Source organism: Malania oleifera, chromosome 8 (assembly GCF_029873635.1).
Source record: "Malania oleifera isolate guangnan ecotype guangnan chromosome 8, ASM2987363v1, whole genome shotgun sequence".
NCBI classification, from domain to species: Eukaryota; Viridiplantae; Streptophyta; class Magnoliopsida; order Santalales; family Ximeniaceae; genus Malania; species Malania oleifera.
The window spans coordinates 108,285,564-108,357,652 of record NC_080424.1 but is presented as its reverse complement, the minus strand read 5'-3'; the positions used below and the strand labels follow the sequence as shown (position 1 = coordinate 108,357,652).

At 34.7% G+C, this 72,089-nt stretch overlaps 3 protein-coding genes across 4 annotated transcripts; 1 reads left to right on the top strand and 2 right to left on the bottom strand.

Annotated features, from left to right (window-relative positions):
- The first annotated feature begins 29,587 nt into the window (after positions 1-29,587).
- On the top strand, positions 29,588-38,999 carry LOC131162956 (AT-hook motif nuclear-localized protein 10). 2 transcript variants are annotated; one of them, XM_058119588.1, is made up of 7 exons: positions 29,588-29,796; positions 30,038-30,077; positions 30,451-31,006; positions 32,109-32,161; positions 34,268-34,399; positions 37,981-38,142; positions 38,340-38,999. In XM_058119588.1, the coding sequence occupies exons 3-7, from the start codon at positions 30,499-30,501 to the stop codon at positions 38,577-38,579; spliced, it is 1,095 nt and encodes a 364-aa protein (XP_057975571.1). In that variant the 5' UTR covers positions 29,588-29,796; positions 30,038-30,077; positions 30,451-30,498; the 3' UTR covers positions 38,580-38,999. The 2 variants fall into 2 exon arrangements, with proteins under 2 accessions (XP_057975571.1, XP_057975570.1); XM_058119587.1 differs by lacking the exon at positions 30,038-30,077 and having other exon boundaries at positions 29,649-29,796.
- A 331-nt stretch (positions 39,000-39,330) lies between these two features.
- Positions 39,331-57,245, bottom strand: LOC131162954 (uncharacterized). Its single transcript, XM_058119586.1, has 5 exons — positions 56,869-57,245; positions 41,631-41,973; positions 41,014-41,285; positions 40,530-40,726; positions 39,331-39,959 (listed from the first exon to the last, which is right to left on the bottom strand). Exons 1-5 carry the CDS (start codon positions 57,056-57,058, stop codon positions 39,510-39,512), a joined length of 1,452 nt encoding a protein of 483 aa, XP_057975569.1. The 5' UTR covers positions 57,059-57,245; the 3' UTR covers positions 39,331-39,509.
- Positions 57,246-59,478: 2,233 nt separating this feature from the next.
- On the bottom strand, positions 59,479-60,672 carry LOC131162953 (heavy metal-associated isoprenylated plant protein 30-like). The gene is made up of 3 exons (XM_058119585.1): positions 60,579-60,672; positions 59,982-60,054; positions 59,479-59,804 (listed from the first exon to the last, which is right to left on the bottom strand). Exons 1-3 carry the CDS (start codon positions 60,582-60,584, stop codon positions 59,608-59,610), a joined length of 276 nt encoding a protein of 91 aa, XP_057975568.1. The 5' UTR covers positions 60,585-60,672; the 3' UTR covers positions 59,479-59,607.
- Between the last annotated feature and the right edge of the window lie 11,417 nt (positions 60,673-72,089).

Here is a 72,089-nt window from a genome sequence, read left to right as displayed (position 1 = left end):
GTTCCAAAATTATCATTCTTGAACTTTATTGCATTATTTATTAAGTTTTTGTAATTTTTTGTGGCAGGAAAATTCCCGGGAACCAAAACCGATACTTGTTCGTATTTCATGCATAACTTTTCCCTCTGAGCTCTGATCGATACGATTCAAATTTATGGAGAAAGAGGAAATGATCATATATAACTTTTGTGTTTTGAGTTTTGTGAGATACTGGCTCCAGAAGAGTCAGATTTGCGATGAATAGAGAGTGAAAAAAATGAAAAAAAATCAAGTTGCCGGGTCAACCCTTTCCAAACGGGTCGGGTTAGTGCTATCCGGGTCTAGGGCACCCAATGCCTCCTTTAAATCTCCTTCTCTTCCTCTCCTTGTGCAGGCAGCCCCCAGGGCTCCCCATTCTCTTCTTCCCTCTTCTCCCCTCTTCTTCTTCTTCTTCTTCTTCTTCTTCTTTTTCTTTAGTTTGTTTTGTTTTTTTTCTGCTTCGTTCCTTCTCTGTTTCCTTGTCCTTCTTCCCCTGTTCTTCCTTAGCTCTGCCCTTCCCTATCCTCTTTGTTCCAGTCCTCCTTCAGCACAGCACACAAGCACCCGAGAGATCCCTGCTGCAACTCCAACTTCTCCGACACAGCAGCAATACCCGCAGCCTGCAGCAACTCTTGCAGCAGCTTGCTACCACACCAACACCAGTAGACCCTCACAGCACATCAGCCCCCTGCTGCTATACCAGCAGCCTCCAGAGCAGCAACATCCTCCAGGCAGCCCCTGTTCCAGCCTCTCTGCACGTTCAGCAGGCAGCAAACACAGCAGCAGCCACCAGAACAGCTTCCACTGCACAGCACCCTGCTGCCACGGCCTAAAGTTTTCTCATGCTCTCTCTCTCTCTCTCTCTCTCTCTCTCTCTCTCTTCCTTTTTCATTTTTCTTGTTTTTCTTTATGTTATGCAAACATTGTTCTTTATTATTATTATTTAGTTTCGTTTGAAAAGTGTGAGTTTGAATAATTGTGTACGGTATATTTTAATTATTTATTTAGTTGGACATTGTTAAGTTCTCGTTGAGGGTTATTGGAAAGTTTTAGTTTTTGAGTCGTTGTTTATGGTGTTTTCTTATTATTGCACTTTATTTATGTATTTTCTCAATTAATTTCATGGTAGATTTAACTAGTACTTTAGTTTATTTTGCAGTAATCTAATGAGGTCCAGTTTCGTTCTTAAATAAAAGAAAAAAAAAAAGGTTTTATTGTGTTTCGTTAAATTTAGGTCTTTGTTTGTGTTTTGTTCCTTCGGTTCGAGTTCTTGGCTCGTATTAAAAGTTCAATTTTTAGTTTGCATTTAAATTGTGACTTTGGTTCGTAATTTTTAGTTCATGTTAAAGATTTGATTTTTATTCCGCGCGTGTGTGAGTTTGATTAGGTTTCCATTCTTGTGCATCTTTGATTTTATGTTCTAGGTTACCATATTTCATTAACGCGTGTCTCAGTGTTTCCTTGAGTAGATTAGAGTTTCTATTTTTGCTCTTTAAATTGAAGCATGTTAGTTTTAGGACTTTAATTTAAGTTTTTGTTTGAATCCCCAAAATCTTGAAAAACCCGAATTTGAACTAAATTCAGTGCATTTTTAATTTTGATTGGGAGAACGTAAAATCTGAGATCAAACGCATTCCCTGAGGAGACGATGTAGCCCTTGGGCTTAATATTACACGACGTAACTTCTATACTTGGGATAGCTTTCAAGCTGCTCATTTTTCGAGTGAGTCAATGCCTGCGGGGTCCCCAAATTACACCCGCGACGCTCACCCGAGCCCTAAATTTCAAAAATCCTACTTCAACCTCAAAATGTTCAATATTCTAACATTTCTAAATCAACACTAATTAAATAAAAATTAGCTCCTTAATAACCCCCTTATCCCAAATTTGGGGTTATGCCTACGACTACCCCACGAGAAATCCATTCCGCTAGACTTGTATAGAATTATCCTTAAATTCTCGTGGTGGTGTCTGGTCGTTAATTGGGCTTAAAATTTACAAGAAATTAAGGTAAATGCGAAAATTTAACTTATCTCAAGAGATACGCCTACGCCGTTCCTACCATCAATCCGCTTCGGTAGAAATGACGGTGACAAAAAATGGAGTTCAGCGGTATCTTCCGATTTCCGATCAGGCAAATATTCATCGAGAAAAATGAGGAGAGAGGGAGAGAGAGAGACAAAGAGCAATAGAGAAATAAGGGGGGCTCTTGTGCAGCCTCTCTGCCTTCAATCTGAATCCTAAAGCTTCTTTGAAGCTTCAGGAAAGTTAGATATATAAAATATAAAATAATAATAATAATAATATATTTTATTAATAAAAATAAATTTTATTATTATTTTACTTTTTTAAAAAAATTAATTTAATTTAATTTGATTAATTAATTAATTAATATTATTTTTCATTTTTTATTTTTTGAAATCATTCCACTAATCTTGTATAACCATTTTTGGGATTATTTGTAACGACCTCAAAATTCATACCCCTTTTATATATATATATATATATATATATATATATATATATATATATAAATATATACACCATAAACAGTCCTACGCAGCGGAAACATAAATCATAAACCATTTATACATAAACTGTACAATACCAGATTCTAAAATATACAGACCATACAAAAATGTTACTCTAGTATCATTTTTCCTAAAAACATACACAACTCTGCCAAAAACTCACCCTATAACTAGGGTGACCAAACACTCTCTCTATCTGCGAGCCTGATCTGCTCGCCTATCTAGCTCACCTGAAAAATGTTAGAATAAAGGGGTGAGTCGACGCTCAGTAAGTGGAAATATGCTATCACTAGTGTGTGGCAACTAAGTTAAAGGTACTTTAAAATATAGCAACTGAACTGTAATGCAACAATTTGTAAAACATATCTTTCAAACATATCTATCTTTCTCAATTTAAAATACATTGTATCGTCTGTATTTTCTACTTTTCATACTGATAATATATCATACTATTCTCATCATATACTGTAAAACTGTAAATATATATATAACTGTGATTTTATCCCTGGGACTCTGTACGTCATGATTTGACCCCTCATGACAGGGTTGTGCGACCCGTAGGCGGGACTCTATCTAGTCGGCCCTTCAGATAAGTCATCATACTTTACACTATCTCAGCCCGGTCAAACTACATCCTCTTCTAAGCTCGGGACTAGCTACTACCTCGTCAAATCAGCCCCCTCAACCCAGTGTACTGGGGAGTTGCATACTCTCCGAGCATGGCTGACGGTACCCACATACTATCTGAGATATGTGATTGCACTCTATCTGTATCTAGCAATGGTACCGTGCTCTGTAATCTGTATCTGTCTGTGTATCTTTCCTTAGGGATCTAATACTATATACATATATACTCTTTTACTGTTTTCATCATGTTTCCAAAATTACCGTAACGCTATCTTTATGTACTATATATATACTGTAAAACTGTATACGGTAATAGGAAACATGGCATACTAAACTCTGTATAAAGCTATGGTATAAATACCGATCTGAATAATACTGTATACATGTATATGTATATATATATATATATATATATATATATATATGTGTGTGTGTGTGTGTGTGTGTGTGTGTGTGTGTGTATCTCTGTTTCAAGAAGCTATTCTTATAAAAGTTGTATAAGCATGTACATTTCTCTGTGAATATAAATCTATAGCTATATATTCTGTGTAAACCCATATACTGGAAAAACTATGTAAATTGTATGTACTGTCAATAACTGTGTATTCAGTATAGTATGATACATCACAAAACTATATAAATTCTTTATCTCATAAAAATCTACTCAGGCCACACAAGCATTTAACTCATATTTTGTATAAACTATATAATAAACTGATATGAATATATGTTTATAAATTCTCTAATAACTTTATAAAAATTCCTAGCATAGCATATTTCCCTTACTTCAACTTTGAAAAGCTCCTATAAAAATCTGGTTGTATACCCGTAGGATTCCTAGATCAACCTCCTGAAAACACAATATCCTATAACAAAATATTATTATTTTTCTGCCTACGTCATTTCTTACAACTACCATAAAACCAAAAACTCAATAAAAGACCTTACCCAGAATTTGGGATGAAATCCAACTTCGTTTTCTCGACGATCCGCTCAGGCAAACTTGTAGGGAATTCCACCAGGAGCATCGTGGTAGCCTCAGATCGTCGATCGGACAACTGGTGGGGCTAGAAAGGAAGAGAGAAGGGAGAGAAAGTCGTGGGGAGAGAGAGGAGAGAGAGAGAGACTTCTTAAAATGAGATATTTCCCGGATTCTGCATATATATATAATAGGGAATTTCATCGACAAGACCCTGTGTTCGTCGACGAGTCCTTCACAAATTTCCTCGATGAGGTCCTGTATTCATCGAAAAAATTCAGGTTACCTTAGAACCCCTCTCAATATTTTCTCGTTGACGAAGTCCTGTATTCGTCGACGAAATGCTTAAAGCCTTCGTCGACGAAACCCTGTGTTCGTCGACAAAACTTGGCAGCTTCCCTTCTATTTTTGCTTTCATTTCTCTCTCTCTTAATATTTGAATATCAATATTTTTTTGGGTTGTTACATTATTACACTGACCCTTAATACAACCCCAGAGTGCTACTATACATACATATCCTGTACAAATCCTAAGACATACATTATGTAACGACCTACTTAACTTACCACATAATCAACCATATTAATTATCATTAACTTAAACCATACTAAATTCAACCCAAACCCGAGGGTAACGGGGACACACCTGTCATACACAGCGGAAACTTAAGCATCAGTAAACATAAATTTCATTCACCAAACCATAAGATACATTATACCAGAGTTACCTACATACCATCATAATACTGTACATATTTATACAATCTTCAAAATCATCAAAAGATATATCTAGGATCTAAAAACCAAAAACCTACTGAATGTGAATCGAAGAATATGAACTGAAGCCCTAACTTTCATAGAAAGCGGCCTCCCTTCTTCACGCCGCCAGCAGCAGCGACCACTAGCAACAGCTCCAGCCGAGGCTATCTCCGGCCTCTCCATAGCAACCGAGAACCGTCTCAACACCAGAATCACATCGTCAGACCGCCCAACCACGCCTCCTGCCACACTCCGGCAACCTACTAGACCTAGCACAACCACCATCTCTCCCCCTTGCGGCTCCCTGCTCCGTTCTCTAGTAGTCCTTGATCTGATAAGCGTACACAACATTATCTGGATTAATTGACCAATCCTTTACTAGCAAAAAACGAATTGCAATTGGAGTCGCAGCTAGACTTGGCGTTGGCAGGCCTCCAAATTGGCGAAAGGGGAAAAAGAAAAGAAGTCACTTTACCGCCATTGAAGCCTTTCGTTCTGTGCACGACAATCATCAACGCGAAACAACTCGCAAACATTAACTGGCGAAACCTAGATTTGAGGCCCTATACCAACTTAGCACCTTTGAGCTTTGGTTGTCTATCCGCCGCACTCGACACTCTTCGCCTCGGTACCTAAACTGTCTCCCTTTCCCTAGGGTGTGCACTCCAATCCACATTGCGGCTACCATTCAGGCTTTGGGCTATGACAAGTGACGACGAGCTGCCTCAAATTCATCTCAAGCTTTGTTGCTACTGTGTTATCCCTTCAACTTCTGCTTCAGTTGCATCATACAAATAAGGAGCCGTCGCCGTCGAGGACAGATCACGAAAACTACACATGGTTGCTGTTCAGGGAGTCGCCAAACAATGCAGGTCAGTCTATTTTCCATTTAGAAAAGTTTGGCTTTAATCTCAATATTTTGCAATACAGTGTTGTCCTCCGCCGATGGCCGCATCGTCGACGGGGAATGTCGTTTAGGCTAGCCCCGAGGTGCAGTTATATGCGCAAATTGTGAGTAAAAAAGTGGAGATTCCTGCGTTTAAAATTCTCATGAGATTGCCCGTTAATATTAATGGGGAATTGGGATTTATTTTCGTAGAAGCAGAGATGGTTAAGGCTGAGGAAGAATTTCGTTTTGCATTAGTAATGAAATTTTTGAAGAATCGGTCATCTATTGATAAAATTTGGCTTTTGATTATGAAAACGTGGGGTTTAACGAAAATTCCAACAATTAGTGTTATGGATGATTATCATGTGTTAATTCACATGAAAAACGAATGTGACTTTTTGCATGGTTGGGCAAGGGAAGGTAGAATTATGGAAGACAATTCTTTTCGGATGTTCAAGTGGATGAAGAATTTTGATACCAAAAAAGAATCCCCATTGGTTCCTCAATGGATTTTCTTACCGAGGTTACCAATGCATCTTTACCAAATTGATTTTCTCTAAATAATAGTGACTCGTTTTGGCTGTTATTTTGGAACTGATAATGCAACAATTAATCGTACGAGAGCTTCGGGGCACGTATTTGCGTGGAAGTTAACTTAACAATGGAGCCGGTAAAGGGATTTCCTCTTGTTTTATCTTTGAAACAATGTATTTGGCAAGAAGCCAAATATGAAAAGATGAGTTTTTTCTACTCTAAATGTTACAGGCAAGGACATACCTCGATTGTTTGCAGGGTGGGAAAGAAGCGAAGCGAGGAGGAAAAATATAAAGAAAAAAAGATATGGAAACCAAAAACTAATGACGGTGTAATAGAAACCAATTCCGATGTGGATAAAGGAGCAAAGAAGGTGGTGCAAGAAACAGAACCCAGTAATGTACATATGACGAAGGATATTAATGATAAGGGCCCTGAAATAGCAGAAACTCCTGTAGTTCAAGAAAATGGGGATCATGCAAGGCAAAACTCTGATGTACCGCAGAGAGCATTAGAAAAATAATGGGAATGAAGATTCAATAGAAAAGAATGAAGGGGAGTTTGAAGAAGTCAGATGTGATGATAATCCTTGAGTTTCAAATGATGAACCTCTATCTCAAGAGGAAGTGGATCATGTAGATAGTTCTAAGCCGACTGAAGGTCGGGACCAAGGTTTGCAACAGGAAGATTTGGCTCCTCAGGGTTATTCGTCTGAGAGGGAGGAAGGTGAAATATCAGTTTTGTTAGAATTGGTGTTTTCCCTAGAGGTGGGGTGAATTGGAATTAAAAAATTTTTCTCCTAGGTTAATCTATCCTACAACAGTATATACACAACCTAGGGTCTGTCTATTCAATTTCCAAATGCGTAGATATATATAATGTGAAATTTAAGTCATACGCATCATTCACCCATAACATACATGTGCGGTAAATATAAAGTGCAGAAATATAAATGAACACACGATATGTTATCGGGGTTCGACCAACCGTGCCTACATCCCCGCCTCAAGCTCGCAAGCAGGAGGATTCCACTAATAGCTCACTTAAGGGTGGAGCGGCACCGTTTACAATCAGGTCAAATTAACACAGGGCTAACCTCAACCTACACGCCTTAACAAGACGATGCACCTAGCTTTCCTAACCGGGTCTAAGCTAATCCGGGACTATTCCAGGGCTAGTCTCCCTCTTCAAGCCCGTGCCTGAAAATACAATCAAAGTGTATTACAATGAAATGGTACAGTGATTGTGCTTTCAAGTAAAGCAGATAAGAACCCAAATTCGCGCAATAATATACACCACAAATATGATTCAATATGTAAGCTCAATGTGGTCTAGATGATTCAACTCTCAAAGGTATTTTCTATTGGTGTAAAGCGTACGTGAGAGTGTCAAACAAACAATCTTTGTATCACAAGATATTCAACAAATAGTTTCACACAAAGATGTCAAGTCTTATGTATTTCAATCATTAAGATATCTCAAGCATGTATGTATTAAACGATGTATATGCTTGGTTTGCAAAAGACGTGTAATCTTTGTATTCAGCAAATAATATATGAGTGAAAGAATATTGCAACAAAGATCACAATCACACAAGCAAATATCTCTTCAAAGTATTCTGCAATATAAAAGTATAATAGATATTTGGAAGTGTTTGAAAAGTTTTTGCAAACAAAAACAAATACACTCTTCTCAAGATCTTGCAATGAAGGTGCAAGCTTAGAAGATCTAACAAGGTTTTCTTAGGAAATGCTTATTAGCAAAAGCCTCCTAAGAATCCTTAGGTTTGGCTCTCAAGAAAATCATGTCAAACAAGTAGCATAAGGAGAGCAAACCTATTAAACAAAATACTTAATCAACTTACAAAATATGTAGGTAATGATAGAAAGCAAGTATGAGTGGTTTTGAGTAATCAAATGAGTATTATAGGGTTTTGGTTTTTCAAAGAATTTTCCCTAATCAAAGTGGCTAATTTTTTTTTTAATCTTTGCAAATGAACCCATATATATAGCTATGGAAGGAAATATGACCGTTGGGGACCTATAGGATATTATTAGAAAAGTTTAATGACGTTTAAGGCATTTTAACCCTATTTAGAAAAATATTAACCACGGTAAAAATTGGACCAACCCGAGAGGTCCGGTCGCCAAGAAATGGTTCGGTCGACCAGGACTCAAGTGGCTCGGTCGACTAGGGGCATTTTGAACTGAGTGGTCGGTCGACCGGGCAAGGGCGATTTTCCTAAACTCCGAGGTTCGATCAACTGGCTCCTTTTTGAACTGCATGGCTCGGTCGACCAGACCGTTGTGAATCCTCCCAAGACCCCTCGGTCGACCAGGTAGTTGGAGTACAAATCTGGTCGGTCGACCGGGAGGTCAAACTGTTGACTCCCAGGTGGTTCGGTCAACTGAGGTCAAATGACCTATAAGGGCTCGGTCGATCGGGCCTGGGTTAAATAGTTGACCCGGACCGGTTTCGGTCGACTGGGCCAAATTGAACTGAATTGGCCGGTCGACCGAAAGTGCACCAAGTGTGCATTTCGGTCCCGTATCGATCCAAACAATTCCTATTCAAGTACCTAACAAATATATGTGAATATGTGTGTGTCCTAAAGTCACTTGGGGTCCAATTTGAAAGTACCAAAAAAATCTGGTGTCGGTCGACCGAAGGGCACCCTAAGGTGTTTCTACGGTCCTTTCTCATTCATGGTTCGGTTTGAGCTTACGTAGTAAATCATACATGTGATGTGCATGAGCTTATTATAAACCGAATACCCTAATTACTATTACAGACCAATATAAATATATTACAAAGAACATGATTTGGTCTTCAAGCTTTTCTTGCTTTGTGCACATCTTGATCTTATCATTCTTGATTCCTGCACAAAACCTCAAACGTTCATTAGATACAATAAGTATTTGTCATAATCAAAACCGGGCGTGACCAATAAGGTCAACAAGTTTTAAAAGGGGAGAGAAAAAATGTATGAGTCTGATACAGGGCAGGGATGAATTTTCGTAAAAAATTCGATGAGGAAATCTCAGAGGGTTCTCATCCGATGGCATAAATTAAATTTATGACGAATACAATTCTTTTCTAGAATATTAGGGGGTTGAGCAGGTCTAGAGGCAGGTTAAAGATGCTAATTAAAAATTTTAATGTTGGGTTGTTTGCTATTTCAGAACCGTTCGCGGCTGAGGAGCGGATGGTAATGCTGGGTAATTTTTTGAATTACCACCATTTTATATCTAATGAAAATCAGGGCGATAAATTGTGGCTATTTTGGAAGGATATAGATACCTTTGAGCTGATTTCAATCACAATTCAGAAGATTTCTAGGTGGTTTTTTAAGTATGGTCAAAGAATTTTGATGAGTTTTGTTTATGCCAAATGTTCTTATGTTGAAAGAAGAGAGTTATGGTGGCAACTGGAGGAGTGCTAATCAGATTTTCCTTGGTTGGTTATGGGTGATTTTAATGTCATTTGAACGGATACTGAAAGAATTAGTGGAAATCCAAGATCATTGTTACCTATGATGGAGTTTAATGATTGCTTACATCAGTGTGGTCTCTTTGATTTATCAAACACAGACTCACGAGTGTCATGGCTCAATGACCATGAAGGGGTGGCCCGTAGTTGGGTTAAGTTTGATCGTGTTCTTATTAATAATGGTTTTTCCAACCTATATGGTTCGGCACAATTCAAATATTTGAGTCGGAAATCATCAGATCATAGCCCTATGGTGATGCATTCAAATACGTCTTTCTCCCGGTATGACCCTACCCTATTTCGGTTCTTAAATATATGGAGCTCGCATGATATGTTTTGTCGTACGTTAAAGATGTCTAGATCAGGAATGACTTGGCCTCGGGTCTTTTGAAACTTGCTATTCTCCTTAAGAGAACTAAGGTTGCATTACGTGCATGGAATAAAAATGTCTTTGGGAGAGTGGAAGAAAATTTAAAAGCTCTTAAGGAAAGGATGGAAAATCTAGAAAATCAACTACAAGTAGGTTTTTCTGAGGACGTCGAAACTGATTACTTGACTACTAAGGTAGAGATTTAGGTGTGGGAGAAGAGGGAAGCATCTCGCTTAGGACAAATTGCGAAAAAAATGGTTGACTAAGGGGGATTAAAACTCTAAATTCTTTCATTCATTTATCAATCAAAAGCGGAATAAGAGTCGTATAGATCGTATGGTTGTGAACGATGGGAGGATATTGGAGGGTGCTGAAGCAATTCATAACGAGGCAACTGTTTTTTTCTAGAATTTTCTTTCAGAGTCTTCAGCGGTTGAACCATACGATCTCTCCGAGTTAATTCAAAGGAAAATTTCAAATGTTGATAATAATTTACTCTGCGCTGATCTGACAGAAGAAGAAGTTAAAAGAGCAGTGTTCTCTATTCCCAAAGAAAGCAGTCCGGGACCGGATGGATTTGAATTTGAATTTTATAAATCTTGCTAGGACATTGTAAAAAAAGATCTTTTGGATGCAGCAAAGGATTTTTTTCAGGGCACTACTCTTTCCAAGTTTTTTTCCTCTTCATTTATTGTTTTAATTCCGAAGGTGGATAATCCTTCCAACTTTGATAAATTCCGGCCTATTAGTTTATGCTCTGTGGCTTATAAATTTTTTTCCAAGATTCTTGTTTTAGACTAACCGAGGTTGTTGATAAGTTGGTCGCATGAACAAAGCGCTTTTATTCCTAGGCGAAGTATTTTTGAAAATATTACACTGGCTCAAGAAATGGTTTAGTCTTTGCACAAAAAAATAGCTGGCGGCAATGTGATGATAAAACTAGATATGGCTAAGGCCTACGATAGAGTGAATTGGAATTTTTTTTCTTGGAGGTACTTAAGGCTTTTGATTTCTCTGAGAGGTTTTGTAAGCTCATAAAAAATTGTATGGAGTCTCCCAGGTTTTCTGTTTTGATGAATGGAACCTTTAAGGAGTTTTTTCAATCTACGAGAGGCTTGTGGCAAGGGGATCCACTATCTCCTTATTTATTCATCATAATGGAGGAGATTTTGATAAGGTTGCTTAGGAAAAACTATAAGACTGGTCGGATTGGTAAATTTAATCATCTGATTGGGACCCCATTGGTTTCGCATTTGTTATATGCGGATGATATTCTTATTTTTGCAAATGGTGGGAAGAGGTCTGTGAGAAATTTAGTTTACGCTCTAAAAATGTATGAGAAGTGGTCGGATCAAAAAATCAGTAAGACTAAGTCAGCGTTATTCCTCTCAAAATACATCACTCCCGTTAGGAAGCGTGGTTTATTGAGAATCATGGGTTTCATGGAAGGTAAATTCCTTATTTCATATTTGGGTGCGCCTTTGGTGTCTAGAAAATTGTCTTCCAAGACATTGGAGCCTCTTGTGGAGAAGATTAGAAAGAAAATTGCAGGGTGGAAATCTAAATTGCTTTTGCAAGGTGGAAGATTGATTTTATTAAGACATGTGTTGTCTAGCATGCCTATTCATTTGATGTCTATTATTAAGATTTCGCAGGTCACATATTCTCACATTAACTCTCTTCTTTCAAACTTTTTATAGGGAGAGGTGAAAAATAAAAAGAAGATTCATTGGCGCTCTTGGGGGAAAATTTGTAAACCTACCTCGGAAGGGGGTCTAGGCCTGAGAGATCTTAAAAAAGTTCAGAAATCTCTTCTCATGAAATTTGCCTTCAGATTGCTCACTTCTAATAATCTGTGGACAAATTTTTTCAGAGCTAAATATTGTGGAAATGATCATTTACTAATAAGGAAAGGGAGACCAAATGACTCTCGATTTTGGAAATCAATTATGGCCACCATTCTAGAAGTTATGGATAATGTTAAAATTTTGGTGAGAGGTGAGAACTCTTCTTTTTGGTTCAACAGGTGGTTGTCATCAAGCCCGTTATCTGTGAGCACTGAGGATATATTGAACAAGAAACTGTGTATTAAGGATTGTTGGCTAAATAATAATTGGAACTTTGATTTAATACAGGAATTGGTTGGTATTGATAAAACAAGGAAAATTTTGCAACAAGCACCGACGGGTAAAAGTGGGCAGGATATTTTTGTCTGGAAGCCTGTCCTGGACGGTAATTTTTCTACAAAAATGGCTTGGGAGGCAGTGAGGAGCAGAAGTGATAATTTTTTGTGGAATGAATGGTTTTGGCATTTTTTATTGCCCAGAAGAATCTCAATGTGTTTATGGAAAGCCTGGTTTAGATGCTTGGCTATAGATGATAGAATTCAGACCAAATGAATATCGATGACTTCGGCTTATGATTGCTGCGTTTAGAGAAGCCAGGAAAACATTGATCATATTCTTTCTTTAGGAGAGGTGGCTTCAGAGGTTTGGTATCGAGCTAGTGTGGCATTGGGGATTCCTTTACAACGATCTCTTCCTTGGAAAAATAAAATGGCAAATTGGTTCCACTATGCAAAAAAATCGTCTATTAAAGGTATTTTAATCGGGCTGATTCCATGTTTGATTACGTGGTGCCTCTAGAATCAAAGATGTAAAGCGAGAATGGAAGGAATTTATCAAAGTACAGATCAGATGTGGAGAAGTGTTCGATTCTGGGTTAGTATTACTGAGAGCACCATTTCTTTTCAAAAATTAAAGAAGTCGGACATTAAGATTTCGAATGAGTTTCAAATTAAGCATCAGAGAGTTTGTGAAAGGTTTGGAAAAATTATTTTATGGGTTAAACCTCCAGTAGGGTGGATAAAACTTAATTGCGATCGGAGTTATAGGGGCAATCCGGATACCTTAGGAGGTGGAGGAATTATTCGAGATTGTCATGGTATGGTAAAAAAGGCTTTTTCAAATTATTTTGGCAATAGTACGAATAATAGTGCAGAATTAAAAGCAATCAGGGAAGGAATTCGTTTGTGTAAATGTTTGCATTATGTTAATGTGATTATTGAAAGTGACTCGCGAATTGTAGTTGATTGGCTTCGGAAAGGTAGATATACTTTGTGGTATCTTTGGGAATTTTGGGAGGAGCTCGTGGCAGAGTTAGAAGGAGTGAATGTAATGGTGATGCATCAATATAGGGAAGACAATAGTGCGACTAATTTTCTTACTAAAGAAGAAGAAATGGGAAACAATGTAATCTACGAAGAACAACATCTTCTACCACGTTATCTAAAAGGTATCCTTCAGATGGATAGGTGGGGTTTTGTTTCCATTCATCGTTAGTTCATCTCTAGAGTTTCGTTTGGTGTATTTCGTTTTGTTTTTGGTTGTTTTTATGTTTTTATCTCCTTTGTTAGTTATGTTTATTTTTGGTTTGTCCCAGTTTGGTTGGTTGGTTTTAACTTGTAACCACGGTATTCCTCCACCAAAAGTGAGGGTTTATTAATAAATAAATGGAGGTGCCGCCCTCTTTTTCAAAAAAAAAAAACCTACTAACCCTAGTTCAAAAGACTTACCCTTCTACCAGGGTGGTAAACACTGCCTCAACGACGGCCTCGGTTCGCCGGTCTTTTTGGGTTCCCTGAAATAGTTTAAGCTGGGTGAGACACCTCTCGATAAGGGAAATAAACTAAATACAATTGTATGGCAACATGAATATTTACGTGCTATAATAAATATACTGTACATGTCACATGCTTGAAAACACTGATAATAATATAGCTGAGTAAACATACAGTTTTATAGTTTTACTAAATCATACTATATTTCACAGTTTATAAAATCATCTGATTTAACTAGAAATTGTAAAATTTACCCAAGATGAATAACTAGTTGATGTCATGTATTACCCCCCTGACGGGTTGTGCAGCCCGAAGGCGGGACCTGAATATAGAGAGAGAGAGTTCCTACAACGCTCCTATAGCCCACCCACGGTAACACGGGCTCAAAATCCTGAAACCACATTTCCCTCTAGTTAATCAACTCAAATCCCAGATTAGCAACCATTAAACATCTCCAGACCCATACACCCCTTTTAAACAATTAAATGCTAGACAAATAACTCATTTCTACCCTTACCTCAACTTTGGGTGGTGTTTGGAAAGACCCCATTCAAAAATTCACTCCGCTAGACTTGCAGAGAAACGCCCCTAGATCCTCGTGGTAACTTCTGATCGGCGATTCGGGCGACAAACGGCGAGAAATTGTAAAAAAAGAAGGGGTGGGGCGCGGTTTATATATATATATATATATATATATATATATATATATATATATATGATTTATTAATGAAAAAGTGACTTAAAAATCAATTTATAGGTCATTGACTCAGCCAACTTTGTTGACGAAATGAAGCCTTCATCGACAAGTTGCAAAAGGACGTTCGTCGACGAAAGAAAGGGTTCGTGGTTCATCGACGAACCTTAAGCCTGAAATTTCTTGTCGTTTGGGATTTCTTCGTCGATGACTCCTGAACTTCGTCAACAAGGCACAGAATGGTACTCGTTGACGAAAACAGGGGATTTGTCCACGAGCCCTACTACTTTTGTGATGACCCAAAAATATATATATGATTAAAGCACAATAATAATAAAATAATAAAAATGGTCATTGATTTAATATCAATACAGAAGTATTTTTCTGTAGGATCCTTGATTCCATGTTTGATGCCTAAGAAAGACCTTGTCTAAGCGAGTGCTCAGAGACCATTCCGGCTCAGTCGCTCCCTGGAGGTCGGCCTGGTCAAAATGGAATTTCATAGGATAAACAAGATAGACACTGTTTGTACACGTAAATAAGTATATATACATAAAATAGTGTTTTGACAGACATAACAAGATAGACACTGTTTGTACACGTAAATAAGTATATATACATAAAATAGTGTTTTGACAGACATAATTTGTAAAAATACATAATAAGATGATAATAATATAGGTATCATATGTGGGGCCCACAAGACTATGTGGGGTCAACATGAGTCTCGAAGCCACAAGACACTGTTTATATGTGTAAATAAGTACATAAAATAATGTTTTGACTGATATAATTTGTAAAAATATATGATAAAATAATAATAATATAGGTATCTTATGCGGGGCCCATAAGACTGTGTGGGGCCCACATGAGTCCCGAAGCCGTATGGAGGTTTACACGAGTCTCAAAGTTATGTAGGATGCATAAAATTGTATAAGAGTTATTCGAGTTACGTAGGATCCATTTGGGTGTCGAAGTTGTGTGGGGCCCACAAGACCATGTGGGGCTCACATGAGTTTTCAAAATTCAAATTTAATTTTTATTCAAAAATAAATAATAAAATAAATAAATACTAAAAATAGTTTAAAAGTAAAAACAATGATAATAATAATGATAATAATGATTAAGAAAAATAATAAAATAATTAATTAACTAATTGACTAATTAATTAGGTCAGTGATTAATTAAAAAATTTATTTTATGGGAATGGTGGCAAGCACTCCCACATGGCCTCCATCCCCATCCCATACTCAACCCATACCTTGCCCATCCCTTGCTCATTCTTTAATTTTTAAAAAATTATAATTTCACCCATCTCCCCACACTTTTATAAATTTCATTTCTTCCCCAAAATTTTCCTATAAATAGGGAGCTCTCAACCTTCATTTTTCACAACAATTTTCCAAGGAAGAGAAGAATTAGTGAGTGAAAGAATTTGTGGTGGAGATAGAATTTTTGAATAAGTTCTCACTCACCCACTCTTTCCGATCTCATTTCTTAAAGATAGTTATTGTGTTCGTAGCACGCGGTAAAAGAAGAAGGTAAGTAAATTTTGATTATGTTAGTTTTTTTTTTATATAAAATTTATACCCGAGTTTATTTTATAAGTAAATTTCAATTATGTTAATTAGTTTCACAAAATTTCCATGAGTTTATTTTTATGCATATTTAATTATATTAGTTATATCTTTAATATACTTGCATCTATTTTTGGGTTAAGAAATGTTCTAATCCCCTCGGGTAAATTTTTGGCATTTTTTTCTATTCAAAAATAAAATTATATATATTTTTAACACAAAAATTGTGTGGCATGAGTTTATTTCTACGTTGCATTTTTTTTTTTATGAAAATATGAGTAAAGATGAGATTTTTACGATATTATTTTAAATTGCATAAATTATAATAAGATGATTTTAAAACCCCTTATGGCAACGAAAGTTCAAAGTTACAGATGCTCGGTATCGCAACTTAAAGTTTATACGGATCAGAGTGCACCCACACTGTTTACAGAGTGGTTATTTATGTTAGTGGATTTCTCCTGAGTGCACACCTGGTTCCGGACCAGGACTTAATAAGGAAAATCTTACTTAAAGTTTACGAATATTGATTTAGTTTGGTCGGCCAGCCAGCTAAGTCCAGTTTTCGGACCGCACAACCCAGTCATGGGGGTAAACATGACTTACGGCAAAAAGGCCTAAAGGTGATTTTTATAATATCTGTTTATACATATTTAATTACGTGTACAAAGTTACTGATGATTTGAAGGAAAAGTGTAAGTTTACGTAAAAAAGATCATTTTTGTACTTAAATGACGATCTAAGGAAAACGTATAAGGAAAAGTATATGTATGTTTATTATTAAATGTTTATACAGTTTTAAAGTTAAAAGTTTAATTTAACAGTTATAATATATAATTATAAAATTTTACAGTTGTAATTGATGACAAAAGTTTTATGCAGAAAATTTTAAATTTATATTTATTCTAAAAGAAAATTTTGAAGTTATAGTATTAAATATTATTTTACGAAATTTTTAAAAAACTCATTTTGGCCACACACTAATAATAATCTTATTTACTTACTGAGCGTCGTCTCACTCCAATCATATTTTTATTTCAGATAACTTGAAGAGCATGTTGGAAATCAGGTTTAGCAAGCATGCGGGTGGGGATTAGAAAAATAAAGATTAATTAGAAATATTAGTATGATTTCAGATATTTATGTTTGTGTAATTTTCTTCTTTTGAAATAAACGATTGTAATGTGGATAATTAGCGCTCTGGTTTAATAAAAATTGAGTTTATTTGCTTCCGCTGTAAATCAGTAGTAAAAAGTTAATATCCCATGCCCATCGGGGTCGGGGTGTTACAACTTTGCCCATTTAAATTTTTCTTTTTATTTTCTTATTTATTTATTTTTTATTTTCTGGGTTCGGGTTTCTACAATTATAATTAATAAGGTTGAAAATTCATATGGGTTTATGGGTTAAGTGGGTACACTCATCTTATCCAAATTAAAAATAGTGGTTTTAAATGGATTACCCATTTATGACCCATATAATTATATAGCTATATATATATATATATATATATATATATATATATATATATGTGTGTGTGTGTGTGTGTGTGTGTGTATGTATGTATGTATGTATGTATTTTAGTTTAAATAAGTTTGGATATTAAAAGGGGGAGGGTTATATAAATCAACATAACTTTAAACTCAAATGAATTTCATGGTTTCAAACATAATACGTGCATTTGCGCACTATGCATGTAGAAATTATGAAAGAAGACTTTTGATCTACCACTACTTTCAATCTTTTAAAGTTGCTTCTTTTCTTTTCTTTCCTTTTTTTGTTACTCATTGAATTTGATTTTTTCATTAGAGGGGTCTCGCACGTTCTGCCGTAGCCCTTCTAAATACTTCGGTGTAAAAAGTTTGTAAAATTAAATATCTTCATATACTCATGCACATGTATGCATTATTTTAAGAAAACGGGACGAGATGATAAAAAGAAATAAAAGTTCATTAAGAAGCTTATGGGGCCAAGATGTACACGGTTCGGTAGGTCCTTGTCCACCCCATATTCTCCTCATGTTATCTCAAGTTTAACTGAAAAGATGTCTCAATATTCTCTAATCATTAGAAATTGTGTTATCTCAAGATTAACTCGATGCAGAAAGATGTTTTGATATTATCAATTCACTGATGTTATATTTGACAACATAAATTTGAGACTTTGAATTCAGATTTTGGTCATTTTAAATAAATTTTAATATAATTTTATATTAAATTTCATTCAAATTCAAATTTAAAACCTCTCTAAACATAGGGCGAGAGTCCTCAAAAAGCTAAAAGGAATGCTTTACGACCTCCACTTTTTTTTTTTGAATTAATTTCCATTCATAAAAAAAAAAAAAAAAACCTAAGTATCATGCATTTTGTGAAGAACTTTCTTCTCTTATTAATTAAAAAAAGCTTTTAACTTTTTGAATTTTCTAATAAAAAAAATCACTACAAATTAAAATCATTAAATATTTTTACATATTCATACATGCTCACATGCTTTAATTTTCGTTTAATTTTTTGTTTTTTGGTAAAAACAAGAGGACAAGATGATGAGAACCAATAGAAATTCATTTGAAAACCTATTGCTAAGGTGTATAGCTCCAAATTATTAGTGTCTTGGAAGAGGTAGGTGAATACTCTTCTCCTTCGAAGGGAAAATTTGGCCTCTATTTTTTATTTGAAATTCTACTTTTAAAAAAAAAAATGTTAGATATAATACGTTTGATGATTTTTTTTTTGTTGTTAGTTAAAAGCCAAGTTTTTAAATTTTATTTTTTCAATCACTTTAAAAAAGCTTCCTACAAAATCATATATGTATTCACGCATGCGTAAGCACATGTGTATGTATGTGTGGGGTGTGTGTAAGTTAGGGGCGAGCATAATTCTGTTTTAACCAAATTAACTGAGCAAATTTAATCGGTTTAGTTTTATAAGTTGGTAAATTCAATTATTTGGTTTTCGGTTTGGTTATGGAGAAAGTGAATTTTGATTAACCGATTTAATCGAATTATATAATTAATTAATAAATAAATAATACAAAATTATATTAAAATTTGTTCAAATCTATCCAAATTCAAATCAAAGATCTAAAATCCATGCATTTAAAGGCAGTTTTATAAATACTTTTTTTTATTATTAATTAACGATTAAACCTTTAATGCTTTTCCTTTTTCAAAAACTTTAAAAAATATTATATACATATTTAACTACGTGTTCATGCATATGTAAGCGCAAAAGCATGTATGTTGGGGGTCTATGTATGTGCGTGTTTTTTGTTTTGTTTCTTTTTTTTTTCATAAAATAATAGAATGATAATGAGACAAAATAAATAAATAAATAAAAGTTTGTCGAGAAGCCCTATCAAGCTAAGCTACATAGAAGTTAGTAGGCTATCTTAAACCCTATAGTTCTCTTTATCTCCTATTACGATCCACTTGAGATCTTCTAAATAAATATTTTATTTTCAAATATTAATGTCCTTGGGGAGTTATCATAGGGTTAGCCCGTTCCATGCTCCTACCCCCTTTTTGAATATTATTTTATAAAATAAAAGTTGAGTAAAACATTTTGCTAACCAAAATTTAAGCCCTGCTTTGTGGTGAAAACCATTATCCATTTTTAAATTTTAATTTTTTTCAATAAATTTTAAAAAAATATAATTTTTTTTTTGAAAAATTCACACTAAAATGGCATAAAAAAACATTTTTAAATTTCAAAATATTTTTATTTTTTACTTTTAGATTTCAAAATAATCACAAAAAAAAAGAGGACTTATGTTTCAAATCTTTAAATTTTATATAAGATAATGTATGAAGTTACGAGTTCTGGAACTTGGATTTGAATTTTAATAGATTTGGAAAAACACTAGATACATAATTCGCGCAAATGAAAGTTTAATATCTGAATTACACGCTATTATATAAAAGTAAGAATCGAAATTTAGAAAAGATAACAAAAAAGATGTCTTCTAATTTTTTTTTTTATATAAATTTTCAAATTTTAAAAATAAGGTGATATTTTTGTAATTATTTAAAAATTATAAATAAAAAATAAAATTATTTTCACAAACAAATAGTGACAAAACTAGTTATTGTTGTTGATTAATCTTCATATAAATGTCTTAAAAATTAAAAATTAGTTCATTTTTTGAAAAAACAAAATGGAAATGAAAATTGTTTTTTTATAACTAAATGGGCCTCAATTTAAGACAATAAATTTTATTTTTTGAAAGTTTTAGAAATATACATTTGAGACTTTTAAAAAGCTAAAAGTTTGTTTTTGTTCTTTTAATAGATTACTCTAATGTCACTTTTTTTTTTTTTGAAAATCTTACAAAATTATCGATCCTTTAATTATATTTCCTAAAATACACCAATTTTTGGCTATTTTGAAAATTTTCAACACATCATATATTTTTTTATCAAATCCTCTCAGTTTACTTTTTCTTTTTAATAATTATTTTTCACTAGCGCTCAAATAATTTATACAACTTAAATTAACTTCGTATTATTAATTCATTTCTAAAAGTTTATTTTCATCGATCACAAAAGGAACAAACGAAGGGACAATCATCTCAAATGACATTATAATACAACTTGTTACTGTCTAAAAATTGAACAGGACCCAGATCATACTCTAGGGATCACTCTGATGCCTAAGAAAGAGACAATTGAGAGGTTATGAATTGCAACAGTAAAAAAAAAAAAAGTGAGTATGAGTGAGATGCTTTACCTCTTCTTCAAGTCCCTTTTTATAGTGAGAGAGATTGATCCTTCATTAATCCGGCATTGATGAGCACATTAATGCGCTTATGGGGGGTTATAAAGTTTTATGAACGGTTTAGTCCGAACCACCATGCTGCTATGGTTAGTTTGTTTAGACCAATATCCCACTGCTTCTCGGTTTCGCCCGAGCAGTATTGCTACTACTGTTGGACTAATCCGAGCTGCATCTTGTGTGAACTTTCTTAGCCACGTCACCTTGATTCATTTTATAAAAGCTGAATCTAAATTTTAATTAAAATAAATAATTAAAGTTTAAAATGAACTTGTAAGTAATTGATAAATTATTCACAAATTTATTATAAAACTAATAACAAACAAGGAAATCGATTGATTCTCTAAAATTGCACATAATTAGAAACAAGAATCAATAATTTCAAAATATTTAATATATACCCTCTTAGCCTAAAAAAATCATAACAAAAAGTATAATTGCATTCTATTCTTTAAATTAAGGGAAAAAAAATAAAAATATTATTAAAAATGAGTGTATTTTTTTTTGGCCTTTTGCACTTGTCATTGAAAAGATACTCCAATTATTATGTCATTGAATTCAAAATTTGAAACATCTTTTGGCCGACCCAAAGTTGTGGTCTAAATTCAAAGTTATTCCCATAGTAATTATCCGTTTGTTATAATAAAAAAAAAAATACGATTTACAGCAAATTTTTACAATAAAAAAAATCATAAATTGCAGAAAATAAATCATTTTTCTAAAGAAATAACAAAATTTCGATATATAATGCAAAAAATAAAATATAAATAAATAATATTTTAAGGGTGTATTAAGTAGAAATACGACTGGATTGATATCGTACACGGGTACACATGAGACCTAAGTAGACAAAGGGTCGGACTTAAAAGCACAATTAACACAAATGCTCTCTGGTTCAAAAATAATATTTAGAACTTTTTTCTTTAAATTCTTACCATATTTTTAGTGTATATAAATAAAATGGAATCGAGATGAATGGAATTAAATTTTTTAGAAATATGAGTAGGTTGATCTGTGTACACGAAACATATGCAACATAAATTTTGCATTTAAAAAGACAAAAAAATGTGACTAATACAAAATTCCCTCGATCTCAAAACAATATTTAGAACTATATATTTAAGTTCTTTAATGGGTATTTAGTATGTAAAAATAAATTGGAATGGAATTAATTTTTTTAGAAATATGAGTAGATCGATCTATGTAAAGATGAGACATACATAATAAAAGATCTGCCTTTAAAAAAATAATGAGAAAAAAAAAATGTGACCAATACGAAATGTCCTCAATCTCAAAGCAATGTTTATAACTATATCTTTAAGTTCTTTACTAGGTATTTAGGATGTAGAAATAAAATAGAATTGAGCGTGAAATTAAAATTTTCATTTGATTTCATTATGTCCTTTATTGAAGTTTTTATTTTATATCTTGTTCCATTTCACTAACTGAAAATAAAAATAATTTTCTTTTGAAAGCCTTTTTTTAACATTAAATATCCTTTAAACATTAATTTTCTAGCATTTTATGCTCATGGTTGAGATTAATATCTCATAAATTTTTTTATTTAATTTTTTAATAAAATTTATAAAAATATGCAATATTTAACACACCACAAATATTTTAATTCTGCTTCAATATCAATATGAAGTTTTGGCTAAATTCCTAACAATAATATGTATGCTATTATACTATGTTAGCAGGCGAGAAGAAGAAGAGTTCTAGGAAAGCAGAGAGCAGGAGACAGTATTTGGAAAATGTTCTCGCACAATTCTCATTAATTAACGAGTGTATAAATACAACAAAAAAGAAATATTGTGTAACTGAAACAATTTGTTACAAAAAGAATATATGAAACTGAAAAAGGAATAATACAATAAACAATCATAACCAATTATAGAGATGCTGATTCTTGCACACCAACTGTTTGTGAAAAGGCTTCCTTGTGTGCAGTTGGGTTGTATAGTTTAATACGTCCTTCGAGTCCAATGGTGTATCAATAATATTGAGACTCGATTTGAACCGAAAAAATTTGTTAGAAACCAATGGTTTTGTCAAAACATTCGCAATCTAATCTTAGGAGCTAATGAAAGAAACTTTAAGCGAGTTGGCAGCCACCCGATCTCGAACAAAATGAAAATCAATATCCATATGTTTTGTTCTTGAGTGAAAAACTGGATTAGTTGATAGTTAAGTCGCCCCTAGGTTGTCACACATAAAGTGGAAGGTTTTACGATAGGGTTGAATGTATCATGGAAGTCAACATCTGGTTGTTGATGAAACCCTTGTGCAACTAGACGTGCCTTCCGTCGCTCAAAAGAACCATCAGTAAGGGTTTTGGTGCGAAAGATCCACCGGCATCCCAGTACATTCATATGAGGTACAGGCGGTACCAAAGTCCATGTCTGATTTCAAGTGAGAGTGTCGTACTCTTTGAACATGGCCTCATTCCATTCAGTGTGTTTGTTGGCCTCGGAAAAACTTGAAGGATCATATGGTACACCTGCAAAGATAGTAAGACAATTTCGAGTGGGGTATAGTATGGTTCCATTAGTAAAACTCTGTGGACAGGATGAATTGGTGTGGGATTGAGGGATGATAGGGGAACGAGGTGGGATAAGACAAGGGTTAGGATTGGACAAAGTAGGAGATGAAGGGGGTGCAGGGGAAGGATCAGAGGAAGGGGGTGATATTGGTGAGAGGATTGGGGTGGATATTGGGGGAGATGGAGTCGGGGTCGGGATGATAGGAGATGGAGATACATGGGTGCTTGGATGAGGACCTAGGATAAAGGAAGGAAATATGGGTAGGGGGGCGGTTGGGAAGGAGATGGATGAGGAAATGGTTAAGGCTTGGTTTTGGAGAGAGGGAATGGATATTCATTGAATATGACATCACGGTAAATGTACAAGTGATTTGTATTTAAATCAAGACATTTGTAGCCTTTGTGTGCAGGACTGTAGCCTAAAAAGAGACAGGATATGGACCAGAAGTTCAATTTGTGAAAGGAATATGGTCGAAGGTTGGGCCAACATTCACACCCAAAAACTTTAAGAAACTTGTAGTCAGGCTCTTGATGATAGACCAAGGAGTAGGGAGATTTGTTCTTTAGGACAAGTGTGGCTAAGAGATTAATCATAAAAATAACAGTTTCAAAAGCTTCAGGCCAATATGAGAATGGAAGAGATGAGTGGGCCAGGAGGGCTAGGCCTGTTTCTACAATGTGACAATGCTTTCTTTCCAAAAGGCCATTTTACTGGTGTGTGTGAGGACAAGAGAATTTGTGAGTAATGCCAAGTTGTTTGCAAAAGGTGGTGATAGGTTGAAACTCACCTCCCCCATATGTTTGTAAGGTGATGAGTTTGGTGTTAAAGAGTCATTCAATGAATGTTAAAAAAGTGGTGAAAATATGGAAAACATGAGACTTTGACTTGATGGGAAAAATTCAAGTGAAGTGGGTAAAGGAGTCCACAAAAGAAAGATAATATTTGTAACCATTTCGTGAGACATAGTGGGTTGGACCCCATAGGTCGACACATAACAATTGTAAAGGCCTGGTATAATGGGCCTGTTTTGATGAAAAAGGAAACTGATGACATTTTGTTAGGGGACATTCAGAACATTGAAACACATAATCTGTAATGACCCAAAGAATAATGGTATTTAAATAATGAAGAGGGAGATAAATGGAAACAGGAATAGAAGGAGGCAGCCGACTTCGTCAACGAACACTTCGCGTTTGTTGACGACATTGCATTTTGTAGGTGATAATTCTACGAAATTTCCCAAGCCTCGTCGACGAACACAGGGGTTTCATCGACGAGGGTTCTTCAGGATCTCATCGACGAGGTCCCGTCTCGTCTACGAGAAGATACCGAGAGAGGATTTTTGGGATGGCTGAAATTCGTCGACAAGGGTGCAGGTCCGTTGACAAACTTTCTACAGGACTCGACGATGAGGTGACGTGGCTCGTCGACGAATCCCGCAGTATAAATAGTGCTAAACTTAGTTTTCTTGCACAGAAAACTCACCGAACCCTATTTTCTCTCTCCTCTACGGCCCTTCCCCCTTCTCTTTTCTATTTCGGCCCCATCGGTCGCCAGATCGACGATCTGAGGCCACCACGACGCTCCTAGCGGAGTTCTATTCAAATCTGCTGGGGCGGATCATCGGTGGGATCGAGTCGAATTTCTTCCCAAAATCAGGGTAAGATCTTTTAGTCAATTTTTGGCCTTCTGGCAGTTGTAGGAAATGATGTAAGCAAAGAATATTGATATTCTGTTATGCCAAATGTTTTTTTCAAGGTGTCGTGTAGGAAACCCTGCGGGGGTAGGACCGGTATACGATAAGGGTTTTTTAATAGTCAGGTAAGGGAAATATGCTATGCTAGGCAGTTTTAAAATGATTTTCAATATGAAATGTATATTTTTACCGGATTATTATTCACAGCGAAAATTAATACAATTTATTCATTATTTATAATATGTTTTAAATTACTGTGTGACTTGAGAATATAGATATAGTACAAAGACATGCTTTACAGTAATTTTCAGAGCTATGTTTTACAGATTATACAGACAGTGAATATATTTAATAGTAACTACAGAATACCATGATCATACAGTTGATACAAATGCAGCTTACAGTACCATGACATATAGTTTTACAATTTATTTTAGAAAATACAATTGAAACAGATACAGTTTATTACAACGTCATGGTTTATACAGTTATTACAGAATCATGGTAAAATAGATAGTTGTATATAGAGATGTATTATATAGTATCAGACCCTGTTGGACTGTTACATATTACAGAGCACGGTATCGTAGCTATATACAATATAGAGTGCAACCATCTATTCAGATAATACGTGGTATAAATATCGATCGTATAGAGCCCATGAGTGGACAGGTTCCCCATCAAATATGGGTTGAGGAGGGTTGATCAGATCGATGGAGTATAGTGGTTTATCTTGATCGGCCAACCAGGGAAGATCCCACTTACAGGCCGCACAACCCTATCATGAGGGGTTAAATCATGACACACAGTTATCCACAGGAAAGTTTTCAGTTATTATTATGTTTATATAGATTTATAGAGATAGAAAATATATATATATATATATATATATAAATATATTAGAAGTATTTTGAGTAGAAACCTAAAGTACAGATATGTTAAGCAACAAGGAAAATGTGATGGTTTATATTACTGGTATTGTATTTACAAATTTAGTGATACATGATTATATAGTAATAGATTTTCATAATATTGTAACTCATTTGCCACACACTATCAATAACATATTTAGTCTTACTGAGTATTGGTTCATCCCATTACTTTAATATTTTTCAGGTGATCCAGGTCGGCAAGCAGACCAAACTCGCAGATAGAGGGGCCTCAGTATTGCCCTGAAAGTAGAGTGAGTATTTTGGGAGTATTTTTGTATAGCCCTAGCCAATTAAGGGTATTTTGAAAAATATTTTAGCACTCTGGTATTGTATATAATTATATATAGTTATGTTTATTTGAATTCCACTTCTTACTGCTTAGGTTGATGGTTGGGTTTAATCCAATTTGGTATCAGTGCATTATAAATGTTATAGTATATACATATGTATATATATAAATAAATCATAACTGGAAAATAAATAGTAGGTCGTTACATAATCAGTGAGAGATAATGGGTGGACCAAGGTTAAAGAAGGGTGACCAAGCCTTCGATGCCATTGATCCATGGAGGTTCGTTCCCCAATAGGTTGATGGAGATGATGGAATGGTTGTAGTTGATGGAAAATGGTAGAGACCATCATGGGTTGGACCAGTGAGGAGGATTTTCTCGATTGCCTTGTCATTCACACAAAAATAAGTGGAGTGAAACTTAAAATAACAAGAATTATCAATACAAAATTGAAGAACATACACTAAATTTTTAGTAATTGACGAAACATGTAGAATATTTTTGAGAAGAAATGAAAAGGAGCTCCAGGAGAGGGAGGTATCACTGGAGTTTGCAATTGGAAGGCCATTGCCATCACTCACACGTATGGTCTCACCACCTACATATGCTTCAGAAGATAAGTTCAAGTTAGAGAGGTCATTTGTGAGATGATGAATGGCTGTAGAATCGGGGTACCAAATTGATTCAGAAGGTAGAGTCTGCGCAGTGTAGTGAATAGAGAAATTGCTAAGAGCTTCAAATTGATGTGCACGGTTGAATCGTTGGCGACACTGCATAGCTATATGGCCTGCCTTGTTGCAGACATGACAAATCGGACGGTGGGCGTTGTAGTGCTGAGATGACTGCGGCGGAGAAGATGATCGGCCACCACGAGAAAAGTAGGAAAACCGATTGGGACCATGACCTCGACTATGGCGTCCTCCATGATTAGGACGACGACCTCGCTGGTTTCGTGTAAACAAGGTGAAATTTGCGGCTGGTTCAATAGATGCAGAGATGGGTAGATTTGTGAGAGCCAGCCAAGATTCATGGATGAGCAGTAGCTGGTAGAGCTCATGGAAGGAGACAAGGGTGGGTCTGGGGTGATGAAGTGTTCGTATGTGGAGCCAAGCCCATTCAATAGGTATGTGACAAGCTCTCTGTCGGAGAGAGGGTTACCAATGGCTATGATGGAGTCAGCAAGAAGACAGACTCTGCCAATCGGAGATGGATTGCTCACATCAAGAGAGATTTGTGAGTTGGAAGCGAATTTGGAATTCTTTGGCATGAGCTTGAGAGGAGAACATGGAAGAAATTGAAGTCCATAGATGATAGGAGGTTTTGGAGGCCAGTACATGACCTAAAATGGAGTATGAGAGAGAGGAAAGAAGGATTCGGAGAACCAATTAATCAGTATGCCTCCATGAGTGATGGTCGGGATTTGGTTTTGGGTTCGATTGGGAAGGATTTGGAAGAAATTCCGGGGGATGGGTGGACGAGCCATCAACAAAGCCGAAGAAGTCTTGTCTACAAAGTTAAGCCGAGATTTGGGCATTCCACAGTAGGTTTTTGTTGGTGGATAGCTTGGTGGTGACGATGTGTGAGAAGGCTGGAGCAGCTGAGAGGTATGGGGAAGAAGGAGATGACAGACTCACTGCCATTGAAGTTAGAGAGACTTTGGGTCGGAGAAGGCTCTGATACCATGTTAGCAGGCGAGAAGAAGAAGAGTTCTTGGAAAACAAAGAGCAGGATATTGTATTTGGAAAATGTTCTCGCACAGTTCTCATTAATTAACCAAAAAAGAATATTGTGTAATTGAAACAATTTGTTACAAAAAGAATATATGAAACAAAAAAAATGAATAATACAATAAACAATCATAACTAATTACAGAGATGCTGATTCTTTTGCACACCAACTATTTGTAAAAAGGTCTCCTTGTGTGTAGTTGGGTTGTATAGTTTAATATACTATTTGTTTGCATTGACAAGTAAATAATAACAATATAAGAATAAAATTTAATTATATGACAATAATTATAATAATAACTATTATTACCAATTTTATGACCCTAATAATAATAAATATAAATAATAGTTTTTATGATAATGTATGCAATTAATTTTTGGTGTTTTTGAATTAAAAATATAAAAATCATAACAATCAATAAAAAATTTTATAATTAAATAATAAATAATATAGTTATTATAAAATCTCTCAATTTAAGATATTTATTAGACTTATTTTTCACATATTGCATGAACTCTGATAGAAATACAAAAATAAATAATTATAATGATTTTATAGTAATAATGAATAATAATAACAAGTAAGAAAAAGATAATTTCCTCTGAAAATAATAAATAGTTGGGAAATTTTAGCCCATAAAATTAAATTTTTGCTAAAATTTAAACTTATCGTGTAGAATTTTCATGGTTTAATAGAAACGACTACTCAACGTTTTAGATTTTAAATTTTCAAAAGTTTAAGAAGATAACTCGAATTAAATGTCTCTTGCGATGATTCGACCCCTAACTCTGACGAAATCATAAAGATTAGGTAATAAGAAAGAGATTTATTACCTCGCATTTAAATAAGAGGTTGTGATTCAATTCTTAATATGTCAATAATATAAATAAGATTCGAAAATTAATAAATTTATTATTCAGACGTTCGGTTTTAAGAAACACGTGATTAAAAATTTCAAATCTATAAAAAAATTGTTATTACTATACAAATCTAAATTAATAACAAATATATATTCTTAAAAAAAACTATATACAAACATGAAATTTCCAAATCATTTAGAATCCTAAACTTTTTTTAAACCAAATAAAAAATAATAATTGTGACTTGTTTGGGAAGTTAGAAACCCTTTTTCAAGAAGCATAATTTTAGGCATTTAAAAAATGAAAAAAATCTAAGAAAATATTGGGTTTTAAAAAAAAAATCACCCCAACAAACAGCACATATAGGCCCCTAATTATTATACTTGGAGTTATAATGAAGAAAACTTGAAAGGGTAAAGAAATAAAAGGGGAGGGAAAAAAATAGCGAAAAATAAAAAAATAGAAACATCACATCGAAACTCGTTCGAGTACAGTAAATCTAGGTACTTGCCACTCGCTCATCAGATGCCCCATCCTTATCGTAATTCCGTGCAAATGTCTACGGTGTTGAGCGAGTGTGGACATTTTAATACTCGAGCGAAGAAACTATGGGTTTCTGAGAAAAAGAAAGAGTAATGAAGCGTTGGAGTTAATGCATTTACTTTATTATTTTAATTTTAATTTTTTTACGAAATCAAAAATAGGCCTGCTTTTACCTGCTTTTTAAATAAATAAAAAAATATAAATAAAAATATTCAGAATTCTCATATTTCTTTAGAAAAAAGCCTCCCGGCCTTCTTCGTTTTCCCTCCGAAACCCTAGAAATTTCTCCTCTCCTCTCTTCGATCTCTGTGTTTCCTCGCGAGCTGAAAAAATTTTCGCCAATTTATTGGTAATAAAAAGATTATTTTTTCGGTTTTTTACCTTTTTCGCGAGTTTTCTTTATTTTCTCCAGTTATTATTTATGGATTTTTAAAACTGTGAATTTCGAATAAAGGATTTTTTAATTTATTTTTGAGGAAATTTGTTCGTCGATGAGTTGGAAGATTTTTTTTTTTCTTTTTTCCATTTTCGTTTATGTATTCGGTTTTATTTTGATATATGTGTATTTTATTTTTTCACGATCTTTGCAGGGACTCGAAAATCTGAATTTCTTTTTGGGCGTAAAGCGAGGTTATGACTTGTAGACTTATTCAGTTTCAGTAATTATTGGTAGACTTCTTCGCGAGATTTGGGGGGGACAAGTTGGGTTTTTAGGGTTAGGGTTTAGGATATTCTGGACTGAGCTTACTTAGTAACTTAAATTTTGGATTAAATCAACTGAAAAAAGAATCTATGGTTTATGTTATATATATATATATGTATATTCTTGGATTGGCTGGGAGTGATTTGAAGTTTCTTGAGCTGGAGGATAAAATTAATTTCTTACCTTTTAATAGTTCCAGTGTAAAATCTTAATTTTTTATTTCTTGGATTTAGAGTGCCTGTACGAGTTCTAGGGTTTCTGATGATCTGAAGAAAAATGACATTTTGGCTATAAATTCAGGGGTGTTTGCGGAATTTTGATGGTGATATTGTCACCCACCGTATAATAATGTCGGGATCGGAGACAGGACTCATTGCGAGCAGAGAAGCGTTCGGCGTCGGACTACAGAAGAGTCCAGTTGTTCAGTCACAGCCGGTGATACAGAACATGCGTTTAGCCTTCAGCGCCGACGGGACAGCTGTGTACAAGCCCGTCCCCGGAGCTTCTCCTCCGTACAACCAGTCTCCCCCACCGGTGGGCAGCGAGGCTCCCGCGGGTGGCGCCACCGTACCGCAGGGACCGGCGCTCAACATGAACGCAAGCGGCGGCGAGTCAATGAAGCGGAAGAGAGGGAGGCCGAGGAAGTATGGCCCGGATGGCACCATGGGACTGGCGCTTACACCTGTGCAGCCCCCTGCGGCGCTTAATGTGGCCCAGTCTGGTGGCAGTGGCGGGGCATTTCCTTCTCCGCCGGCAGCTGCTCCATCATCAGCAGGAGCAGTCACGCAGTCTGGGTCGAAGAAAGCACGGGGCCGACCTCCAGGCTCCAGCAAGAAGCACCAAATGGAAGCTCTGGGTAATGGTTCTTTTGCCGTTTTAAGTTGTTAAGTATATTACTACAGTATCATGTGTGTTTGAGGCTTTGAGTGTTTCATTTATGATCTTGATTTTGGGTTTTTTAGTGCACTTTATATGCTTGGCACGTGCTAAAATTGGAATGTTTCAGCTGTTGGGTATTTTAGGCAACCCCTGTTTTTGGCTTGTTTTAAGAAATAATACCATTAGACTTCATTTGGATCAATTCAGAAAAAGGGTAAGGAAAAAAAGGGCTATTGAAATATAATTTGCAAATTGAGAAAAAAAAAATCAGTGTTAATGACAAACTATGCATGTTATATTATTTCTCATTTTTCTTCTATAACAAAATGAGAAAAAGTGATTTTCTTTTTTATATTTTCCCTTCTTTTTATTCTTTTCCAAGTCCCAAACTGAGCCTTATTACTATAGTAATAGTAGTAGTTGGTATTTTGAATTTTGCTGTGTGTTTTTCTGATAATTGGGTTCTGACAGGAAATGAACTGCATGTTGTGTGGATGTGATGTGCATGGGGTATATGATAATATATGATGATATAGACTATATGAGTAGATACCTCTGTTGAATAACAAATAAAGGGAATAGGGTTGTCCTGGAACTTGGGGGCTGTTTGATATGAGTCAAGATTCTTGAATGGGGAGATTACATATCTGCCCTTGCTTGCTCCTGTGCCTTTTGTCTCTGTATGGCTTCTTCAGTTGTCATTGATATTGATATATTGGTAGCATCACATGAGTTTGGCAACCATTTTTCATGATAATTGGCTAATTTTCTTGTTTTCTTTTTGGACATTTACTTTGTTAATTTTAAACTGTATTATTTTCCCCCTATTTTTTTTTTGTAAAATAATATTATTGTAATTTGAACCTCCTTATTGCCATTGAAAATTTCACTTTCATTTTATTGATGAGAAAAATATGAGTATTTCAGGTGCCCGTAAATTTCGAATTGAATTAGGTTCATTAATCTCTCAAGCATGCTTGCTAGTAGGATGGATTTGTTTGTTTTTTAATTTTTTTTTTCAGGTTTTCATACATGCACTTTTCATATGCTCCTGCCATGACAGACATTTGTATGTTCAGGATCTGCAGGGCTCGGATTTACCCCTCATATTATCACCGTGAAAGCTGGCGAGGTTCATTCCTTAAATAATCTGTTATTAACTACTGTTGGAAAGTTCATTTTCATGCAATTGAACCCATATATCATTCTAGGAATATTTTCTTTTGCTATAAAATATAGTTTGGCTGTTTGTGTGAATTATGTTGAGAATATAGTTGGCCCATGATGGATATTTGAAAATATATAATTCTCTTTCAATCATTTCTATGCATGTATAAATTATTTTCTGTGGTGTCTAATTGGCTGTACATGTCAAAGGGCTTTGAGATATAATTGTTTCTATTTATCTTCAATATATGTTGAAATCATTTACGATTTGTTGGGATCAAGGATTTTGATGGAAAAAAGGAAAATGAAAATGAGAAGGAAGCTCATTTTCCTTGTATTTTTCTCTTTATATCAAAAACTACTAAAAATGAAAATTTGTACTAATATGATTAAAAATTAAGGAAAATTAAACGTGAGTGATGTATCCAAATTTTTATTCACTGATTTGATATATTTTTTATTTTCTTTTTCAATTTTCTTGATAACCAAACTTAAGAAATTGGATTCCTTTATGTTTCCCTTTCCTTTTTATCATATTCTCCAAGTTCCAAATGGGGACTTAGCCATTAGTAAAACTTATATGATGACATTTCTTATTAAATTTTCATAACTGTTTGAATTTTAATAAATTTTTATTTTCATTTGAGGGACTTGCTTTATGTCTCAATATAGATTCTCTATCTTTTCTTGGAATCTTTCCACTGATTTATTTTTATGAAGGCTTAGTTTTATTTCTTCAATTCTTTTCTTGTTTTTGTTAAAAGATTTTCAAAAGCTTGCATACAAATGAAAGAGACATCAATATTTTATCTGAATATAGTTATGTTTGGACTTCAGTATGTGTTAGTAACATTATCTGAAGCACATGCACATACCAATGAACTTTTAGAAAAGGAAAAAATGAATTATTTAAGAATAAATCAAATATTTAGTGGAAATTAAATTTAAGTGGACTATTTTTTATTTGTCTTGTTTACAACAGTGATGTATTCCCATGTTTTATGTTTTTTAAATTTTCTTCCAACCCTACCAATATTGTCCTTCTAAAATTGGGCGAGTTTAAAAGGGAAAATATTTAGAGCAAGTTTATGTGCAATATTCAAATCACAGAGCAGTACTGTCTTTTATATATTCGCTAATTTCCTTTTGTATTTTTTCCTTTTAATAAAAATTTCGCCTTCTGTCTGTCATTTATTTTCCTTTCCTTTCAGCCTGCAGAAAATATTGTGTAAAGCAACTTAAAACAGAAAATTATACCATTTCTTAAAAAATTAATGATCAAATAAGTGCAAATACAAACTCAAATAGACCAAATGTTTGGAACAAAGAACTAGTTTGAATTAGTATTTTATCTTTATTTCATGTTCTAGAAGTTTGTCATATAGGAAGTCTATCTGCAAATTTAGTTTAGCTCCCATTTTTTAACCATAAAGGAGTGTACCTTTAAGTTTGAAACAAATTTTCTAACTAGATATATAACTTAAAATCCAAAAAACTCTTGAAGCTTGATTCAATTACTTAAATCATTATATTTCAGAATTCACTTTTACTAGAACAAATTTATTGTACATACAATTAAAAAATAATGAAAATATTTTTTGAATGGATTTTTATTATTTATTATTATTTTTTTGATATTTTATGGTATTGTAATTTTAATTATATGTTAAATTCATATGATAATTTAATTTTAATTAAAAATTATGTATAAAAACAATGTTTTAATCCAAAAAATTTAATTATGATAAAAAATATTCTGGTTATAAGTTGTCAAAACAACTGAAAATCATTAATTTTTTTTTCTAGTTTATCAAAAATAGTTAAAAGCTGACAATAGAATGAGAAAACTGGCAATGTCAACAAATGCTTATAATTTGTTTGTTTACCGTAACAAAACAGAAACGATACCTAACCCTGAAATAAGTGAAGAAAAATGGTAGAAATGGAGTTCACAATCTGAAATTAGCAGCAGCAGTTTGACTGTTGGGGGTTTGAATCTCAGCTTTGCAGTTATATTGAGTTAATTGTGGAATTAGTCACCAAGTTCATTGACAGCTTTCCTCCCTCCCAGGATGTATCATCAAAGATAATGTCATTTTCCCAGAATGGTCCCAGGGCTGTTTGCATCTTGTCAGCAAATGGTGCTATATCTAATGTCACTCTCCGCCAACCAGCGACATCCGGCGGATCTGTAACTTACGAGGTTTGCTAGATTATGAACCTTTTAAATTATTTTAAAAAATAATCTTGTGTTCTAGAGCTCTCAAGTCTCAACTTGCAAATACTTTTTTCTGTTTGTATTTAACGATACTTGAAGTTGATAATGTATGCTCACATGAAGACGTGGCAAAGTCTTTGAACCGTCATGAGGAAAAGTTAGCCTGTTCATTTATAGAAAACAATTTTCTTCTCTTTTTTAATTTTTTCAAAGATTTATAAAAAATGTCATCTTGTTTTTTGGTTTTCCCTAGTTTTCCATCATTTGTATTAAATACTCCTAAAACAACTTTTCTGATGTTTTTTGCCAGTATTCCACATAAAATTTGATGGCCTGCTCAGTATCATTTCTAGTTTCTACTTTTGTTGTAGTAGAGTGGATATGGAGGCGGTTTCAATTCACTTGTTTGCATTGTTGATTTTCAAATTTTAGTTGGTTTTTAGCTGTTTTGGAAAGGATTAAAAACCAGATGCTTCCTGTGGCAACTTCTTACCCCTGTAATTTAGTGTCCATAATTCACTTTTGTGGATTAAATCTTTGTACACACAATATTTTTTTAAAAATAAATTAGTTAATATTAAAACTTCTTTAAGTTTATAAGAAAAATTATCAAAAATATACATTTAACTTTTCAAGCTTTGAATACAAAAGGATTGTTCTTGCAGTATTGGGGAGTTGAGCAAAAAAATATGGTCAAGTAGTTACTATTTGTTTTTATAATATTTTGTAGTTTGTTTTACTTTATACTGTTTGTCACTTGTCAGTGTAAATATACTTTAGTTAATGCAAGATAAAAAATTTAATTTCTAGTAATTGATTTATTACAGTTTAATAGTTGAACCATTAAACTGTTTAGTGCTTGGTGATGACAAATTTATGGTGATTGAAAGATGCTGTGATATTAATTGTTGTTTGATCCAACAATCAAAATGAAACATGAACATGCAGTTAAGATTTTTAATTTGTTTTGATTTTGAGAATATAATAAAACAGGTTGCCAATTTTTAGGGTGGTTTGATATTATTTCTGTTTTTTTTTTTGTTAGCATCAATGTGTTTGCTTGCATTGGTAGTTTTTAGTTTTCTTTGTTGTTTTTTGATTGTTGTGGGAAAAAATTGAAAACTAAGGGGTTGTTCGGTATCACTATAAAAAGTTTACAGAAATGAAAACTAAAAACCAGACATAGAAACTAAAAATTAGAATCCTGCTTGGTTAATATTTCTCAAATTAAAATAAATTAAAATTTTAATTTAAAAAATGCTCATTTTTGTCTTTAAATCAAATAATATTATCAAAATATAATTAAAATAATTAAATTACAGAATAATACATTAAAAAATACTATAATAAAAATAAAATTATTATTAATTATTTTACTTAATTATTATACTTTCAAATTTTACTTTACAATAAAAAAATTTTATTGGACATGATATTTGAACAATAGTAAAAATATTTTGTAATTGGTATTATTATTATTTTTTGAAATTTACATATGTTTTTATTTTAATTATATCTAAATTTATATGATTATTAAATTTTAATTTTAAAGTATATAAAATGAATAATTTAATAAAAAAATAATTTTTTTGGAGATTAAAAATTTTGGCAAGAGGTTGCCAAAACAAATGAAATTCATAAAATCTAGGTTTCACTTTTTTCACAAGCAACTGAAAATCAGCAACAGAAAAAAGAAAACTGACAACATAAATAATCGTGTTTTTATAATCTGTTTCTTCATTGTGCAAAAATTAAAATAGAAAACAGAAAACAACAATAATACCAAACAGACTTTAAGGAGTTCTTTGGTGTCACTTTTTTTTATTTTAATTTTTTCCTGATTTCATTGTTGTGTCGTTAAAAAACAGATGGCAACAATGGACTTGTCATTGTGATGACTTTTTAGCTGTTTTGCTAAAAAAGAAAAATTAGAGTTTATGGTTTTAGGTTGTGGTTGCCACTTGCCACAGCACTAGAAATCACTTTTGTTGATTATATCATTCTATATATAATTTTTAAATTTTAAGTAATCTTTTAAAAAAAAATTAGAATAGAATTCTCAAGTGAATTTAAAATAGAATAGAGATAAAAATATCCAGAAATTTTTATAATTTTGGAAAAATAATACTAGTCTTCAAAATAAATTTTCATCATTTTTTGATTTTCTTATGTAATAAGAAAAAATAGACATGATTTTAGTTTAGTTTTCAATTTGTTTCAGTTTTTGGAATATTAACCAAATAGGTTGCTAGTTATAAGATTTTACTCTCTCTCTCTTTTAAAGATAACTTCTGACAGTGTAATGGTTTTTAGTTGTTGTGATAATTCATTTTTGTGTGTTTAATAATTTTGTTTATCATATTTTTAATTCAGAAAAGAAAAATAATTTTTTGGTAAATTTAAGATAAAAATAATAAAACATTCATAAATAATAGAACTCTGAGAAAAGAATAAAATTCATCCAGAAAATATATCAACATTGTCATATGCCGTAAGATTGTTCTTGAAGCACTAAATAGAAGAAGGTTTGGAAATAAACAACAAAGTAAAATGATCGTAAGTAATTGTTACTTTTTATTTTAGTTTTTTTCTAATTTGTTTTCTTTTGCATTTTCATTATTCTAGTCATTCATTTTAGTATGCTATCTAAGGACAAAAATGAATATGTTTTCAATTAGGTTTGTGATTTGTTTTTTAATTTTTAACTCTTTGTTTTTGTTTTAATTTTTGACAGTGATATCAAACAACCCTGTAGTTTTTGTTGGTTATAGTTTTTCATTTTCATATATTTTTTTGGACAGTGATGCCAATTGGCAACAGAAAACTAAAATGAGATTTTTGTAATTATTTGAAAAACTAAAAAAGAAAATGAAAGGGAGGTCTCCCAAGTGTACAGGCCCATAATATTTATTCTTCTTCTTCTTCTTCTCAGATTGCCTCCATCCCTGTCTGCTCCATGTGGGAGGGAGTGGTGGCATGTGCCTCGTCTGAAATGACATGATTTCATTGTTCATTAATTTAAATGACATTACAATTCTACTTATCTGGGGCATGCTGTGAGCCTTGCCCATTCCAGTCAGCTGGTTGTTACAGGGATTTGATATGTCCACAATCTGAGAAGTATACACATGCTCCTTTACAGTTTTCTCTTTGAGAAGGTTTAGGCAATGAGAACCTGCGTGCTGTATGTTGGTAAATGTACAATATAATCTCCAGGAGTTTAATAACCAAATTTTATAATTGACCTTGAACTTTTTAGACAAGTGCAAAATTAAGTACAACCCTAATTTTTTGTTAGGGCTCGTAAAGTATATCAAAGTTGCAGTATATTAGTATTAGTAACATTAGTGCCTTTTTTTGGTTTTCCTAGAATGTTGATCAGAATCAACCTTGAATCTTGTTGAAAATAATTCTGGATATCTCGGGATCAATGTTTGAAACATAAGCCAACTATAGGAGTACTGGATGGTGAGACACCATGGGGATTGAAGGTGTGAAAGTAGATATTAGACCTCCAATGATCCATCTATACTGATTTATCTATTTACTTGTATTTTGCCATGCAGGGTCGGTTTGAAATTCTGTCGCTCTCTGGTTCATTTCTACTATCAGAAAGTGGTGGCCAACGTAGCAGAACTGGGGGCCTAAGTGTGTCGTTGGCTGGTCCAGATGGTCGCGTTTTAGGTGGTGGTGTGGCAGGTCTTCTAACAGCAGCTTCCCCAGTTCAGGTCCATACACTTGTGCTGTTTCAACTTTCAGTCTTTTGCAGAAACTTGCAGAGGAAACAAATATATTTTCAACCGTTGCGCTCACTCCAATTGTGCATGGTTGATGATATGACACGATTGTTTAAAAATTGTTTAATATATATTTTAAACATAACAATAAGAGTGGCGACGACGACAACATTATTTTCTTATTGCAGGTAGTTGTGGGTAGTTTTTTAGCAGATGGTCGGAAGGAACCGAAGACAGCAAACCAAATGGACTCTTTTTCTGCACCCCCAAAACTTGCCCCAGGCAGTGGTGCAACTGGAGCCAGCAGCCCACCATCGCGTGGAACCCTCAGCGAATCTTCTGGTGGGCCTGGGAGCCCACTTAACCAGAGCACCGGAGCCTGCAATAACAGTCATCCCCAAGCCATATCTAGCATGCCATGGAAGTAGCTTCTTGCAATCAGTGGTTTTCTTTTATTTAATTATTTTAACTAATTTTTATAGTAGTGTTGAGATATTTGGTTGTGTTGCTAATTTCTTTAGGCCCTGTGGTTAGAGACCCATTTGTAATGTAAGGCCTCTGTATGTTTGTGCACGATAAGAACTTAAGGTCACTGCCCAGCTGAGCTTGGTGGTATGTTGAGCGTACATGTACGTCGCGAGTGCCGCCCTCTGCATTTTCGAGGTTGTCTTTGTTAAAAATTAGGAAGCATTAGTTCATCCAGTTTTTAGAATGAGATGTTGGTTAGTTTGTGTTGCCTTTGTGGTCATTGTCGCGTATCTTGTTGCCGTTCACATGTTTGGTACCAGACTTCTTGTTCATCTGTTAATCAAGGCTTAATACAGTTCCACATCTTAAGCAGGGTGATATTTGATTAGGTTCCCTTTTATCTGCTGTCTTTGCTTTGGTGGGCTATTCTTCTTGTGCCTCTTTTCTGTCCATAATGAACTTTTAAGTTTACTGAAAAAACAGGACAAAAAGGATTTATGAGATTTTATTCCATTACTCCCGTTTTGTGCTGCCATATTTTTTTTATTTTCAGCAGATGTAGTTGCTTGTTCAAGCCTGATATGAACCTAATTTCGGTATTTTATGTTTGAGAATAAGGCGAGGATGCATTTTCATGAAAAATTGGATTACCAAAGAAATAGGTGTAAGCATTATAAATGTTTAAGGAATCTTTGAGATGAGATATTGAAATTTTATGGAAACAAAATAAAATTCAAATTAAGTACCTATGAAGATTGAGCCAAGGTTTACACCCAATCACCAGAATTTTGTCTCCACCTCTCAGGCTATAAGATTTTACAAATAGTATTTAGAGCAAACAGAAGGGGCAATAGAAATTACAGTGACACATGCTGCGAAGGAAAAAACTTTCACAATTCAGCAACGCAGTTCTGGGCTCTCTTCAACAAATACCGCAATGAAAATATCCCAAGTACAAAAGTCTGGAAAAACCACCCTCTCGAGTTTGCAGGATCGACCCTTTTGGCAAGATGCCATGCATATATGGCCTCACCAATATGCAATGCTAAAGATAAAACATATATCATCTTCAGTGCCCACATCGAGCGGAAAAAGAAAAGCCCTACGCCTCTAACCAGTCGCACAGGTCCAACATGTGGCAAGTAAGCAGCAGAGAAGAGTGCAGCCATTCCAATCACACAGAACAGCCATGTATATATGGTTGGCCCATCCAGGCCTCTCCTTTTCCTCTCCTTCCAGTATGAGATGGTTGCAGCCATCCCTTCTTTAGGACTCACCATTGGCACATAACCAAGCTCCTCTCTTGCTTTGAGGATAGAGAAGTGATGTGTAACACCAACCTGCAGACGAGAAACATCATGGATTTTTAATTTGTCAAAGAATTACAAAAAAAAAAACATCTTCCTTTTTTCCCCTAGTTTTTACAAGTTTTCCAACATTTGCATGAAAACCATAAAACAACTTCTTGATGTTTTGACTAGAATCACACTTCTACTTATGTTTATGCACGATGCATCTCCCCGCAAGAAAAGAAAAATAAATGAATTAAGTAAAATGGGAGATGTATCTAACAAAAGATGTTTTCCACTTTCCCATACAAATTTGGAAACTGGAAAATAAGGTGGTATACTTTGTAGTTATTTAGAAAACTGAAAAGGAAAATACAGTTTTCCATGAGTGAACAGGGCCCAACTGTTTTCCATATCTAAAAAAAGCACAATTAATCTGCAACAGGTGGGGAACACAGAGGCCTGTGTCTAACAAATTGAAAATCAGGGTGTATGCTAATAAGCACTTGCCATTGCACCAAATCTAACCTTCTATCTCAGCAAGAACATTTCTCTGAAAACAAACATGGTAGAATGAATTTTGCAAGTCAGCATGAGAATTCAAGAGATGAGATAACAGACCTTGTATGCTTCAGCAGGAAGGATGAGAGGCTGAGGAACCCACCATTGATTCAACCATGGATACAAAAATGTATAGATGGCTTCGAAAGTCTTTCCCAGGCTGCAAGCTTTGGAGACACTTACTGAAGACTCTGGCAGGTCATACTCCAGGCTTCTGAGCAGAGGGCGGATGAATTCAAAACTGTTGACTGGATCGCCTGAAAAAAATTGCATTTAAGTAACAGCTCTGGTAATGTTCTGACTTGAGGGAAGAAAAATCATCTTAGTATTTCATCCTTTTCAAATTCTTTATGTTAAGCAGTATTCTCATCGATGAAACAAAAGGAGCAACCCAACAAGGTTTCCATCTTTATCAGGGCCAAGATTTTGGATGGTAATTAAACCTTTTAAAATTTTCAGTTACTGGAAACAACATTGACAAATAGATCTTTAGCTGTAGCAGTTCTAATTTTCTTGAAAGTAGTAATAGATCATTAGTTATTACCATCAGATATGAAGTAGGGCTGGCCAGCAGCTATTGGATGTCTTCCTTTTCCAGGAATGTCATCCAAAAGTCCCATGCTTGCTAATACTAGTGCCAGTACAAGGTTATCCACATAAACCCAGTCTGTTTTCACACCTGCATAACCAATTACAAATGGCAGCAGCCCCCATTTCGAAAGAAATATTATCCTCGGAAGGTGCCTCTCTTCGCCCGGTCCATAGATAGCAGCTGGACGAACTGCACAGGTATAAAGACATTTCCCATTCTTCTTCCTAGCAGCAAATAAATAGTCTAATAGTCTACCATAACTCAGTCATGACTGCAAAAATAAATGAGCTTCTGAGGCTATAAAGCACAAAACCCATGTCGAGGATGTAAGTTATGAGACATGTTTGTTCATTCAGAGTACCAGTTACAATGTGCAGGAAAATGATAACCAGAAAATTTACATAGCATTTGGAAAGATGATTTTCGAAGAATTTGGACTTCTGTGAATTTGAATGAGTTTTAATACAAATTTGCATAGTTTTAAATTCACAGTCCAGGATTTTGTGTTCCCAAACACAACATTGGTTGAGTATGTTTTATCTTTTATTTGAGATGAAACTTCCACTTACTTGAAAGGACGACCATTACTCTTGAGAATCAACTGTTCAGCAATAGATTTACTACGGCTGTATGAATCGACATGAGAATCTATAGGGAAATAATGTAAGGTTTCATTGCCATTGAGAATTTCTTGTCCTCCAAACACCACATTGTATGTGCTCACATAGACAAGCCTTCTGATCCCAAACTTAAGGCAAGCATCCAACACATGGCAAGTTCCATTTATATTCACCTCGTCAACACGCCCCATTTGAAGCATTTCTTTTCCTGACATCCCATATGAAGCAAGGTGGAAAACACAATCTGCACCACATAGAGCTCTCTCCACATCTTCTTTGCACCTGACATCGCCTATAGCCACCAAAAAAAAAAAAAGAAAGAAGAAGAGGACATTTTATCAAACTCATTCTTAACTTCTTTAAAAGAAACCAAATACAATGAAAGCATTAAACTTGATGAAAGCATAACTGGTCATTAATGGACTAGGACTTTTGGGTCTTCAGCAACAAACTGCAGAACTGAAAAGAGAGGATAGAATTGGGCAAAAACTTTGTCCTACAGTAGTTCTCCCAACCATGGCAACTCCACAATTTCAAGTAAATATCAAGGATATGTGTGATCAGATGTACTGTTAGGAAATTTAATACAATATAACAAATAACTTAAATCATATACAAACATGATTCACAATTAGGTTGAGACACGAATATCTCGCTCTCTTTAAGGAGATTCAAGCTCTCAGCAGTTTTTTGGCTTAGCACACAAACCAATGCAGCTAGGGGTATAAGTGAGCCAAGCTTGCTCACGAACTACTTGGACTCAACTCATTCTCTAACTCGATTTGACTCGACTCGATTCTACTCGAGTTCAAGCTCAATAATAGTACTCGAGTCAAGTTTCGAGCCTAATCGAGCTTTTTAATTTTATTATTTTTATGCTCTCTACATCATATAATATATATTTTATAAATTTATTTAGTATTATATGTACATTAAATATTTAATGTTAATTTATAATTGAGTCGAGCTTAATCAAGTCAAGCTCGAGTTTTATAAACTCGTAACTGAGTTGAGTTCGAGTTTAACAAATTATGAGATCGATTGAGTTCGAGCATTTTACTGTGTCGACTCAACTCGACTCGAATACACCCCTAGGTGCAGCAATACTCCACTTGACTTGTTTCCTCCAGGATACAATAATCGATTTGAATCGTATAACTCTCCAATTTTGTACAAAAGGAAGAGTCTAAAGCTCCACAAAAACAACACCTTTCTTAAGTTGTCAAACTCTCTAAATTCGGATGATAGGATAGTATGATGAGAAAAAATGTAAAGACTGCGTAAAGATTATACATAGAGCCAACGCTATTGGATTCTATTTATAGGCATACTGGATCTTTCATTATTTATACACTTAACAAGTAGGATGTATCTAAAATAAATACACATACTTAAAATCAAGGCACATTCACATAAATGATTCATGGATTTATGAAACACATGAACGAATGAATTGACTCAATTAAGTGTAGACACATTTCTTATTCCAAGATACATGCCCTTTCCCGAGAGAAACTATTCAAATACACTAAAAATTCCCCCCCTCATTTTAATATTATGTATGTAGTATGCATGTAGAAAATTTAACAACCAAATAGGGGCAATTATGAATAATGAAGGTGTGCTCTGCATTGAATCTTCACTTAGTGAGCAATAATCTTTACTCTAGAGTCAATAGTGGTCTTAGACTTGAATTATGACTGCTTAAGAGAAACAAAGTATTACTGCTCACACATAAAGATCCAAATGTTAACATAAGCTTTAATAGCCAGCACATTTCGGCCTTGTGCTAATCCTAGTTTCATGGGCATATTTGAGAATAAGCCCAATTCATAGAGAGTGGCCCCATTCTCATGCTCATATAGGTGAAATTTGTCAAGGGTGCTCTTGTAACTTTAACACCCCACTCATAAAAGATACAAATTATCATTAAGAGTTTTAAAAACTCAACCACCCCCGTTACAAGATAAATGCACTTATACCATAGGGGTGAGTTTACAATAATAGTGCATTTCTTATGACCACCATATGATTCATTCTTCCCATTGAATCCAATTATAGGATTTCTAGTCCTTGGGCCGGGTATCCTCATACGTGGTTCATGATTTTATAGGCTTTAACCTTATTCCCTCTGATGTAATCCAGACCCTTTTAATTACTAAGGCCTTAGTTAATGGATGTGCAAGATTCTTAGAAGATCTTATATAATCCACATTAATGATGTCACCACTCAAATATGATCTCACAATATTGTGCTTCCTTCTTATGGGTCTAGATTTATCGTTATAAAATAATTTTTTACTCTACCAATTGTAGGTGCTATCACAATAAATTATGATAGGTGGTATTAGCTTTTCCCAAAATGAAATTTCATATAACATATCTTTTGGTCAACATGTTTTCTCACTAGCTGATGCTAAAGCAATTAACTTAGCTTCCATAGTTGAGTTAGCAATTATTGTTTGTTTTTAATATTTTCAACAAACAACATCATCACCTAAAATAAAAATATAACTAGTGGCAAAGAGGGAATCACCTGACAAAACATTTCAATCGGCATCACAAAAAGCCTTAAAGTACTACATGATACTTGGCAAAAAATAAGCCATAACCCTTGGTACCAACTAAATATTTCATTATATACTCAAGAGCATTCCAATATTCACTTGCTAGAAAATATATTAAGTACTCCTATTGCATATGCAACGTCAGGTTTAGTTAAATCAATTGTATATGTTAGGCTACCGACAATACTACTATATTCCTTTTGATTAATAACTTCATATTCACTCTCAATTAGAAATAAATGATTAGTTGCATCAAAAGGAGTAGAGACATTCTTACACTTATCATAGTCATATTTATTCAAAATTTTATTGAAAAATATACCATCGCATGATCTTGTAATTTTCATTCCTAAAAGAACATTAGTCTCACTTAAATATTTTATATCAAAATGTTTTTTGAGTATATCTTTCGTTTTATTTATGATATGCAAATTTAAACAAAACATTAGCAAGCCATCTACATAGAGACAATAATAACGTATGAGAAAATAGATATACTTGTCAAGCTCATTTGTTTTATATCCATTCTTAATCATACAGAAATCAAATCTTTAATGCCACTATTTTGGAGCTTGTTTCAAACCATAAAACAACTTATTTAACTTTATTTTCTTGGATAGGCTCTATAAAACCTTCAAGTTGGTCTATACAAATTTCTTCACCTAGGTCTCCATGTAAAAAAGCAGTTTTTACATCCATTTGATAGATTAGTATATTATAAATTGCTGCAATCATAATTAATAGTCTAATGGATGTACTCCTAGAAATCAGAGAAAAATTATCAAAAACATCAAGATCTTTGTTTTGTTTAAAGTATTTGGCTACAAGATGAGCTTTATACCCTATGATTTTACAACTTGGTCGTATATCTATCAATTTCCATGTGTTATAAACCAGAAATTCCATCTCATCATTCATAGCTTTTTTCCAAAAAATTGCATCAGGTGATGTTAATGCATCTCGTAAGGCAATTTGACTTTCCTCTAAGACATAAAGAAAATAGTCAGGACCAAAATCCTTTTCAACTCTAGCTCTTTTACTCCTTTTATGTTTAATCTCAAAATCCTTTTTATTCTTTAAATTAAGATTAGATGAGCTAGGTTCTAAAACACTACTACTACTAAAATTTTGGCCCCCACTATTTTTAGGCTTAAAAGGAAATTTCTCTTCATTAAAAACTGCATCACATGATTCAAAAATAGCATTATTCTACAACAACAACAACAAAACCAAACCTTAGTCCCAATAAGTGGGGTCGGTTATATGAATCCTTTTTTGCCAATTTATGCGATCATGAACCATTTCTTTTGATAGATTCAAGGATATTAAATCTTTACTCACTATCTCCTCCCAAGTTATTTTAGGTCTATCCCTACCCTTTCTACTGCCCCCCATAATAACTAAGTCACTCTTCCTCACAGATGCACTATAAGACCTACGTTGCAAGTATCCATACCATTTGAGTCGTCCCTCCCTTATCTTATCTTCTATAGGAGCTACACCTAACTTGCCACGAATATGTTCATTCCTTAATTGATCTTTCAATATTATACCACTTATCCATCTAAGCATTCTCATCTTGGCAACTTTACTTTTTGGATATTATGTTTCTTCGTCGCCCAACATTCCGATCCATATAGCATAGCTGGTCTTATAGCTGTCTTATAAAACTTCCCTTTCAATTTTAAGGGTATTCTACGCTCACATAGCACACTTGAAGCACTTTTCACTCTATGCATCACATCATCTTCAATTTCTCATTCAGCTTGTATAATAAATCAAAGGTATCGAAATCTACAAGTGCTATTTATTTCTTCATCATCAAGTTTAACTTTGTCTCCAATATTCCTCCTATCATTACTAAAATTACATTTCATATATTCTGTTTTATTTCGACTTATCCTAAAGCCTCTAGATTCCAAAGCTTCTCTCCATACTTCTAACTTAGCCTCTACTCCGTCCCTAATTTCGTCAATTAATACAGTATCATCTGCAAACAACATACACCATGGAACCTCCTTTTGAATACTCTTAGTCAATTGGTCCATTACTAAAGCAAAAAGATAAGGACTCAAAGCAAATCCTTGATGTACACCTATGGTAATTAGAAATTCTCTAGTTTCTCAATCTATAGACCTTACACTAGTCATTACTCTATCGTACATATCCTTAATGATATTGGTATACCTACAACATACACCCTTTTTTTCTAAAACCCACCATAGAACTTCCCTAGGTATCCTATCATATGTTTTCTCAAAGTCAATAAATATCATATGCAAGTCCCTCTTCTTTTCCCTAAATTTTTCTATTAATCTTATTAAAAGATAAATAGCTTATGTGGTAGATCTCCCAGGCATAAAACCAAATTGATTTTCTGAGATCTTCGTTTCTAACCTTAATCTTTGTTCAACTACCCTTTCCCATAGTTTAATTCCACGATAGTTATTACAATTTTGAATATCTCCTTTATTTTTGTATATAGGTATTAAAGTGTTTTTCCTCCATTCATCTAACATTTTCTTAGTTTTTACAATTGTATTAAATAAATTAGTTAACCATATAATTCCGTTATCACCCAAGCATTTCCAAACTTCAATTGGATGTTATCTGGTCCCATAACTTTCCCATTTTTCATCTTTTTTAGAGCAAACTTAACTTCGTTAACTCTAATTTTGCGAATAAATCTTATATTTTTAGCATTTTCCTCATTTGACAATTCTAAGTTTAAGCTTTCTATTTGGTTTTTGTTACACAACTTACTGAAGTAACTTCGCCATCTTTCTTTAATATCTTCGTCCTTAACCAAGACAATATCATTCTCACATTTTATATATTTTACATTTCCTAAGTCCTTGCTCTTCCTTTCTCTAGGTTTAGCAAGTTTAAATATATCTCTTTCCCTTTCTTTTGTACCTAATCTATCATACAAACTATTAAATGATCTATATTTAGCTTCACTAACGGCCCTTTTTGCATCTTTTCTTGCCTTCTTATATTTTTCAAAGTTATCTCTACTTCTACATTTTTGCCACGTTTTATACTAAATTCTTTTTGTCGTTATGATTTTTTGTACATCTTTATCCCACCACCAACTCTCTTTGTTAATCGAGAATCTTCCCCTTGATTCACCTAAAATCTCTTTTGCTATCTTTTTAATAGAGCTAGCTAATCTATTCCAAAAAGTATTTGTATCTATCCCATCCTCTAAGGTCCAATCTCCATCTTTGATCATTTTATCTTTAAATTTTATTATATTTTCTCCTTTTAGGTTCCACCATCTAGTTCTCCTACACTAGTTTATTTTATCCTTTTTCTTACATTTTTTAATACATATATCTAACACTAAGACTCTATGTTGTGTGGTTAGGCTTTCACCTGGAATAACTTTACAATCCTTGCATGATAAACGATCTACACTCTTAGTTAAAAAAAATCTATTTGACTTCTATTTTATCCACTTTTAAAGGTTATTAAGTGTTCTTCTCTCTTCTTAAAGCAAGTATTCATTATACTAAAATCATATGACATAACAAAGTCTAAGATTCATCTCCCCAGACTCATTTTTGTCTCCATATCCATATCCTCTATGAATCCTCTCATAATTTTTATTATCTCTTCCAACGTGTCCATTCAGATCTCCTCCTATAAATATTTTCTCAGTCCTTGGTATGCCTTGTATAATACTATCCATATCTTCCCAAAATTGTCTCTTAAGATTTTCTGCTAAGCCAACTTGAGGAGCACAAGCACTAATGATATTTATTATTTCTTGTCCTAATACCATCTTGATTTTTATAATTCTATCCCTTACTCTAGTTACATCCACAACGCTATCTTTTAAGTTTTTGTCGATAATAATGCCTACTTCATTCTTATGTTTTTCTTTTCCAGTATACCAAAGTTTAAATCTTGATTTACCGATTTCTCTAGCTTTCTCCCCCACCCACTTAGTTTCTTTAAGGCAAATTATATTAATTCTTCTTCTAATCATTGTATCCACAATTTCCATGCTTTTACCCGTAAGTGTCCCTATATTCCAAGTTGCTAATCTAATCCTAGTTTCCTAAACTAATATCTTTACCTGTCCACGTCCAGAATGATGCAGGAACCCTCGCATCTTTGACACCGTACTTGGGCGCCGACACGGTGCGTCGCTTCAGGGTGACGACTTAGCTCACCCTCGCCCACTTTTCGCTACACCTGGGTGGTTCAAGTGTAACGCGTCGCTCGTAGGGGACGCCCCGACAAATATTTGGTAAGGATTCATATCAGAATGATTTGACAAATTTTACGCTGGCTGTTAGCTACCTAACGCAACCCTCCTCCTTAACCTGGGTTTGGGACCGACTATGTATGAAAAAATTAGGACATTAAGTGCATCATAGGCAGAGTTAAATAGCATTATTCTCAATGTTTAAAAATCTATAAGTTGAACTATTAATAGCATGTCCAAGAAAAACACAAGTAGAAGCTCTAAACACCTAATTTAGGCCTTTTAGGGTCTGTAAGACTAGCAAAAGCTAAACAACCTTAAACTTTAAGGAAACCTAAATTAGGCTTATGCTCTCTCCAAAGTTCAAAAGGTGTAACTACGGTCTTTTGTGTGGCACTCTATTTAAAACATGACAAATAGTTAAAACATCTTCTCCCCAAAGATTAGGAGGAGCACTTGATTCTATTGCATAGCATTAGTCAAATTTATTAAAGTTCTATTTTTCCTTTCAGCTATGCCATTAGAAGCATGTGATAAGGTGGAGTAATTTCATAGTCTATTCCTAGGGATTGTGCAAATGTAAAGATTCAAACTCACTGTTCCTATTGCTTCTAATTCTCTTCATTTTTCTATCGAATTGATTTTTCAACTTTGAGGAGAAAAGTTTTAAATTTTTCAAAAGCCTTTCTTTTATTTTTCAACAAATAAACATGCGTATATTTTGAAAAATCATCAATAATAGTGATAAAATATCTATTTCCTCCATGAGTTAAAATTCCTTAAAAAATTCACACAAATTTGCGTGAATTAAGTTCAACAATTCGATACTTCCCTTAAAACTTTTATGAGGCCCTTTAGTTAACTTAGCTTTACTACATGATTCACATTTTTCAAAATCCTTTCCAACATTCGGGAATTAAATCCCAAATTACTCATGGTTTCTACATATCTACTATTAATATGAAATAAATGAGCATGTCAAAAATTTAAGGAAGAAAGCAAGTAAACAAAACTTGAGGATACTTTATTGTCATTCTCAATGCTTGATTTAAACATCCCATCACAAACATAACCTTTGCCCACAAATATCCTTCTCTAATGGAAGGAGTCTAATACACATCTTTTAATACTAACATCCTTTCAAATGTAAACTTAAATTCAACCTCACCACTACCAAGCACTAGGGTGGTATGTGAATCACCAAGCATAATGGTTTTAGGTTCCTTAAAAGGAGTGTACAAATTTAACCAAGTTTTATCATAATAAACACGCCTATTAGCACCTGAGTCACGCCACCACCCTTTAATACTATGGCCCATATTTATTTCTGTAATTATTGTCACAAATGTAAAGTTCAATTCATCCTTATTACTTACTACCTAGCACTTAGGTGGTGTGTGAATCACCAAGCATAATGGTTTTGGGTTCCTTAAAAGGAGTGTACAACTTGAACCAAGTTTTATCATAATAGACATGTCTATTCGCACATGAGTTTGGCCACCATCCTTCAATACTACTCATTGTCACAAATGGTTCCTCAACTATCTTGACTTGAGCATTAGGTTCACATTTTCAAAATTTGCAAATTCAAGCAATTTGCCCACTTTTAATAGAAACAAAGCAAATATTGTTATTTTTCTTGTTTTGATTATAAAGGGGTCCTTGGTTCCAATTATTTTGATTAGGGTTGCCCCTATTAATTCTGTGAGGTCTACCATTATTTTTCATATTTTTCTTCTTAGGCTTTAATTAAAGGTTTTTGGAAAATTACCACTACGAAAAGTAATTAAAGCATTATGTTCGAAAGTAATTAGATTTACCTTTGTGATATTACCACTATTGGTATTACCATTGTTTTCCTGCATAAGTGCATTTTGCCCTTTTACCTCCTCTACTCAGATTTGAGTGATCAACTTTTCGAGAGACATCCTTCTACTTGTGGCGCATGCTATTATGAAATTCTCTCCAAAATGGGGGTAACTTGTCAATAATTCCAGCCACCATAAGATTGTCTCCAATCTCGATGCCTTTGGATGCAACTTCCACGACTATCATTTGAAAATCTTGCGCTTGCTCTGCAACCCATTTTCCGTCCACCATTTGATAGCAAAAAAAATCAGCTAGCTGCATATTTCTCGCTCTTGGCTTCTTAGTATCATACTTATTTAGCAAAGCCTTCCATATTTTCTTTGCAGAGGAATAAATAGTATCATAATAATCATAATAATGATCAGCAAGATAATTTAAAATATAGAGTCGACATTTATACTCATCTTTCACATATTGTTCCAACTTTTCATGGTGATCGACCAACTCTATCTTCATTCATGTTGTTTGTATTGATTTTGTTCGGATGCTTCTTAATGAGAACATGGGCAACCTTGAGGAGACTAAGGTAGAAGAGCAACTTGCCTTTCTATCTCTTGAAATGGGCTACTGCTATGGTAATTTAGTCATTTAACATTATTATTACGTAATTGGAAGTAACCAATTAGGTTTATGATGAAACCTAGAAATCGATCACTGATCTAATTTGAGTACCTCTACAGGATAGACCTCAATAGAAAACTGAAGTATGTGTTAGAGTTAAGTTAGTAAGTGTGAGTCAGTAAGGGTATAATGCTTATTGGTATTATACTTGCATATATTATAAATAGAGACCTGTCATTGAAGCTAGGAATTCCAGTTTACCCAATTATTCAACATGGCATCAGCACAATTCTGAGACCTAAACCCTAATTGTTACAACCACCATCAAAATTGAAGCCTAAAACCCTAAATCCGATGCATGTCTACCATCATAGAAGAATTTCCAGCAACACTATAGCCCTAGAAAACAGCTAGCAGCTTCCAGAAGGCAAACCAGTTGCTGGAAATTTCCTGGGTGACACTGACAGTTCAGGAACACAAAATCTACTATAGACTTTGCAAAAACAACACCATAGTCACCCACAGACACTGTTGAGCTTCTCCCCACTGAAATCCCATCTCCAGGCAGTGCCCCACACGACCTCACGCGCCGGTCGAAGGCTGCCAGGGTCAACCCCATGCAAAGGCACGTGAAGCTACTTTCAAGCATGTTTTTGGCTTGAGTTCATCCAGCAGTGCTCGAAACCCTCTATAAACATATTAATGGAGTTTTTCATGATGGTTTTTGTCCAAAGATCTCACCTTTTTTAATTGCTCAGGTGCGACACCCGAGGAATGGTTGTTTGATGCTTCGTGGAGCTGTTTGTCAATGGTTGTTGAGTTTATTAAGCCTAAAATAGTGGGATTTTCTGTTTTCTGATTCAATGTTCTAATTCCTTACATATACCAAAATATCAAGCTGTTGCACATGTGTTTTGCTCAAATATACAATCTTTGTTTTGATCAAGCACTCATGGTTTACTTAGTTGTTGTTTCGTGACTCTCTTGGAGCAGTAATAGTGTTCATAAGCTGTTTTTGTGAGGCTGAGACAGTGTTATATAAGTTTTTTGGTGATTTGTCTGTGGTAGTTTTGGTGGTTCACCTCTCCAATTGTTACAGTGCTGTGTGTTGGTGTCTTGGGGTTGTGTCTGAGTTTCTTGGTGCTGCGGCAGCCTTGTACTGATTTCTTTGTGACTCGTTCATGGTGGGTCACCTTGTTTGTGGTTGTTCTGATTGTTACAACAATTAATCATGTTATCATAAGTCTAAGTTTGTGACTGTTGGGAAAGAGTTTGCAAATCCCAAAAAGTATGGTTCCCTCGTTAGTCACTTGCTTGAGTGAACCACGTATTGTGACTAAATTAGAGGAGGACTATTCAAGGTTTCTACAATATCAATCATCTCAACAAGCATCTAATCACATTGCATCTTTTTCCAAGAGAGGCAATCCTACAACCTGTATGTCATTTGGTATTTTTTTCACTAGTCCTTGGGTTATCAATTCTGCTGCCACTGACCATATAACAGGTGCAAACAACTTCTTTTTCGATCTCTAATATCCTAAAAATCTACCTCAAGTCACCCTTAGTGATGTGCCCAGCATCGCTGTCAAGGGAATAGAAACAGTAAATCCTACTGCTTCCATCTCTCTTTCTTATATTTCATACATTACTAAATCCCCTTTCAATCTCAGGACAATTAGTAAGCTTACGAAGTTAATAAATTGTCCTGTCACTTTCTTTCTTGATTCTGTGGTTATTCATAATATGAAGATAAGGAAGACAATTGACATAGGATGTGCGGCTCATGGGCTTTACTACTTTGAGTTCGCTTTCTCCTCTCATTGCTTACACAGCCACAACTACACCACTTCAAATCCATTGTCGCCTTGGTCATCTGTCCTTGGACAAGTTGAAAGTTTAAACAGCTAGTTCCTACATTGAGTTATGTGTCTAATATTGAGTGTAAGACTTGTCAATTGGGAAACTATCATGGAGTTCCCATTGCTTTCTGGGTCAACAAACACGTGGTTAGTCCTTTCATGCTAGTCCATTCCTATATTTGGGGTCCTAGTTGTGTCCTGTCGAAGTTGGGATTTTGGTACTTTGTTACATTTCTTGATGACTACTCCAGGATGACTTGGTTATATTTGAAAGATTGTTCTAAGTTGTTTAATATCTTTTGGGCCTTATGTTCTCAAATAAAGACTCAATATGATATGTTGGTCAGGACTTCGTAGTGATAATGCTAAGGAGTACTTTGGTACCCAATTTATACCCATATGATTAATTCTAGTATGATCCATCAATCCTATTTTGCCCACACTTCACAACAAAATGGAGTTGCAGAGCGAAAAAACAAACATATTCTTGTAGTCACTCATACCCTATTGTATCAAGTGAGTGTCCCCAAAGTTTTTGGAGTGATGCTATGCTCACAACTTGCTCCCTCATCAATAAAATGTCATCCTATGTCCTTGGTGGTAAAATCCCACATTCAGTTATCTTCCCTAAAGCTCCTTTGTTCTCCCTTCCTCATATATTCGACTGTGTCTCCTTTGTCCATCAGTTAACTCTAGGAATGGATAAGTTGGATCCTCGTGCTATTAAATGTATTTTTCTGGGCCATTCCTATAGTCAAAATGGATATCAATGTTATAGCCATACTTTACATCGATTTTTTGTCTTTGTTAATATCATCTATTTTGAGTCTACACCATACTACTATGATTCCTTGAGTTTTGTTGACCTTGATGAGTCCCTTCCTTTGCCTTGCCTTCCATATCTCAACCTATTTTCTGTGCTCAATCCTATGTCTTCATCCAAATTAAGTCCTTCTCGTCATTTAGATCATCCCAATTTGCAGGTATACACACAACAACTCAAGGGAGGAGAGCCTCGTCCAACTTTTACTACTGTGCCTCTAGTTCTCTTGTCAGATGATCTAATTTCCCATGATGTTGAACCTCCTATAGTTGTTTGGAAAGGTAAATGTACTTGTACCCAACATCCAATCTCTAATTTTGTTTGTTATGATTTCTTGTCACCCTTATATTATTGTTTCATTAGTACTCTGTCTTCTTTTATGCTTCCAAAATATATTTTTGCAGCCCTATCCCATTCTAGGTGGAGGACTGCAATGGTTGAAGAGATGCGTGCGCTACATGATAATGATACTTGGGATTTGGTACCTTTTCCTCTTGATAAGTCTATGGTTGGTAGTCATTGAGTGTACAATGTGAAAGTCAATCCAGATGGTTTTGTGACTCGTTTGAAGGCCCACCTTGTTGCTAAGGGATATACTTAGGCGTACGGTTTGGATTGTTCAAACACATTCTCTTCAATCGATAAACTTACCTTAAGACATTTGTTCATCTCTAAAGCCACTACTTGTCATTAGTCCCCACATCAATTAGATATGAAGAATGCTTTCCTACATATTGATCTTTATAAGGAGGTATATATGGAGCAACCACCTGGATTTGTTGCTTAGGAGGAGTTAGGCTCATTGTGTTGGCTTAAGAAATCATTATATGGATTAAAATAATCTCCCAGAGCATGGTTTGGCTAATTTAGTGTTGTAGTACTTGAGCTTGCCTCCGACGGTGTGTAGTAGATCACTTTGTACTTTATCGTCATACTCCATTTGGCAAGATTTTGCTTATTGTGTATGTGAATGACATTGTGATCACTGGTGACGATGATCGAGGCATTCATGATCTAAAGCTTTTCCTACTAAGTAAGTTTCAGACCAAGGACTTGGGACCATTAAAGTGCTTCTTGTGTATAGAAGTATCGAGATCTTGTAAGGGAACAATCTTGTCACAGAGGAAGGATGTTCTTGATCTTTTAGATGAGATAGGATTGTTGGCATACAAACTTGTTGATACACGCATGGATCCCAATAGTAAGTTAGTGTCAGATATGGGTGATTTGTTGCCTAACTCAGGATGGTATCGGAGACTTGTTGGAAAGTTGAATTATCTTATAGTCACTATAATAGATGTATCCTTCGCAACAAGTGTTGTGAGCCAATTTCTCGATTCCCCGAGAACAAGTCACGAGGATACAGTAATTCACATTTTGAGATATCTCAAAGATGCACCAGTAAGAGGTCTTTCATATTAGGATTGAGGTCACACTCATATTAAGGGATATACAGACACAGATTGGGTCATATCGTCTTTCGAAAGAAGATCCACAACTGGGTACTGTATCTTTGTCGGTGGTAATTTGATGTTTTCGAAAAGTAAGAAACAAACTATGGTGTCTAGGTCAAATGCTAAGTCAGAGTATAGGGCTATGGCGCATACTACATGTGAACTTGTTTGGTTGAAGAACATGTTGAGAGAACTAGGTTTTTGACATTCTCAGCCTATGGAGTTGATGTGTGATAATCGACTTGCTATTCATATTGCCTCCAACCCGGTCTTCCGTGAACAAATAAAGCATACTGAAGTTTATTTGAGAGAAACTTGTATAGAAGCTCATTACAACCACTTATCTAAAGTTTGAGTTTCAGCTTGCTAATTTATTCACAAAAGCATTAGGAGGTGCTCGTGTGAAATTCATTTGTAACAAGCTAGGAGCATATGACATTTATGCTCCAGCTTCAGGGGGAGCAATGGTTATTTAGTCATTTAGCATTATTATTATGTGTTTGAGTTATGTTAATAAGTGTAAGTTAGTAAGGCTATCATGGTCATTGGTATTGTACTTCACATATATTATATATAGAATGAGGGGTCTTATCATTGAAGTTAGGTCTTCCATTTTACTCAATTATTCAACAGCTCCTTTAAATCGAAAGGGATTGTTGAGATCTCCAACATTTTCATTGAGTTTTTCAACTATAGGCTCCATATATTGAATCTCCTTTAAATTGTTAGGAAATTCAATACGAATATAATAAAAAACTTAAACTCAAATCAAATATAAACAACATCACAATTAGGCTGAGGCATGGACATCTCACTCTCTTTAGGAGATTCAAGCCCTCTGCAATTTTTTGGCTTAACTCACGAATTGGTGTAGTAGAACTCCACTTGACTTGTCTCCCCTAGGATACAACAACCCGATTTGAATCACATGACCCTCCAAATCAGTACAAACGGAAGAGTCCAAAGCTCCATAAAATAAATATTTTTCTTAAGTTTTCAAACTCTCTAGACTCGAATAATAGGATAGTATGATGAGAGTAATGTAAAGAGAATTATATAGAGATTATGCATAAAGCTAATGCTGTTGGTGTCTATTTATAGGGACACTAGAACTTCATTATTCATACACTTAATAGATAGAATGTATCTAAAATAAATAGATACATACCTAAAATCAAGGTACACTCACATAAATAATTTATGAATTTTTGACATACATGAATGAATGACTCAACTAAGTGTAGATACATTTGTTATTCCAAGGTACATACCCTCTCCCAAGATACATTCACTTCATCTATAAAATAATAATATTAAAATATTAAAATACACTAGCAAATGCTTTTACATATTTATTATAATTTGGATCGTAGTCACCTCTTGGGTCTTCTACTGAATTGAGACACAGGATTGATTGTCCATGTTTTTCGATCTAGGCAATTCTGTCAGGACTTCAATCTAACAACTCAGTTTCATTCTCAAATCCCAATCACACATTCAGATAACAAAATGGGTAAAAATTATTATAGCCTAACAGATTCTTCAAACAGAAAAGGATCAATCAATCGACACTTAAGACTAGATAAGTTAACTCGAACACCGAACCTATTCCTCACGTTCAATTTTTCAAACCAGACGAAAAAGAATCACTCATCAATGATTAATTGAGAATGAAATTCAGAACAAAATTCAACATCAAAATCAAAAATCTACGAGAGACAAAACTCCAAACCCTAAATTGAAGTCCATTCGACCAGAAAAGCAGAAAATGGAAATGCGATAATGATGAAGAAAAGAATCAACAAATAAAAGAAATAGGGCGAACAGTTAGGGACCTTGAATGAAGTGGACATTGTGAGCCTGGAGATCGCGGAACCAAGGGGAGTTGGATCGGAGGTCAAGGGATCGAACCTGGCGAGCTCCCCGCCGGACGAGCTCGATGCAGAGAGCGGAGCCCACGAAACCCAACCCTCCCGTCACCACGAAGGTGTCGCCTTCAATTCCTTCATTCTCACTTAGATGCATTTTGTTAGCCGGCCGCCGATCCTCTGCCGCTGACCGTCGGTCAACTCCAAACAATCAGGACACCTGCTGTGCAAGAGTAGACTTCGGCAGAGAAGATAAGTAGCTTATTTAATATAAAAAAATAAAATAAAATAAAATACTAATTGCTTTAGAATTTTATAATTTGTAAAAGAAAATAAAATAAAATACTATTTGTTTTAGAATTTTAGAATTTTATTTCAAAAGGCATCTCATAAGAAGTATACCATGAGACCAACCATTTGTCTTATCTGATTATCGCTAGGGATACAAATTTTAGAATGATTAATATTGTCAATTAAAGATATATATATATATATATATATATATATATATATATCTATTAAAAGTTTATTTAGTTTAATAATAAAATATTATAATAATAATTTGGGTCTACACAAAATATTTTTAATATAAAAAAAATAAAATTTTAATCATTTTAAATTTGTGTTTAAAGAGTTTTCCTAAAAAGACGCAAGAGCATTTACGGGCCACATTTTCAATATAAATGCTACTCTCGGATCCTTTGTCTTGTTATGATACTTTTCAAGATTTAAATCATCTAATGAATAATATAATTGTAGAATAGTATATTGCGCAATGATAGTTTTTATAATGTGCAAATAGATTGTATACTTTTGTTAGTAATTATAATTCTGAATGGTAGATAAACGGAAGGTTTTACTTCATTACATATCAGCGTACAATAAAGTTTGATATTTTTATGCATCATAGTTTTCAAGTAGATGTAATCGAAAGTCCAATTCTATATATATTTATCGTAGGATTATTTTATTATCCAACTTTACGTCACTCAAGACTAGTTAAAACCGAATTAATTGAGTAAATTCGGTCGGTCCAGTTTGGTTAAAAATTTATTTCGTTTGGTTCAGCTTTTATTTTTATTGAATTTTTGTTTTCGGTTCGATTTTTGGCTTCGGTAAATTGAATTAACCGAGTTAACCAAATAGTATAAATTAATAATAAATAATTATAAATATTATATATTAAAATAGTTTATATATTATATATATACTAAAATTTTATGTATTTTAAGATATTATATATATTAAAAATATTATATATATATATATATACATATTAAAATATTAAATCGGTTAATTGGTTAACCAATTTAATCGAAATTCAGTTCGGTTGGTTTTAAGTTTGGTTAAATATGGAACTTTGGTCGGTTCAATTAATGAGATTTTTAATCGAAATTTTTCGTTTAATTCGATTAATTAACCGCCCCTACTCAAGAACCACGATCTTCATTGTCTTTTTGTTATAAAATTCAAATTTTGTGAATTTGTGAAAATTTTCTAAAATTATCAACCTTTACAAATATGACCATAACAAAACAAAATATATATATATATATATATAGAGAGAGAGAGAGAGAGAGAGAGAAAGAGAGAGAGAGAGAGAGAGAGAGAGATATCCATAGAATTTTATGAAGATCTTTAGTATATTGTAGAATAAGGAGCATTAAAATTTTAACTTTATTAAAAATATAAATAGTCTTATGTGAAAATCCTAAAAACACTTTCAAACAAAATTGACATTAACAGACCCTCTTGTGTGCTCGTTCGTCATAAAAAAGTTCTTAGTATATTTGATTTCCTTTCATTTCTTATGAATTTTGTCCTAGAAGTGCCCCCTAATTGATGGATCAAGATCAAAAGTTTTGGATCATATACTATTGAAAGTTTCCTCTCCCTTTTGAGGGTCTTGCATTAGTTTGCGACTTGGGAGTAGCATTCAAGAACAAGAGTTACTCCTTTTAACAATTAAAATAATGAGCAGCTATTTGAAATTAGAGAATTCACAAATTACATAATTTGTTATTCGAGCTTATTTGTTAAATTTTGTGCTCTCTGTATGAAGAAGTGAAGTAACCTTATGTTTGAAAAAAAATCTTAGATTTGGATTTGTATGCTTTTAGACAAAATGTAATACAAAAGTATATTGAATTTTGTTCAAATCCGCCTAGATCCACTTCTCGAAATTCATGCTCTCAAATACAGTGCAAGTAAAAATCGAAAAAAGTATATTTTTTGAGAATCATATTTTTAATAAAGATATTTGGATTTAGTGAGAATTTACGGGGACTTGGAATGAAATATTGTTAGAACCTTACTTAATCCGAGCGTAACAAGTGGATAAGCAAATAAATTAAATCAAGTTGAGTTGAACTCTATCGAATTGAATTTTATTGAATTATTATGTCAAAAATGGTGCAAAAAATTTCAATATCTCCCACGTTGAGGCATGGAATTCAACTTTAAACAATGACTATATTCAATCTTGAGTGAATTAGTTAATATAATGATTGGAAAAACTCCAAAAATTCAAAGAATACTCTCTTTCATTTCGCTCTATATATTGATCAAAGTGTGACATTTCTTTGAGAAAAAAAAAGAAAAAAAATATAAATATAATAACCCATAACATGAGCACAACATTTGGTATACCCTTTTAGAAGAAGTTGAAGAAGGAAAAAAGAAGCAAATTGACTGAGAAAAGAACTCTTAGAAGAAGTTGAAGTTATTGAATCCCAAGTTGGCATAGCTAGCACTTGCATAAGTATTAAGAAGCTCATTTTGGGCAGACCAAAAGTCAGCTTTCAAACCCCCTCTCCTTATTGCTTTGAGTATTTTGTTTTTGTGTGTATAGCTTGTTACCACCACCTTCTGGCTATTTGCATCCACTTCCACCTTCTCTATCCCTATAAAGACAAAGCATAAGCAGTAAGTAATTTGCAAGGATTAATATTTCATATCAATGAAAATATTTTGGCCCGGTGAATATCAACTCACTTTCTAGCTAGACCTTATATGTTAGAGTTAGGCTCGGCACATTGTTCAATGTAATGAGAGAAAGAGAGAGAGATTCGAAAAAATACCTCTCAATTTTGATAAGCATTTTCTCAGCTTTTTCTCGTGAATGCCCACCATCTCCACCTTCAATTCAACCGTCTAAATGCCAAAGTACCAATTTTCAAGTTAGAAAAATTACACCATAAGAAAAATAAGGTGATAGTTTTATTTTTTGAAGATTGAATCGGTATAAAATTTTCACCTTATTTCATAATTGATTAACATTATTGATAAAGAAGGTGAAAAACTTCATATTTTGTAGAATCCAATAAGTTGCTTCTAAGACAAGCAACACTTTTTGCACAACTTCTACTACAAGAAAAGAGATCCCTATGACCCAAAACAGTGCCCTACCTCAATTAAACATGAAGAACTTTTGTTTCTGTATTCTGAAATATTTCATTATATTTAACTACTAAAAATATTCATAATAATTAACATATTTTTCCCCAAAAAAACAGAGCTGAATATTGCATGAATATATATATATATATATATATATTTGTTGTTTATCATCATGGATCGTCATTGTTATATATTATTATACAGGTGATGATGACAATGACGATCCATGATGATAAACAACAAAAATATATATATGCAAATATCATAATTAATCCTACCTCCATGCAGACGTGCCGCAGATGGACTTTTAATGGTGAGCTTGATAATTTGCAGAAAGCACAGATAGAAGGAGAAGAAGAAAAAGAAGAAGAATGGGACAGAGCAGAGGTGAGGGAGAAGTCGGGGGATATGATATATATAGAGAGAGAGAGAGGGGATTGGGTTGGCCATCAGAAAAAGCAAAGGCAGACAGAATATAAACAGTAAAGTGGGCGGGGGGGGGGGGGGGGGGGGGGAGCGTCTCGGGGTCTGCTACGGATCTAAGCTACGCTAAGTTGCTTAAATTTGAGTGAAAATCAAAGAATGTGAGCTGATCTGGGTTAGCTTTGATTTTTCTTTTTCAAAGGAACAGGAATTAAGTATTAACAAAAGAGAGTTGAACAAATATATGGGAATTCGATTTAACCGGAAAACGAGAAAACGGTGGTTATACCGAGGAAAGAAGAAGAAGACGAACAAGATCGAAGAAGAAGAGCAGAAGAGGAGGGGGGAGGGTGGATTAAGAAAAGCTTTACATAGCAGACTTAGACTTCCTCATCTCGAGATTCAATTCTCACTTCTCAAGCATTTTGAAATGATTGGCTTTGACGGGTCCAACTTCTCTTTTCTGCCTCCTCGTCATCATCTCTCTGACCAAGTGGGATTCTCTAGAGAGACAGAATCACGATAAAGAACTTCCATCCTGATTCCCATGGTATGATCTTCGCCATTTGTGCCACCCTGCCTTTTCATCTCACATTTCATCTTTAATATAAAAATATTTTAATAGTTCCAAGAAAAGAAACAGCATAAGACACAGAGATGAGTTATTTTGTGTGTTTACATTTGGAAGACTAGCTTGAGAATGATTAGAGGTGAAGATGAATCGTCTTTCTTCGACCAGTTCTAAAAAAGTTGAAGTATTTCGAATTATTATTTGACATAGACTTTAAGTATTTTTAATTTTAAAAAAATATTAGATATTAGATGATCAAATTTGCTCAAGCCCTAATTAAACATATCAAATTAAAAGCAAAAGGAAATGAAAGTCTTTGTTAGATAATATCCTACATTTTGCAATATTTTAGTTAAGGGATATTTTAGTTTTTGTATCATTATTATAGTTAGGTTTATCGTTATATAAAGCATAAAAGCAAATGACTTATTGGCTTCTTGTGCGGTAACTCTCTCTCTCTCTCTCTCTCTCTCTTCATTTTGATCATGAATTCTTTCATGGTATCAAAACATTCTAAACACTGAGTTATGCAATCAACCTCTAACGCCGTCACCTGCATGACTAGCTATTTCTCCGACTAGACGCACAGTTGCATACATAGTGGTCTTTACCCTAATCACTACAATCTCTTCTTTCTCTGATCACTGCAATCGTCAGTTTCTCTAGGACGTGATTGCCTCTCCTCATCATCTTTGCGCATCGACAATTGTAGCCTTCTCCTTTGCCCTCGTCTCCACCATCGCTGGAATCACACTCTTCTCGCCGCCGCACCCCGACACCTCTCGGCCATCCCTCGGCTTCCCCCTCGACACCTCTCTCCCCCCTTAGCCATCCCTCGACTTCCCTCCGCTAGTCCTTTTCCGACGACGTCAATCCTGAACTCGCCACTCCCGACGAATCCCAATCTCCAAATCTAACCCCACTTACTTGAAGGTGAAGCAAAACCAAGGACAAACGTTGCCGCTGTTAATGCTGAAAAATGAGATCCCAAAGTTTGTAGCATTGTCGTGTCTTTTGAGCAGCATTGTCGCCTTGGAGGACTTGTCAGAGTTGGAGATTATTTGCAACATGGAAGTGGCTTTCTTGGTGGCTCCCAAACCCAAGGCTAATTTCTCTCTTTCTCATTGATATACGTAGATAATATTTCTTTTGCAACATCTTGGCTTCATTTGTTGATTAGATCTTTACAATTAATTTCTTTGCATTTGAAGATGGTTGGTGAAAGAGATGATTCTCTTCAAGCCATTAGTGCTAAATTAAGTGGAATAATTATTCATATTGGACATATGTTATGAATAATTTTTTGATTGGAAAAAACTTGTGGGGATATATTTCTCGTAATGTGTCTATGCCCTCTGACAGCAAGAAAGAGAATTATGTAGAATTGTTAGTCGTTTGGGGAGGTGAATAATTCCAAAATTATTACCTAGATTAATAATTCTTGTTGATCAGTCCATTGGCATGCAGCTAGCTAAATTTTCTACAATTAAGCAAGTTTGGGATTATTTAGAAAAATTATACACGCAATTCAATTTGGCTAAACGTTATAAGTTAGAAATGGATATTAGAGAAGCAAGGGAAGGAGATCAAAGTATTCAACAATTTTACACTCTTATGACTAGTTTTTGGGATGAATTTGCACTAACTGAACCTACAGATCTTAGTTTGAGTAAATCTTACTGCACTTATAGAGAGGAACAACAACTTGTACAGTCTTTTATGGCGCTTCAAGATGAATTTGAGGTACTTCGTGGTTCTGTCCTTCATCGAAGTCCGCTTCCCATTGTTGATTCAGTTGTTAGTGAACTAATGGCAGTGGAAGTGCGTCTCAAGTCACATGTGGGTAAAGGTCTTCTCCCAATTCCTACTCAGAATATTTTGGCTGTCTCATATAAGTAATCTTCCAATGGTCAAAATCGACGTTAGGAAATTGTCATTGATGAGTTTAGTTTTTGCAAGCATAAGGATCATTAGAAAGCTCAATGTCCATTATTATTAAGTAAAGGGACAACAACATGCTTCTAAGCTTAGGCATTGTCACACTACAACCACTACATCATCAGAAGAGTTGTCTCCCACTACGTGCCTACACTATCTATTATTGCAGAGTAGTTGCAGAAGCTTCTTTCTACATCTTTAAAGCCTAATGCCTTGTATGTTTCTCCCTCAATAGGTTTGTCCTCCTCATCCATTTCAAGTATATCTCCGTCCACTTGGATATTTGATTCATGTGTTACTTATCATATGTCAAATGAAATCTCTATATTTACATCAATATCTTCTACCTTGACACCTTAATCTGTTTTGACAACCAATGGTACCCGAATGCCATTGGTAGTTAGTGGTTCCATTATTTCATCTTGTTTGTACCTTTATGATATTTATTGTATTCCTCAACTTTTATCGAATTTGATTTCTATTAGTCAACTATGTGATTCTGGATATTGTGTTTACTTTACTGCAACCTTATGTTTTGTGCACGATCCACATTCCAAGAAGCTTATTAGGACATGTCGTAGGAAGGGGAGATTGCATGTGTTAGAAGAGCTTTGGATCAAAGAATTTACTTGTTCTAGTATTGATTTGTCTTCATTTCGTTTGAGTTCAAATTCTTCTAACTTTTATCGGGATTTGCGCTAGTCTTTCCGATGGAGTGGTATGAAAAGGGAGATTACTTGGTTCGTGGAGCAGTATCTGACGTGTCAGCAGGTGAAAGCTGAACATCAGAGGCCGCAGGGCCGTTACAGCCCTTAGCTATTCCGAAGTGGAAATGGGAGCACATTTCCATGGACTTTGTTACCGGATTGCCACCAGTGCTTCACGGGCAGAATGTTATTTGGGTAATCGTGGATAGGTTGACGAAATCTACTCACTAAGTACCGATGAAGGTTAGCTACCCTTTCAATAGACTAGCAGACCTGTACGTGCATGAGATAGTCAGAATGCACAGGGTATCAGCTTCCATTGTGTCAGATCGAGACTCGAGGTTTACCTCTCGATTCTGGAAGAGCTTGCAGGAAGCACTGGGGACGAAACTTACTTTCAGTACAACGTTCCACCCCTAGACTGATGGACAGTCGGAGAGAACAATACAGATCTTGGAGGATATGTTACGGGCTTGCGTGTTTGACTTCGGTGGTGGTTGGATGTAGTTTCTGCCACTAGTAGAGTTTGCCTATAACAATAGCTTCCAGGTTAGTATCGAGATGACACCGTTCGAGGCTCTGTATGATCAAAGGTATTGGTTTCCTCTGTATTGGGATAAGGTTGGTGAACGTTAGGTTTTAGGACATGAACTCGTGCAGCAAGCGTCTGAGAAGGTGGGTTTGATCCGGCATATTGTATAGTGTTATGTTTTGCATAAAATAACACTGGTATGTCATACACTGATATAACCTGCTTTCTTTCTTACTGAGAAGTGTCTCACCCCAAATGTACGTACAATGTTTTTAGGTCCATCAAGTAGCTGTATTTAGCATCCTAGCAATTGGAAGCAGGGGTGTCATTAGCTGTTGTTAGGACCTGATTAGGTACGAGATTTTGTAACAGGGTTGTCGTGATGGTTTTTGTAGACACCTGAAGTGTGTACAGTATTTATGGGATTGTATACCTTAGTATTGTATGGGTTCGTATATCCTAACTTTGTACAAAGTCTGGTATGGTATGTTATATAGATAGATGAAGCATTTTCCGCTGCGTAACTGATGAGTATGGATGTATATGTGTATGTGTATAGGGCTTCTATGTACCTCACGGGGTCGGACCCTCTTATTGTATTGTATCATGTATGTTTGAATTGATATAGAGATAGGTTAGATTACTATATTCACACCTGGGACCCATCTGCGGGTTTGAGGCGTGACAGAAAGTGTGTCCGGCTCTATATTTGAGGGTGTGAAATACCACCTGCCAGTGGCAAGAGTGTCCGACTCTATATTTGGAGGATTGAAATATCGCCTTTTACCGGCTGATCACCGAAGGATGTGTGACAACCCGAATAAAAATGGTATTTAAAATAATAAAGAGGAAGGGAAATTATCAGAGGCCTCATCGACGAACATAGGGGATTCATCGACGAGGGCATAAGAGGGCCTCGTCGACGAAGCCAAGTTTCGTCGACGAGGAAATACCGAGAAAGGTTTTGGAGTAGTTTGAATTTTGTCAACGAGGAGTGGGTTTCGTCGACGAAATTATTAAAGGACTCGTCGACGAGATGACATGGCTCGTCGACGAATCCAGTCCTATAAATATCAAAAACCCGGATTTAAAAGTCAAAAAATTAGCAAAAACTCTCTCTCTCTCTCCATTCAGTTTCTCTCCCTTCTCTCTTCGATTCCGGCTCCGTCGCTCGCCGGATCGACGATCTAAAGCTACCACGACGCTCTTAGAGAAGTTCTCTGCATATCTGCTGGAGCGGATCATTGATGGAACTTTGTTGAAAATCATCCCTGAATTGAGGTAAAGTATTTTATGTCGAATTTGGTCTTACGGTAGTTATAGGAAATGACATATACGTGAAAATACTGAAGTTTAATATTGGGAGTTTTCATTTTCAGGGTATTGATCAGGAAATCCTATAGGTATTAAACCAGGATATTTTAGGGGTTTTCTCAGTAGTCAGGTAAGAAAATAAACTAAAACAGTTATTTTTCCACGCAGATTACCATTATTTCTTAGCAAATTGATTTTTAGAAAAACATATTTTACATATGAAAATTATTGAGTAAATGTATATTTGGGAAAAATACTGCTGTATATAGGAATTGTGATTTTAAATGGAAGTATGATTTAATTCAGCATTGTGTGGCATGAGTATTATTTTTCATGAAATGTATTACGTTATGACAATTTTACGAATAAGCATGTTTTCAGAAATTACGTAATAATGCAGTATATGATGATTTTGAAATACATGATAATTGATTTATTTTCAGAATGTTATGAAATGTTCGGCATGAGGCCGTATTTATGAAATGTTCGGCACGAGGCTGTATTTATGAAATGTTCGGCACGAGACCGTAATTATGAAATATTCAGCACGAGGCCGTAATTATGAAATTTTCAGCATGAGGTCGTAGTTATAAAATTATGAAAGATGCTATATTATCATGTAGTATATGTTATCAGAACCCAGACGTTAGTTTAGTTCAGTTTTAGGAGCTCGGTATCGTAGTTATATAGATCAGATATCTATGTTCAGACTTGTGCTAACCACCCCATGAGGGGTTGGGATATGGATAGTTGATGTGGCTTTTAGTGTAGAGTTGTAGACGTCCACCTGGCAGTCCAAACCAGGGTGTGGAGAGCCCATCGTACTTACAGACATTTTCAACTCAGCAGTGGTCGGCCAGTCATTATCGGGTCCCGCCTTCGGGCTGCACAACCCGTCATGGGGGGCAATATATGACATTAGCTTGTTATTCATCCTAGGTATGTTTTCAATATTATCAGATATAACAAACGATTTATGAATGATATGAGTTATTAGAAAAATTTGAAAGTATATGATGATTCATTGTATTATGACGAATGTTTACAGATATGTGAAATGTATTGTATATGTATAACTGCATTATATACTCATGTTGTCACATAACTATATTTAGTTTATTTTTCCTTACTGAGATGTGTCTCACCCCCCCCCCCCGAACTTAATTAATTTTTTAGGAGACCCTGAGAGACCGGCGGATTGTGGCAGCCGTTGAGCTTATTAAGTTACCCCACTAGGAGGGTAAGATTTTTTACTAGGATCAGGATTATTTTTGTTGTATGATCCTAGGGTCATTTTGATGTTTTGGAGGTTGTATATAAATACAATATTTTGGTGATGTAGTAAACTTTGCTATTATGTAATTAATGGTTTGATTGATTAAATTTACTTTTACTGCTGCTTAGGTTTTCGTTGTTTATGTAAGGTTATCCCCGCTACCAACAGGTTCGGGTTGATGTTATTATTATTTATGTTTATTATGTGATAAGTTAAGTAGGTCGTTACAGTTTGGTATCAGAGCCTAGAATACTAGGTTCTGTAGACTCTAGAATGCAGCAGTAATAATACCAGAGTATAGGATAAGGGGATTTGAGGTCTGGTTTTGTAGTCTAGATGCAAGACTTCCGTGGTGGTTTGTGTGATTTTCCTGGGGTGACGATTTTAGGAAAGTCATGGTAAACTATAGTCGGGTTGGGTATCTAGGTTACAGGATTGAACCTTGAATTAAGATCAGGAGAGATGAATTAATTAGGAGAATATATTATATGAGTTGGATGATATGTATAAGAAGGGGGATTATGAGTTAAGTTATTTGCTTTTCAAGATGGACCCCGGTGGCAGTAGTGCCCACGCTAGTGGGAGTGAGGGTGCTGGACCCTCAGGCGTTGCGAGTAGTGATTCAGATGCCGTTTTACGCAGCGTTGCATAGCAGGTTATGGTAGAAATTGCCAGGAGTTTGAAAGAACAGGGTGGTCCATTGGCAAGCCACGATAGCTCGATTGAGAAGTTTATTAAGATGAGTCCTCCGGCTTTCTCAGGAGGGACAAACCCTACAGTCGCTGAAAAATGGGTGCAAGAGATCAAGAAAATATTTGTAGTACTGCAGTGTTCTGAGGAGGAGAGGGTGATGTTTGCTACCTATGGATTAACTGGAGAGGCCAAGAGATAGTAGTCAGTAGTGAGACTTTTAGAGCAGCAGAGGACTATACCTGTGGAGATGATGTGGGAGCGGTTTAAAGATCTATTCTTCGACATGTATTTTCCAGCCTCGTCCAGGGAGGCTAAGATTGAGGAGTTCCTGAATCTGAAGCAGGGACAGCTGTCAGTGCAGCAGTACGCGGCAAGGTTTATTGAGCTATCTTGCTTCATCTCGTACATCATTCCAGATGAGGTGAAGAAGGTACTATAGTTTGAAAGAGGTCTGAGGAGGGAAATATATAAGCAAGTGTTGATTCTAAAGTCGCAGGATTTTGCCGAGCTGGTTGACTGAGCCACTATAGCAGAAATTGGTGATCGGTTGGAGACCGAGGAGCAAAGACAAAAGAAGAGATCTATATCTTCTGATTCCTAGCAGGGGATTGGACGTGGTTCATGGAAAAGAGGTGGCTATTATAGAGATCGAAGGCAGGAGACCGGGAATCATGATATTCAGGGTGTACAGCCACCTCTAGTTTGCCTGACTTGTGGGAAGAGGCACCTAGGAGAGTGTCGTGCTGAGCAAGGTGTTTGCTATCGATGTGGGGAGCCAGGGCATGTGATGAGGGATTGTCAGGCTCAGATTGGTGCTGGTCCTACTCCTAGACCTGCTTGAGGAGGCTACCAGGCGCCACGTGGAGACCAGCAAAGGATTATGGCCCCAGCCAAGGTTTTCGCTTTGACGTCGGGCGATGCTGAGGTGACCAGTGACGTGGTGACAGGTACGGTTAACATGTTTTCATTTAAAGTTATTGCACTTTTTGATTCTGGTGCCACACATTCGTTTGTGTCATTGGGGTGTGTTAAATTATGTGAGGTGAAAACGCAAATATTAGATGTTGAACTGTTAGTGGCTACACTGATCGGGTCAGCGGTGAGATGTAGTAGGATGCTTCATGGTTGTCTAGTTGATGTTCAGGGGAGAAATTTTATCTACTGATTTGGTAGTGCTGGATATGCACTGGTTTGACATCATTTTCGGCATGGATTGGTTAGCAACTAATTCTGCTATTATAGACTGTCATGCAAGGGAAGTGATATTCAGACCTCCAGGGAAACCAGAATTCAGATTTACAATGTCACGAGTGCAATCCTTACCTCAGATGGTCTCAGCTGTTCAGGCAAGAAGGCTACTCTAGAATGACTGTCTAGAATTCGTGGCTTTTGTGAAGGAAATTTCAAAAAATGAATTAAAGCTTATCAATACACCCGTGGTGAAAGAATTTGCAGATGTTTTCCTAGAGGAATTACTAGGTTTGCCACCTGATCGAGAGGTAGATTTTCCCATTGATCTACTTCTAGGTACAACGCCGACCTCTAAAGCACCGCACCGAATAACACCGATAGAGTTAGCAGAACTGAAAGATCAGTTGAAGGATTTACTTGATAAGGGCTTTATACGACCTAGTGCATCTCCGTAGGAAGCTCCAGTACTGTTTGTGAAGAAGAAGGATGGGTCTATGAGGATGAGCATAGACTATAGAGAAATTAATAAAGTGACTATCAAGAACAAGTATCCTCTACCCCGTATTGATGATTTGTTTAACCAACTCCAGGGTACACGGGTGTATTCCAAGATCGATTTTAGGTCAGGTTACCATCAGGTAAAGGTGAGAGCAGAAAATGTATCGAAGACGACTTTTAGGACTAGGTATGGGCATTACGAATTCCTAGTTATGCCATTTGGCTTAACAAATGCTCTGGCAATATTTATGGACTTGATGAATAGGATTTTTCATCCATATTTAGATCAGTTTGTGGTTGTTTTTATTGATGATGTACTGGTTTATTCGAGGAGCTATAAGGAGCACGAGATACATTTGAGGCAGATTTTGCAGATGCTCAAGGAAAAGAAGCTGTACGTCAAGTTCATCAAATGTGACTTCTGAATCGAGAAAGTTGTGTTTTTGGGGCATGTTATCTCAGGAGACAGAATTTCGGTAGATCCTAATAAGATTGAGGCGGTAGTGAGTTGGGCTAGACCGAGGAACATACAAGAGATCGGAAGTTTCTTGGGGTTAGTTGGATATTACCATCATTTCGTTGAGGGGTTCTCAGCTTTATTAGGGCCTCTGACACGACTGACTAGGAAGAATGCCAGATTTGAATGGGATGATAGTTGTGAGTAGAGTTTTCAGGAACTAAAGCAAAGGTTAGTCACGGTGCCTGTATTGATCATGAATCCTTTTAATCTTGATCCTAAAGTTCATGCTGATTTATTTTTTTGTAATATATAGATTTGAGGGAATAGAGATAGGTAAATTACTTTTCTTATATAGATTGCTTTTTCAATATACGTAGTTTTAACTTTAGAGAATCTGGTCGATAAGTTAAATTTGCTCAATACTTAGTTAAGTCAACACAAAATGGGAGGCGAGAAGGAGACAGTCCAATCTAAATATATTATACTAAACCAACACGTACACGAAACTCTTAATAAAGTTCAAGTTAAGTAGCCTTTCCAAGCAAATTCCGCAATTATTAGTTGTACCTAGTTAATATGCCTTAAAGTCTTGTAATTAATATGTATTGTCAAACTATATCCACATACATTTGTGGACGCATACAAAAAACAATTCATACCCATCTTTACGTACCCAACAAAAAAAAAATGAGATTAAGAATTACTTTTGTTGAATCTCTTATGCACACCTAGAAATTATTAGTTTCATTTTCTTTATCTTTTGTTTATATATACATACACTAAAATAATATAATTAACTTAAATTTAAATTATTAAAAATATCAAAACATAGATACCATGTACATATATTAACAATTATAAAATTAATTCAAATGATTTTTAAAAATTATAAATTTAATTCAAAATCAAATTATTAAAAGTAGCGTGCACACACTATGGGTGTGTTTTATATAAAATTTTATATTTATAAATAATTATAAAAAATAATTAGGAGCTGAAAAAGGTATTTAAATTTATTTAAAGAATAGTTATGATAAATTACAAGAGAATTTTAGGATAATTATAGGTACTTACAGGGTTATTTTATGTAGAGATTTAAAATTCGAATTGATCATAATATGTGTTATTGATTTATTATATTTATCAAAAAATATGTAATCAAATGTGTAGAGTTAAATTTTAATTAAATTTTACATTTGAATTTTCATTTGATATTAGTATTGTCTAGTTATATGTGTATTTTTCTTTTTAAAATTAATTTCACATTGAAATTGTCCCATCGCAAGCAAATTTTTATCATCTACAATGCACATGTTTGTAATATCTTTTAATTTTTTGTAAATACTAAGATTTTCATTTAAATTTACCAATATTTGACAATTTTTTTAAACAAATAATGCAAAATAATATAGTAAATTCAGATATTACTGTTAAACGAATTATCAAACTATGTATGTATGTCAACCGTGAAGTGTGAACTGATTTTTACTAGTTTTTATTAAGTTTGAGCCCATAAAAAGTGGAATTTGTGCTTATGAAAATTATCAAGTAATTGGAGAAGGGATGTATGGATTTTCGAGAAGAGAGGAGTCGTGGTGGTCCCCCTCGGATTGCCCATATCCCACAAGTGAATAGAAAGTTAGATTTAAATTGTATCTCACCTGAATCGCCCCATCTATCATCCTAAGGAGAAGTCTGGTTTCAAACCTTGAAAGAAATTATATTGAGACATTATCTGTGTGGAACTTGCAATACATCTATTTGTGTTACTTGTAATTAAATAATTGATTACATATTAACATAAATGAAGAACCCATCTTGATCAATCGTATATTTCTATTATTCATTCAAAATATAGAAATCATTCATCATGTAAATTTCTAGATGTTATTTAGAAGATTTATCTCAATTGGCCATTTAGGATATTGATTTTTTCCCCTAAAGATTTTGATTTGAAGAATGTGATTACTGACAACAAAGAATTCAAATTTTTGGGCCTCAAAAGAATACATTTTTAACAAAATTTATATATATAGGAAAAATATTAATTGCTCGCAATTGCACGTAACATTAATGACGAGCCTCCTTTAGTAATATAGTGCCTAAAGTTTAAGCATACTTTTTTTTTGGGTCTCATTTCATTTCTTTTGATGAGTTGTAACTCGACCTTAATTAGGTTTGTCCTT

Coding starts and splice junctions, on each gene's coding strand:
- LOC131162956 (XM_058119588.1), top strand. CDS start 30,499: ATGTCGGGATCGGAGACAGGACTCATTGCGAGCAGAGAAGCGTTCGGC. Junction 32,162..34,267: donor TCACCGTGAAAGCTGGCGAG/GTTCATTCCTTA, acceptor CCTCCCTCCCAG/GATGTATCATCAAAGATAAT. Junction 34,400..37,980: donor GCGGATCTGTAACTTACGAG/GTTTGCTAGATT, acceptor TTTGCCATGCAG/GGTCGGTTTGAAATTCTGTC.
- LOC131162954 (XM_058119586.1), bottom strand. CDS start 57,058: ATGCATCTAAGTGAGAATGAAGGAATTGAAGGCGACACCTTCGTGGTG. Junction 41,974..56,868: donor CAATGTCCACTTCATTCAAG/GTCCCTAACTGT, acceptor TGGTGGCTATAG/GCGATGTCAGGTGCAAAGAA. Junction 39,960..40,529: donor TTCCTGCTGAAGCATACAAG/GTCTGTTATCTC, acceptor TCTCGTCTGCAG/GTTGGTGTTACACATCACTT.
- LOC131162953 (XM_058119585.1), bottom strand. Junction 59,805..59,981: donor ATGCTTATCAAAATTGAGAG/GTATTTTTTCGA, acceptor TTGTCTTTATAG/GGATAGAGAAGGTGGAAGTG.